Source organism: Rhipicephalus microplus, chromosome X (assembly GCF_043290135.1).
Source record: "Rhipicephalus microplus isolate Deutch F79 chromosome X, USDA_Rmic, whole genome shotgun sequence".
Classification (NCBI taxonomy): Eukaryota; Metazoa; Arthropoda; class Arachnida; order Ixodida; family Ixodidae; genus Rhipicephalus; species Rhipicephalus microplus.
The window spans coordinates 512,753,942-512,826,030 of NC_134710.1; positions in this window are offsets into that span (position 1 = coordinate 512,753,942).

The window sequence follows — 72,089 nt, forward strand, 5'->3', positions numbered from 1 at the left end:
CAACCCAACCTAACCTAACCTAACCTAACCTAACCTGACGTAACCTAACCTAACCTAACCTAACCCAACCTAACCAACCCAACCCAACCCAACCTAACCTAACCCAACCCAACCTAACCTAACCCAACCTAACCCAACCCAACCCAACCCAACCCAACCTAACCTAATCCAACCCAAACCAACCTAACCTAACCTAACGACGGTTTCAAGCGCTTTCCCATTAGATATCGCAGTTCCCGACTTGTAATGGTGAAAAACACTGCATCTCACTAAGTGACATTGTTTAATGCGGTTTTACGATATTTCATATCTTAACCTAACCTAACATTCGCACTTGTATCTAAAAACGCTCTATTACACTGTTTCGTTCACAATTGCGATATCTGCATAACCTCACAGTTTTTAAGCAACTTATTGCAGTACAGAACGCTGTATCTCGCTAAATGACATTGTTCTTTAAGGTTTCACGATGCTTGGATGCGCTTTAACGAGAATATCACAGTATAGCAGTTTCGCACTTGTAACGGTACAACACGCAGTATCTGGCCTGTTCATGTCGTTTTGTGTGCTTTCACAACGTTTCACATATTGCAGTTTTGTACATGCAATAAAACAACACTATCTCATTAGATGACGTCGTTTTTGGTGGTTCCACGACGCTACCTAGCTTAAACTAACTCAACCTAACATAACCTTCGAACTTCTATCGTTAGAAAACGTTTTACTCGCTACTTTACAATGCTTTCTACAACATTACGACGGTTTCATGCAATTTAACATAAGATATCGCAGTTCCCGACTTGTAATGGTGAAAAACACTGCATCTCACTAAGTGACATTGTTTAATGCGGTTTTACGACGGTTCATATCTTAACCTAACCTAACATTCGCACTTGTATCTCAAAACGCTCTATTACACTGTTCCGTTCACAATTACGATATTTGCATGACCTCACAGTTTTTCACCAACTTATTACTGTACAGAACGCTGTATCTCGCTAAATGACATCATTCTTTAGGGTTTCACAATGCTTGCATGCGCTTTAACGAGAATATCACAACATAGCAGTTTCGCTCTTGTAACGGTACAACACGCAGTATTTGGCTTGTTCATGCCGTTCTGTGTGCTTTCACAACATTTCACCTATCGCAGTTTCGTACTCGCAACAAAACAACACTATCTCGTTAGATGACGTCGTTTTTGGTGGTTTCACGACGATACCTAGCTTAAACTAACATAACTCAACCTAACATAACCTTCGCACTTCTCTCGTTAGAAAACGTTTTACTCGCTACTTCACATTGCTTTTTACAACTTTACGGCGGTTTCAAGCGCTTTCACATTACATATCGCAGTTCCCGACTTGTAATGGTGAAAAACACTGCATCTCACTAAGTGACATTGTTTAATGCGGTTTTATGACGGTTCATATCTTAACCTAACCTAACCTAACCTAACCTAACCTAACCTGACCTAACCTAACTTAACCTAACCCAACCCAACCCAACCCAACCCAACCTAACCTAACCTAACCTAGCCTTACCCAACCCAACCCAACCAAACCCAACCTCACCTAACCTAACCTAACCCAACCCAACCCAACCCAACCTAACCTAACCTAACCTAACCTAACCTGACGTACCCTAACCTAACCTAACCTAACCCAACCTAACCAACCCAACCCAACCTAACCTAACCCAACCCAACCCAACCTAACACAACCTAACCTAACCTAACCTTACCTAACCTAACCTAACCTAACGTAACCTAACCTAACCTAACGTAACCTAACCTAACCTAACCTAACCCAACCTAACCAACCCAACCCAACCCAACCTAACCTAACCCAACCCAACCTAACCCAACCTATCCTAAGCTAACCTAACCCAACCCAACCCAACCTAACCCAACCTAACATAACCTAACCTAACCTAACCTAACGACGGTTGCAAGCGCTTTCACATTAGATGTCGCAGTTCCCGACTTGTAATGGTGAAAAGCACCGCATTTAAGTGACATTGTTTAATGCCGTTTTACGACGGCTCATATCTTAACATAACCTAACATCGTACTTGTATCTAAAATTGCTCTATTACACTGTTTCGTTCACAATTACGATATTTGCATGACCTCACAGTTTTTCACCAACCTATTGCAGTACAGAATGCTGTATCTCGCTAAATGACATTGTTCTTTAAGGTTTCACGATGCTTGGATGCGCTTTAACGAGAATATCACAGTATAGCAGTTTCGCACTTGTAACGGTACAACATGCAGTATCTGGCCTGTTCATGTCGTTTTGTATGCTTTCACAACGTTTCACCTATTCCAGTTTCGTACTCGCAACAAAACAACACTATCTCGTTAGATGACATCGTTTTTGGTGGTTTCACGACGATACGTAGCTTAAACTAACATAACTCAACCTAACATAACCTTCGCACTTCTCTCGTTAGAAAACGTTTTACTCGCTACTTTACATTGCTTTTTACAACTTTACGGCGGTTTCAAGCGCTTTCACATTACATATCGCAGTTCCCGACTTGTAATGGTGAAAAACACTGCATCTCACTAAGTGACATTGTTTAATGCGGTTTTACGAGGGTTCATATCTTAACCTAACCTAACCTAACCTAACCTAACCTTACCTAACCTAACTTAACCTAACCTAACCTAACCTAACCTAACTTTACCTAACCCAACCCAACCCAACCTAACCTAACCTAACCTAGCCTTACCCAACCCAACCCAACCAAACCCAACCTAACCTAACCTAACCTAACCTAACCCAACCCAACCCAACCTAACCTAACCTAACCTAACCTAACCTGACGTAACCTAACCTAACCTAACCTAACCCAACCTAACCAACCCAACCCAACCCAACCCAACCTAACCTAACCCAACCCAACCTAACCTAACCCAACCTAACCCAACCTAACCTAACCCAACCCAACCCAACCTAACCCAACCTAACATAACCTAACCTAACCTAACCTAACGACGGTTGCAAGCGCTTTCACATTAGATGTCGCAGTTCCCGACTTGTAATGGTGAAAAACACCGTATCAAAGTGACATTGTTTAATGCCGTTTTACGACGGTTCATATCTTAACATAACCTAACATCGCACTTGTATCTAAAATTGCTCTATTACACTGTTTCGTTCACAATTACGATATTTGCATGACCTCACAGTTTTTCACCAACCTATTACAGTACAGAACGCTGTATCTCGCTAAATGACATCATTCTTTGAGGTTTCACAATGTTTGCATGTGCTTTAACGAGAATATCACAACATAGCAGTTTCGCACTTGTAACGGTACAACACGCAGTATTTGGCTTGTTCATGCCGTTTTGTGTGCTTTCACAACATTTCACCTATCGCAGTTTCGTACTCGCAATAAAACAACACTATCTCGTTAGAAGACGTCGTTTTTGGTGGTTTCACGACGCTACCTAGCTTAAACTAACTCAACCTAACATAACCTTCGAACTTCTATCGTTAGAAAACGTTTTACTCGCTACTTTACAATGCTTTCTACAACATTACGACGGTTTCATGCGATTTAACATAAGATATCGCAGTTCTCGACTTGTAATGGTGAAAAACACTGCATCTCACTAAGTGACATTGTTTACTGCGGTTTTACGCCGGTTCATATCTTAACCTAACCTAACCTAACCTAACTTAACCTAACCTAACCTAACCTAACCCAACCCAACCCAACCCAACCCAACCCAACCTAACCTAACCTAACCTACCCTAACCCAACCCAACCTAACCTAAACTAACCTACCCTAACCCAACCCAACCTAACCTAAACTAACCTAACCTAACCTATCCTAACCCAACCCAACCTAACCTAACCTAACCTAACCTAATCCAAACTAACCTAACCTAACATAACCTAACCTAACCAAACCCAACCCAACCTAACCTAACCTAACCTAACCTAACCTAACGTAACCTAACCTAACCGAACCTAACGTAACCTTACCTAACCTAACCTAACGTAACCTAACCTAACCTAACCCAACCTAATCCAACCTAACCCAACCTAACCTAATCCAACCCAAACCAACCTAACCTAACCTAACCTAACCTAACCTAAACTAACCTAACGACGGTTGCAAGCGCTTTCCCATTAGATATCGCAGTTCCCGACTTTTAATGGTGAAAAACACTGCCTCTCACTAAGTGACATTGTTTAATGCGGTTTTACGATGGTTCATATCTTAACCTAACCTAACATTCGCACTTGTATCTAAAAACGCTCTATTACACTGTTTCGTTCACAATTACGATATCTGCATAACCTCACAGTTTTTAAGCAACTTATTGCAGTACAGAACGCTGTATCTCGCTAAATGACATTGTTCTTTAAGGTTTCACGATGCTTGGATGCGCTTTAACGAGAATATCACAGTATAGCAGTTTCGCACTTGTAACGGTACAACACGCAGTATCTGGCTTGTTCATGTTGTTTTGTATGCTTTCACAACGTTTCACCTATTGCAGTTTCGTACATGCAATAAAACTACACTATCTCATTAGAAGACGTCGTTTTTGGTGGTTTCACGACGCTACCTAGCTTAAACTAACTCAACCTAACATAACCTTCGAACTTCTATCGTTAGAAAACGTTTTACTCGCTACTTTACAATGCTTTCTACAACATTACGACGGTTTCATGCGATTTAACATAAGATATCGCAGTTCTCGACTTGTAATGGTGAAAATCACTGCATCTCACTAAGTGACATTGTTTAATGCGGTTTTACGACGGTTCATATCTTAACCTAACCTAACATTGGCACTTGTATCTCAAAACGCTCTATTACAGTGTTTCGTTCACAATTACGATATTTGCATGACCTCACAGTTTTTCACCAACTTATTACAGTACAGAACGCTGTATCTCGCTTAATGACATCATTCTTTAAGGTTTCACAATGCTTGCATGCGCTTTAACGAGAATATCACAACATAGCAGTTTCGCACTTGTAACGGTACAACACGCAGTATTTGGCTTGTTCATGCCGTTTTGTGTGCTTTCACAACATTTCACCTATCGCAGTTTCGTACTCGCAATAAAACAACACTATCTCGTTAGATGACGTCGTTTTTGGTGGTTTCACGACGCTACCTAGCTTAAACTAACATAACTCAACCTAACATAACCTTCGCACTTCTCTCGTTAGAAAACGTTTCACTCGCTACTTTACATTGCTTCCTACAACATTACGATGGTTTTCAAGCGCTTTCACATTAGATATCGCAGTTCCCGACCCTTAATGGTGAAAAACACTGCATCTCACTAAGTGACATTGTTTACTGCGGTTTTACGACGGTTCATATCTTAACCTGACCTAACCTAACCTAACTTAACCTAACCTAACCTAACCCAACCCAACCCAACCCAACCCAACCTAACCTAACCTAACCTAACCTAACCCAACCCAACCCAACCAAACCTAACCTAAACTAACCTAACCTAACCTAACCTGACGTAACCTAACCTAACCTGACGTAACCTAGCCTAACCTAACCTAACCCAACCTAACCAACCCAACCCAACCCAACCTAACCTAACCCAACCCAACCCAACCTAACCCAACCTAACCTAACCTAACCTAACCTAACCTAACCCAACCAAACCTAACCTAACCTAACGACGGTTGCCAGCGCTTTCACTATAGATATCGCAGTTCCCGACTTGTAATGGTGAAAAACACCGCATCTCACTAAGTGACATTGTTGAATGCCGTTTTACGACGGTTCATATCTTAACATAACCTAACATCGCACTTCTATCTAAAAACGCTCTATTACACTGTTTCGTTCACAAATAGGATATTTGCATAACCTCACAGTTTTTCACCAACTTATTGCAGTACAGAATGCTGTATCTCGCTAAATGACATCGTTCTATAAGGTTTCACGATGCTTGCATGCGCTTTAACGAGAATATCGCAATATAGCAGTTTCGCACTTGTAACGGTACAACACGCAGTACCTGGCTAGTGCATGCCGTTTTATGTCCTTTCACAATATTTGACCTATCGCAGTTTCGTAGTCGCAATAAAACAACACTATCTCATTAGAAGACGTCGTTTTTGGTGGTTTCACGACGCTACCTAGCCTAAACTAACTCAACCTAACATAACCTTCGCACTTCTATCGTTAGAAAACGTTTTACTCGCTACTTTACAAAGCTTTCTACAACATTACGACGGTTTCATGCGATTTAACATAAGATATCGCAGTTCCCGACTTGTAATGGTGAAAAACACTGCATCTCACTATGTGACATTGTTTACTGCGGTTTTACGACGGTTCATATCTTAACCTAACCTAACCCAACTTAACCTAACCTAACCTAACCTAACCTAACTTAACCTAACCTAACCTAACCTAACTTAACCTAACCTAACCTAACCTAACCCAACCCAACCCAACCTAACCTAACCTAACCCAACCCAACCCAACCCAACCAAACCCAACCTAACCTAACCCAAAATAACCCAACCCAACCCAACCCAACCTAACCTAACCTAACCTAACCCAACCCAACCCAACCTAACCTAAACTAACCTAACCTAACCTAACTTAACCTAACCCAACCCAACCTAACCTAAGCTAATCTAACCCAACCCAACCTAACCTAACCTAACCTAACCTAACATAACCTAACCTAACCCAACCCAACCCAACCTAACCTAACCTAACCTAACCTAACCTTACCTAACCTAAGCTAACCTAACCTAACCTAACGTTACCTAACCTAACCTAACCTAACGTAACCTTACCTAACCTAACCTAACGTAACCTAACCTAACCTAACGACGGTTGCAAGAACTTTCCCATTAGATATCGCAGTTCCCGACTTGTAATGGTGAAAAACACTGCATCTCACTAAGTGACATTGTTTAATGCGGTTTTACGACGGTTCATATCTTAACCTAACCTAACATTCGCACTTGTATCTCAAAACGCTCTATTACACTGTTTCGTTCACAATTACGATATTTGCATAACCTCACAGTTTTTCCCTAACCTATTACAGTACAGAACGCTGTATCTCGCTAAATGACATCATTCTTTAGGGTTTCACAATGCTTGCATGTGCTTTAACGAAAATATCACAACATAGCAGTTTCGCACTTGTGACGGTACAACACGCAGTATTTGGCTTGTTCATGCCGTTTTGTGTGCTTTCACAACATTTCACCTATCGCAGTTTCGTACTCGCAATAAAACAACACTGTCTCGTTAGATGACGTCGTTTTTGGTGGTTTCACGACGCTACCTAGCTTAAACTAACATAACTCAACCTAACATAACCTTCGCACTTCTATCGTTAGAAAACGTTTTACTCGCTACTTTACATTGCTTTTTACAACTTTACGGCAGTTTCAAGCGCTTTCACGTTACATATCGCAGTTCCCGACTTGTAATGGTGAAAAACACTGCATCTCACTAAGTGACATTGTTTAATGCAGTTTTACGACGGTTCATATCTTAACTTAAGCTATCCTAACCTAATCTAACCTTACCTAACCTAACTTAACCTAACCTAACATAACCTAACTTAACCTAACCCAACCCAACCCAACCCAACCCAACCTAACCTAACCTAACCTAGCCTTACCCAACCCAACCCAACCGAACCTAACCTAACCTAACCCAACCTAACCAACCCAACCCAACCCAACCTAACCTAACCCAACCCAACCCAACCTAACCCAACCTAACCTAACCTAACCTAACCTAACCTTACCTAACCTAACCTAACCTAACGTAACCTAACCTAACCTAACGTAACCTAAGCTAACCTAACCTAACCCAACCTAACCAACCCAACCTAACCTAACCCAACCCAACCTAACCCAACCTAACCTAACCTAACCCAACCTAACCCAACCTAACCTAACCCAACCCAACCCAACCTAACCCAACCTAACATAACCTAACCTAACCTAACCTAACGACAATTGCAAGCGCTTTCACTATAGATATCGCAGTTCCCGACTTGTAATGGTGAAAAACACCGCATCTCACTAAGTGACATTGTTTAATGCCGTTTTACGACGGTTCATATCTTAACATAACCTAACATTGCACTTGTATATAAAAACGCTCTATTACACTGTTTCGTTCACAAATACGATATTTGCATAACCTCACAGTTTTTCACCAACTTATTGCAGTACAGAACGCTGTATCTCGCTAAATGACATCGTTCTATAAGGTTTCACGATGCTTGCATGCGCTTTAACGAGAATATCGCAATATAGCAGTTTCGCACTTGTAACGATACAACACGCAGTACCTGGCTAGTGCATGCCGTTTTATGTCCTTTCACAATATTTGACCTATCGCAGTTTCGTAGTCGCAATAAAACAACACTATCTCATTAGATGACGTCGTTTTTGGTGGTTTCACGACGCTACCTAGCTTAAACTAACTCAACCTAACATAACCTTCGCCCTTCTATCGTCAGAAAACGTTTTACTCGCTACTTTACAATGCTTTCTACAACATTACTACGGTTTCATGCGATTTAACATAAGATATCTCAGTTCCCGACCCTTAATGGTGAAAAACATTGCATCTCACTAAGTGACAATGTTTACTGCGGTTTTACGACGGTTCATATCTTAACCTAACCTAACCCAACTTAACCTAACCTAACCTAACCTAACCTAACTTAACCTAACCTAACCTAACCTAACTTAACCTAACCTAACCTAACCTGACGCAACCCAACCCAACCCAACCTAACCTAACCTAACCTAACCCAACCCAACCCAACCCAACCCTACCCAACCTAACCCAACCCAACCCAACCGAACCTAAACTAACCTAACCTAACCTAACTTAACCTAACCCAACCCAACCTAACCTAACCTAATCTAACCCAACCCAACCTAACCTAACCTAACCTAACCTAACATAACCTAACCTAACCCAACCCAACCCAACCTAACCTAACCTAACCTAACCTAACCTTACCTAACCTAACCTAACCTAACGTAACCTAACCTAACCTAACCTAACGTAACCTTACCTAACCTAACCTAACGTAACCTAACCTAACCTAACGACGGTTGCAAGCACTTTCCCATTAGATATCGCAGTTCCCAACTTGTAATGGTGAAAAACACTGCATCTCACTAAGTGACATTGTTTAATGCGGTTTTACGATGGTTCATATCTTAACCTAACCTAATATTCGCACTTGTATCTAAAAACGCTATATTACACTGTTTCGTTTACAATTGCGATATCTGCATAACCTCACAGTTTTTAAGCAACTTATTGCAGTACAGAACGCTGTATCTCGCTAAATGACATTGTTCTTTAAGGTTTCACGATGCTTGGATGCGCTGTAACGAGAATATCACAGTATAGCAGTTTCGCACTTGTAACGGTACAACACGCAGTATCTGGCCTGTTCATGTCGCTTTGTATGCTTTCACAACATTTCACTTATTGCAGTTTTCTACATGCAATAAAACAAGACTATCTCATTAGATGACGTCGTTTTTGGTGGTTTCACGACGCTACCTAGCTTGAAGTAACTCAACCTAACCTAACCTTCGAACTTCTATCGTTAGAAAACGTTTTACTCGCCACTTTACAATGCTTTCTACAACATTACGACGGTTTCATGCAATTTAACATAAGATATCGCAGTTCCCAACTTGTAATGGTGAAAAACACTGCATCTCACTAAGTGACATTGTTTAATGCGGTTTTACGACGGTTCATATCTTAACCTAACCTAACATTCGCACTTGTATCTCAAAATGCTCTATTACACTGTTTCGTTCACAATTACGATATTTGCATGACCTCACAGCTTTTCACCAACTTATTACAGTAAGAACGCTGTATCTCGCTAAATGACATCATTCTTTAAGGTTTCACAATGCTTGCATGCGCTTTAACGAGAATATCACAACATAGCAGTTTCGCACTTGTAACGGTACAACACGCAGTATTTGGCTTGTTCATGCCGTTCTGTGTGCTTTCACTTCATTTCACCTATCGCAGTTTGGTACTCGCAATAAAACAACACTATCCCGTTAGATGACGTCGTTTTTGGTGGTTTCACGACGCTACTTAGCTTAAACTAACATAACCCAACCTAACATAACCTTCGCACTTCTCTCGTTATAAAACGTTTTACTCACTACTTTACATTGCTTTTTACAACTTCACGGCGGTTTCAAGCGCTTTCACATTACATATCGCAGTTCCCGACTTGTAATGGTGAAAAACACTGCATCTCACTAAGTGACATTGTTTACTGCGGTTTTACGACGGTTCATATCTTAACCTAACCTAACTTAACCTAACCTAACCTAACCTAACTTACCCTCACCTAACCTAACCTAACCTAACCCAACCCAACCCAACCCAACCTAACCTAACCTTACCTAACCCACCCAACCCAACCTAACCTAACCTAACCTACCCTAACCCAACCCAACCCAACCTAAACTAACCTAACCTAACCTAACCCAACCCAACCCAACCTAACCTAACCTAACCTAACCTAATCTAAACTAACCTAACCTAACATAACCTAACCTAACCAAACCCAACCCAACCTAACCTAACCTAACCTAACCTTACCTAACCTAACCTAACCTAACCTAACGTAACCTTACCTAACCTAACCTAACGTAACGTAACCTAACCTAACCTAACCCAACCTAATCCAACCCAACCCAACCCAACCCAACCTAACCTAATCCAACCCAAACCAACCTAACCTAACCTAACGATGGTTGCAAGCGCTTTCCCATTAGATATCGCAGTTCCCGACTTGTAATGGTGAAAAACACTGCATCTCACTAAGTGACATGGTTTATTGCGGTTTTACGATGGTTCATATCTTAACCCAACCTAATATTCGCACTTGTATCTAAAAACGCTCTATTACACTGTTTCGTTCACAATTGCATATCTGCATAACCTCACAGTTTTTAAGCAACTTATTGCAGTACAGAACGCTGTATCTCGCTAAATGACATTGTTCTTTAAGGTTTCACGGTGCTTGGATGCGCTTTAACGAGAATATCACAATATAGCAGTTTCGCACTTGTAACGGTACAACACGCAGTATCTGGCCTGTTCATGTCGTTTTGTATGCTTTCACAACGTTTCACCTATTGCAGTTTTGTACATGCAATAAAACAACACTACCTCATTAGATGACGTCGTTTTTGGTGGTTTCACGACACTACCTAGCTTAAACTAACTCAACCTAACATAACCTTCTAACTTCTATCGTTAGAAAACGTTTTACTCGCTACTTTACATTGCTTTTTACAACTTTACGGTGGTTTCAAGCGCTTTCACTATAGATATCGCAGTTCCCGACTTGTAATGGTGAAAAACACCGCATCTCACTAAGTGACATTGTTTAATGCCGTTTTACGACGGTTCATATCTTAACATAACCTAACATCGCACTTGTATCTAAAAACGCTCTATTACACTGTTTCGTTCACAAATACAATATTTTCATAACCTCACAGTTTTTCACCAACTTATTGCAGTACAGAACGCTGTATCTCGCTAAATGACATCGTTCTATAAGGTTTCACGATGCTTGCATGCGCTTTAACGAGAATATCGCAATATAGCAGTTTCGCACTTGTAACGGTACAATACGCAGTACCTGCCTAGTGCATGCCGTTTTATGTCCTTTCACAATATTTGACCTATCGCAGTTTCGTAGTCGCAATAAAACAACACTATCTCATTAGATGACGTCGTTTTTGGTGGTTTCACGACGCTACCTAGCTTAAACTAACTCAACCTAACATAACCTTCGCACTTCTTTCGTCAGAAAACGTTTTACTCGCTACTTTACAATGCTTTCCACAACATTACGACGGTTTCATGCTTTTTCACATCAGATATCGCAGTTCCCGACTTGTAATGGTGAAAAACACTGCTTCTCACTAAGTGACATTCTTTAATGCGGTTTGATGACGGTTCATATCTTAACATAACCTAACATTCGCACTTGTATCTCAAAACGCTCTATTACACTGTTTCGTTCACAATTACGATATTTGCATGACCTCACAGTTTTTCACCAATTTATTACAGTACTGAACGCTGTATCTCGCTAAATGACATCACTTTTTAAGGTTTCACGATGCTTGCATGCGCTTTAACGAGAATATCACAACATAGCAGTTTCGCACTTGTAACAGTACAACACGCAGTATTTAGCTTGTTCATGCCGTTTTGTGTGCTTTCACAACTTTTCACCTATCGCAGTTTCGTACTCGCAATAAAACAACACTATCTCGTTAGATGACGTCGTTTTTGGTGGTTTCACGACGCTACCTAGCTTAAACTAACATAAGTGCACCTAACATATCCTTCGCACTTCTATCGTTAGAAAACGTTTTACTCGCTACTTTACATTGCTTTCTACAACATTACGACGGTTTCAAGCGCTTTCACATTAGATATCGCAGTTCCCGACTTGTAATGATGAAAAACACTGCATCTCACTAAGTGACATTCTTTAATGCGGTTTTACGCCGGTTCATATCTTAACCTAACCTAACCTCACCTAACCTAACCTAACGCAACCTTACCTAACCTAATCTAACCTAACCTAACCAAACTCAACCTAACCTAACCTAACCTAACCCAACCCAACAAAAACCAACCCAACCCAACCTAACCTAACCTAACCTAACCTAACCTTACCCAACCCAACCCAACCCAACCCAACCTAACCTAACCTAACCTAACCCAACCCAACCCAACCCAACCCAGCCCAACCTAACCTAACCTAACCTAACCTAAACCAACTCAACCCAACCCAACCCAACTTAACCTAACCTAACCTAACCAAACCTAACCTAACCTAACCTGACCTTACCTAACCTAACCTTACCTAACCTAACGTAACCTAACCTAACGTAACCTAACCTAACCCAACCTAACCCAACCCAACCCAACCTAACCTAACCCAACCCAACCCAACCCAACCTAACCCAACCCAACCTAACCTAACCCAACCCAACCCAACCTAACCCAACCTAACCTAACCTAACCTAACCTAACCTAACGATGGTTGCAAGCGCTTTCACATTAGATATCGCAGTTCCCAACAGGTAATGGTGAAAAACACTGCATCTCAGTAATGACATTGTTTAATGCGGTTTTACGACGGTTCATATCTTAACCTAACCTAACCTAACCTAACGTAACCTAACCTAACCTAACGTAACCTAACCTAACCTAACGTAACCTAACCTACCCTAATCTAACCTAACCTAACCCAACCTAACCCAACCCAACCTAACACAACCCAACCCAACATAACCTAACCTAATCCAACCCAAACCAACCTAACCTAACCTAACCTAACCTAACCTAACGACGGTTGCAAGCGCTTTCACATTAGATATCGCAGTTCCCGACTTGTAATGGTGAAAAACACTGCATCTCACTAAGTGACATTGTTTAATGCGGTTTTACGACGGTTCATATCATAACCTAACCTAACAATCGCACTTGTATCTAAAAACGCTCTATTACACTGTTTCGTTCACAATTACGATATTTGCATAACCTCACAAATTTTCAGCAATTTATTGCAGTACAGAACGCTGTATCTCACTAAATGACATTTTTCTTTAAGGTTTCATGATGCTTGCATGCGCTTTAACGAGAATATCACAGTATAGCAGTTTCGCACTTGTAACGGTACAACACGCAGTATCTGGCTTGTTCATGCCGTTTTGTATGCTTTCACAACGTTTCACCTATTGCAGTTTCGTACATGCAATAAAACAACACTATCTCGTTAGATGACGTCCTTTTTGGTGGTTTCACGACGCTACCAAGCTTAAGCTAACATAACTCAACCTAACATAACCTTCGCACTTCTATCGTTATAAAACGCTTTACTTGCTACTTTACAATGCTCTCTACAACATTACGACAGTTTCAGGCGCTTTCACATTCGATATCGCATTTCCCGACTTGTAATGGTGAAAACCACTGCATCTCACTAAGTGACATTGATTAATGCGGCTTTACGACGGTTCATATCTTTACCTAACCTAACGTTCGCACTTGTATCTAAAAACGCTCTATTACACTGTTTCGTTCACATTTAAGATATTTGCATGACTTCACAGTTTTTCACCAACTTATTACAGTACAGAACGCTGTATATCGCTAAATGACATCGTTCTTTAAGGTTTCACGATGCTTGCATGCGCTTTAACCAGAATATCAGAATATAGCAGTTTCGCACTTGTAACGGTACAACACGCAGTACCTGGCTAGTGCATGCCGTTTTGTGTCCTTTCACAATATTTCACCTATCGCAGTTTCGTAGTCGCAATAAAACAACACTATCTCATTAGATGACGTCTTTTTTGGTGGTTTCATGGCGCTACCTAGCTTAAACTAACATAACTCAACCTAACATAACCTTCGCACTTCTATCGTTAGAAAACGTTTTACTCGCTACTTTACAATGCTTTCCACAACATTACGACGGTTTCATGCACTTTCACATTAGATATCGCAGTTCCCGACTTGTAATGGTGAAAAACACTGCATCTCACTAAGTGACATTGTTTAATGCGGCTTTATGACGGTTCATATCTTGACCTAACCTAACATTCGCACTTGTATCTAAAAACGCTCTAATACACTGTTTCGTTCACAGTTAAGATATTTGCATGACCTCACAGTTTTTCACCAATTTATTACAGTACAGAACGCTGTATCTCGCTAAATGACATCACTCTTTAAGGTTTCACGATGCTTGCATGCGCTTTAACGAGAATATCACAACATAGCAGTTTCGCACTTGTAACAGTACAACACGCAGTATTCAGCTTGTTCATGCCGTTTTGTGTGCTTTCACAACTTTTCACCTATCGCAGTTTCGTACTCGCAATAAAACAACACTGTCTCGTTAGATGACGTCGTTTTTGGTGGTTTCACGACGCTACCTAGCTTAAACTAACATAACTCAACCTAACATAACCTTCGCACTTCTATCGTTAGAAAACGTTTTACTCGCTACTTTACATTGCTTTTTACAACTTTACGGCAGTTTCAAGCGCTTTCACGTTACATATCGCAGTTCCCGACTTGTAATGGTGAAAAACACTGCATCTCACTAAGTGACATTGTTTAATGCAGTTTTACGACGGTTCATATCTTAACTTAAGCTATCCTAACCTAATCTAACCTTACCTAACCTAACTTAACCTAACCTAACATAACCTAACTTAACCTAACCCAACCCAACCCAACCCAACCCAACCTAACCTAACCTAACCTAGCCTTACCCAACCCAACCCAACCGAACCTAACCTAACCTAACCCAACCTAACCAACCCAACCCAACCCAACCTAACCTAACCCAACCCAACCCAACCTAACCCAACCTAACCTAACCTAACCTAACCTAACCTTACCTAACCTAACCTAACCTAACCTAACCTAACGTAACCTAACCTAACCTAACGTAACCTAAGCTAACCTAACCTAACCCAACCTAACCAACCCAACCTAACCTAACCCAACCCAACCTAACCCAACCTAACCTAACCTAACCTAACCCAACCTAACCCAACCTAACCTAACCCAACCCAACCCAACCTAACCCAACCTAACATAACCTAACCTAACCTAACCTAACGACAATTGCAAGCGCTTTCACTATAGATATCGCAGTTCCCGACTTGTAATGGTGAAAAACACCGCATCTCACTAAGTGACATTGTTTAATGCCGTTTTACGACGGTTCATATCTTAACATAACCTAACATTGCACTTGTATATAAAAACGCTCTATTACACTGTTTCGTTCACAAATACGATATTTGCATAACCTCACAGTTTTTCACCAACTTATTGCAGTACAGAACGCTGTATCTCGCTAAATGACATCGTTCTATAAATTCACGATGCTTGCATGCGCTTTAACGAGAATATCGCAATATAGCAGTTTCGCACTTGTAACGATACAACACGCAGTACCTGGCTAGTGCATGCCGTTTTATGTCCTTTCACAATATTTGACCTATCGCAGTTTCGTAGTCGCAATAAAACAACACTATCTCATTAGATGACGTCGTTTTTGGTGGTTTCACGACGCTACCTAGCTTAAACTAACTCAACCTAACATAACCTTCGCCCTTCTATCGTCAGAAAACGTTTTACTCGCTACTTTACAATGCTTTCTACAACATTACTACGGTTTCATGCGATTTAACATAAGATATCTCAGTTCCCGACCCTTAATGGTGAAAAACATTGCATCTCACTAAGTGACAATGTTTACTGCGGTTTTACGACGGTTCATATCTTAACCTAACCTAACCCAACTTAACCTAACCTAACCTAACCTAACCTAACTTAACCTAACCTAACCTAACCTAACTTAACCTAACCTAACCTAACCTGACGCAACCCAACCCAACCCAACCTAACCTAACCTAACCTAACCCAACCCAACCCAACCCAACCCTACCCAACCTAACCCAACCCAACCCAACCGAACCTAAACTAACCTAACCTAACCTAACTTAACCTAACCCAACCCAACCTAACCTAACCTAATCTAACCCAACCCAACCTAACCTAACCTAACCTAACCTAACATAACCTAACCTAACCCAACCCAACCCAACCTAACCTAACCTAACCTAACCTAACCTTACCTAACCTAACCTAACCTAACCTAACGTAACCTAACCTAACCTAACCTAACGTAACCTTACCTAACCTAACCTAACGTAACCTAACCTAACCTAACGACGGTTGCAAGCACTTTCCCATTAGATATCGCAGTTCCCAACTTGTAATGGTGAAAAACACTGCATCTCACTAAGTGACATTGTTTAATGCGGTTTTACGATGGTTCATATCTTAACCTAACCTAATATTCGCACTTGTATCTAAAAACGCTATATTACACTGTTTCGTTTACAATTGCGATATCTGCATAACCTCACAGTTTTTAAGCAACTTATTGCAGTACAGAACGCTGTATCTCGCTAAATGACATTGTTCTTTAAGGTTTCACGATGCTTGGATGCGCTGTAACGAGAATATCACAGTATAGCAGTTTCGCACTTGTAACGGTACAACACGCAGTATCTGGCCTGTTCATGTCGCTTTGTATGCTTTCACAACATTTCACTTATTGCAGTTTTCTACATGCAATAAAACAAGACTATCTCATTAGATGACGTCGTTTTTGGTGGTTTCACGACGCTACTTAGCTTAAACTAACATAACCCAACCTAACATAACCTTCGCACTTCTCTCGTTATAAAACGTTTTACTCACTACTTTACATTGCTTTTTACAACTTCACGGCGGTTTCAAGCGCTTTCACATTACATATCGCAGTTCCCGACTTGTAATGGTGAAAAACACTGCATCTCACTAAGTGACATTGTTTACTGCGGTTTTACGACGGTTCATATCTTAACCTAACCTAACTTAACCTAACCTAACCTAACCTAACTTACCCTCACCTAACCTAACCTAACCTAACCCAACCCAACCCAACCCAACCTAACCTAACCTTACCTAACCCACCCAACCCAACCTAACCTAACCTAACCTACCCTAACCCAACCCAACCCAACCTAAACTAACCTAACCTAACCTAACCCAACCCAACCCAACCCAACCAAACCTAACCTAAACTAACCTAACCTAACCTAACCTGACGTAACCTAACCTAACCTGACGTAACCTAGCCTAACCTAACCTAACCCAACCTAACCAACCCAACCCAACCCAACCTAACCTAACCCAACCCAACCCAACCTAACCCAACCTAACCTAACCTAACCTAACCTAACCTAACCCAACCAAACCTAACCTAACCTAACGACGGTTGCCAGCGCTTTCACTATAGATATCGCAGTTCCCGACTTGTAATGGTGAAAAACACCGCATCTCACTAAGTGACATTGTTGAATGCCGTTTTACGACGGTTCATATCTTAACATAACCTAACATCGCACTTCTATCTAAAAACGCTCTATTACACTGTTTCGTTCACAAATAGGATATTTGCATAACCTCACAGTTTTTCACCAACTTATTGCAGTACAGAATGCTGTATCTCGCTAAATGACATCGTTCTATAAGGTTTCACGATGCTTGCATGCGCTTTAACGAGAATATCGCAATATAGCAGTTTCGCACTTGTAACGGTACAACACGCAGTACCTGGCTAGTGCATGCCGTTTTATGTCCTTTCACAATATTTGACCTATCGCAGTTTCGTAGTCGCAATAAAACAACACTATCTCATTAGAAGACGTCGTTTTTGGTGGTTTCACGACGATACCTAGCTTAAACTAACATAACTCAACCTAACATAACCTTCGCACTTCTCTCGTTAGAAAACGTTTTACTCGCTACTTTACATTGCTTTTTACAACTTTACGGCGGTTTCAAGCGCTTTCACATTACATATCGCAGTTCCCGACTTGTAATGGTGAAAAACACTGCATCTCACTAAGTGACATTGTTTAATGCGGTTTTACGAGGGTTCATATCTTAACCTAACCTAACCTAACCTAACCTAACCTAAACTTACCTAACCTAACCTAACTTAACCTAACCTAACCTAACCTAACCTAACTTTACCTAACCCAACCCAACCCAACATAACCCAACCTAACCTAACCTAACCTAGCCTTACCCAACCCAACCCAACCAAACCCAACCTAACCTAACCTAACCTAACCTAACCCAACCCAACCCAACCTAACCTAACCTAACCTAACCTAACCTGACGTAACCTAACCTAACCTAACCTAACCCAACCTAACCAACCCAACCCAACCCAACCTAACCTAACCCAACCCAACCTAACCTAACCCAACCTAACCCAACCCAACCCAACCCAACCCAACCTAACCTAATCCAACCCAAACCAACCTAACCTAACCTAACGACGGTTTCAAGCGCTTTCCCATTAGATATCGCAGTTCCCGACTTGTAATGGTGAAAAACACTGCATCTCACTAAGTGACATTGTTTAATGCGGTTTTACGATATTTCATATCTTAACCTAACCTAACATTCGCACTTGTATCTAAAAACGCTCTATTACACTGTTTCGTTCACAATTGCGATATCTGCATAACCTCACAGTTTTTAAGCAACTTATTGCAGTACAGAACGCTGTATCTCGCTAAATGACATTGTTCTTTAAGGTTTCACGATGCTTGGATGCGCTTTAACGAGAATATCACAGTATAGCAGTTTCGCACTTGTAACGGTACAACACGCAGTATCTGGCCTGTTCATGTCGTTTTGTGTGCTTTCACAACGTTTCACATATTGCAGTTTTGTACATGCAATAAAACAACACTATCTCATTAGATGACGTCGTTTTTGGTGGTTCCACGACGCTACCTAGCTTAAACTAACTCAACCTAACATAACCTTCGAACTTCTATCGTTAGAAAACGTTTTACTCGCTACTTTACAATGCTTTCTACAACATTACGACGGTTTCATGCAATTTAACATAAGATATCGCAGTTCCCGACTTGTAATGGTGAAAAACACTGCATCTCACTAAGTGACATTGTTTAATGCGGTTTTACGACGGTTCATATCTTAACCTAACCTAACATTCGCACTTGTATCTCAAAACGCTCTATTACACTGTTCCGTTCACAATTACGATATTTGCATGACCTCACAGTTTTTCACCAACTTATTACTGTACAGAACGCTGTATCTCGCTAAATGACATCATTCTTTAGGGTTTCACAATGCTTGCATGCGCTTTAACGAGAATATCACAACATAGCAGTTTCGCTCTTGTAACGGTACAACACGCAGTATTTGGCTTGTTCATGCCGTTCTGTGTGCTTTCACAACATTTCACCTATCGCAGTTTCGTACTCGCAACAAAACAACACTATCTCGTTAGATGACGTCGTTTTTGGTGGTTTCACGACGATACCTAGCTTAAACTAACATAACTCAACCTAACATAACCTTCGCACTTCTCTCGTTAGAAAACGTTTTACTCGCTACTTCACATTGCTTTTTACAACTTTACGGCGGTTTCAAGCGCTTTCACATTACATATCGCAGTTCCCGACTTGTAATGGTGAAAAACACTGCATCTCACTAAGTGACATTGTTTAATGCGGTTTTATGACGGTTCATATCTTAACCTAACCTAACCTAACCTTACCTAACCTAACCTAACTTAACCTAACCTGACCTAACCTAACTTAACCTAACCCAACCCAACCCAACCCAACCCAACCTAACCTAACCTAACCTAGCCTTACCCAACCCAACCCAACCAAACCCAACCTCACCTAACCTAACCTAACCCAACCCAACCCAACCCAACCTAACCTAACCTAACCTAACCTAACCTGACGTACCCTAACCTAACCTAACCTAACCCAACCTAACCAACCCAACCCAACCTAACCTAACCCAACCCAACCCAACCTAACACAACCTAACCTAACCTAACCTTACCTAACCTAACCTAACCTAACGTAACCTAACCTAACCTAACGTAACCTAACCTAACCTAACCTAACCCAACCTAACCAACCCAACCCAACCCAACCTAACCTAACCCAACCCAACCTAACCCAACCTATCCTAAGCTAACCTAACCCAACCCAACCCAACCTAACCCAACCTAACATAACCTAACCTAACCTAACCTAACGACGGTTGCAAGCGCTTTCACATTAGATGTCGCAGTTCCCGACTTGTAATGGTGAAAAGCACCGCATTTAAGTGACATTGTTTAATGCCGTTTTACGACGGCTCATATCTTAACATAACCTAACATCGTACTTGTATCTAAAATTGCTCTATTACACTGTTTCGTTCACAATTACGATATTTGCATGACCTCACAGTTTTTCACCAACCTATTGCAGTACAGAATGCTGTATCTCGCTAAATGACATTGTTCTTTAAGGTTTCACGATGCTTGGATGCGCTTTAACGAGAATATCACAGTATAGCAGTTTCGCACTTGTAACGGTACAACATGCAGTATCTGGCCTGTTCATGTCGTTTTGTATGCTTTCACAACGTTTCACCTATTCCAGTTTCGTACTCGCAACAAAACAACACTATCTCGTTAGATGACATCGTTTTTGGTGGTTTCACGACGATACGTAGCTTAAACTAACATAACTCAACCTAACATAACCTTCGCACTTCTCTCGTTAGAAAACGTTTTACTCGCTACTTTACATTGCTTTTTACAACTTTACGGCGGTTTCAAGCGCTTTCACATTACATATCGCAGTTCCCGACTTGTAATGGTGAAAAACACTGCATCTCACTAAGTGACATTGTTTAATGCGGTTTTACGAGGGTTCATATCTTAACCTAACCTAACCTAACCTAACCTAACCTTACCTAACCTAACTTAACCTAACCTAACCTAACCTAACCTAACTTTACCTAACCCAACCCAACCCAACCTAACCTAACCTAACCTAGCCTTACCCAACCCAACCCAACCAAACCCAACCTAACCTAACCTAACCTAACCTAACCCAACCCAACCCAACCTAACCTAACCTAACCTAACCTAACCTGACGTAACCTAACCTAACCTAACCTAACCCAACCTAACCAACCCAACCCAACCCAACCCAACCTAACCTAACCCAACCCAACCTAACCTAACCCAACCTAACCCAACCTAACCTAACCCAACCCAACCCAACCTAACCCAACCTAACATAACCTAACCTAACCTAACCTAACGACGGTTGCAAGCGCTTTCACATTAGATGTCGCAGTTCCCGACTTGTAATGGTGAAAAACACCGTATCAAAGTGACATTGTTTAATGCCGTTTTACGACGGTTCATATCTTAACATAACCTAACATCGCACTTGTATCTAAAATTGCTCTATTACACTGTTTCGTTCACAATTACGATATTTGCATGACCTCACAGTTTTTCACCAACCTATTACAGTACAGAACGCTGTATCTCGCTAAATGACATCATTCTTTGAGGTTTCACAATGTTTGCATGTGCTTTAACGAGAATATCACAACATAGCAGTTTCGCACTTGTAACGGTACAACACGCAGTATTTGGCTTGTTCATGCCGTTTTGTGTGCTTTCACAACATTTCACCTATCGCAGTTTCGTACTCGCAATAAAACAACACTATCTCGTTAGAAGACGTCGTTTTTGGTGGTTTCACGACGCTACCTAGCTTAAACTAACTCAACCTAACATAACCTTCGAACTTCTATCGTTAGAAAACGTTTTACTCGCTACTTTACAATGCTTTCTACAACATTACGACGGTTTCATGCGATTTAACATAAGATATCGCAGTTCTCGACTTGTAATGGTGAAAAACACTGCATCTCACTAAGTGACATTGTTTACTGCGGTTTTACGCCGGTTCATATCTTAACCTAACCTAACCTAACCTAACTTAACCTAACCTAACCTAACCTAACCCAACCCAACCCAACCCAACCCAACCCAACCTAACCTAACCTAACCTACCCTAACCCAACCCAACCTAACCTAAACTAACCTACCCTAACCCAACCCAACCTAACCTAAACTAACCTAACCTAACCTATCCTAACCCAACCCAACCTAACCTAACCTAACCTAACCTAATCCAAACTAACCTAACCTAACATAACCTAACCTAACCAAACCCAACCCAACCTAACCTAACCTAACCTAACCTAACCTAACGTAACCTAACCTAACCGAACCTAACGTAACCTTACCTAACCTAACCTAACGTAACCTAACCTAACCTAACCCAACCTAATCCAACCTAACCCAACCTAACCTAATCCAACCCAAACCAACCTAACCTAACCTAACCTAACCTAAACTAACCTAACGACGGTTGCAAGCGCTTTCCCATTAGATATCGCAGTTCCCGACTTTTAATGGTGAAAAACACTGCCTCTCACTAAGTGACATTGTTTAATGCGGTTTTACGATGGTTCATATCTTAACCTAACCTAACATTCGCACTTGTATCTAAAAACGCTCTATTACACTGTTTCGTTCACAATTACGATATCTGCATAACCTCACAGTTTTTAAGCAACTTATTGCAGTACAGAACGCTGTATCTCGCTAAATGACATTGTTCTTTAAGGTTTCACGATGCTTGGATGCGCTTTAACGAGAATATCACAGTATAGCAGTTTCGCACTTGTAACGGTACAACACGCAGTATCTGGCTTGTTCATGTTGTTTTGTATGCTTTCACAACGTTTCACCTATTGCAGTTTCGTACATGCAATAAAACTACACTATCTCATTAGAAGACGTCGTTTTTGGTGGTTTCACGACGCTACCTAGCTTAAACTAACTCAACCTAACATAACCTTCGAACTTCTATCGTTAGAAAACGTTTTACTCGCTACTTTACAATGCTTTCTACAACATTACGACGGTTTCATGCGATTTAACATAAGATATCGCAGTTCTCGACTTGTAATGGTGAAAATCACTGCATCTCACTAAGTGACATTGTTTAATGCGGTTTTACGACGGTTCATATCTTAACCTAACCTAACATTGGCACTTGTATCTCAAAACGCTCTATTACAGTGTTTCGTTCACAATTACGATATTTGCATGACCTCACAGTTTTTCACCAACTTATTACAGTACAGAACGCTGTATCTCGCTTAATGACATCATTCTTTAAGGTTTCACAATGCTTGCATGCGCTTTAACGAGAATATCACAACATAGCAGTTTCGCACTTGTAACGGTACAACACGCAGTATTTGGCTTGTTCATGCCGTTTTGTGTGCTTTCACAACATTTCACCTATCGCAGTTTCGTACTCGCAATAAAACAACACTATCTCGTTAGATGACGTCGTTTTTGGTGGTTTCACGACGCTACCTAGCTTAAACTAACATAACTCAACCTAACATAACCTTCGCACTTCTCTCGTTAGAAAACGTTTCACTCGCTACTTTACATTGCTTCCTACAACATTACGATGGTTTTCAAGCGCTTTCACATTAGATATCGCAGTTCCCGACCCTTAATGGTGAAAAACACTGCATCTCACTAAGTGACATTGTTTACTGCGGTTTTACGACGGTTCATATCTTAACCTGACCTAACCTAACCTAACTTAACCTAACCTAACCTAACCCAACCCAACCCAACCCAACCCAACCTAACCTAACCTAACCTAACCTAACCCAACCCAACCCAACCAAACCTAACCTAAACTAACCTAACCTAACCTAACCTGACGTAACCTAACCTAACCTGACGTAACCTAGCCTAACCTAACCTAACCCAACCTAACCAACCCAACCCAACCCAACCTAACCTAACCCAACCCAACCCAACCTAACCCAACCTAACCTAACCTAACCTAACCTAACCTAACCCAACCAAACCTAACCTAACCTAACGACGGTTGCCAGCGCTTTCACTATAGATATCGCAGTTCCCGACTTGTAATGGTGAAAAACACCGCATCTCACTAAGTGACATTGTTGAATGCCGTTTTACGACGGTTCATATCTTAACATAACCTAACATCGCACTTCTATCTAAAAACGCTCTATTACACTGTTTCGTTCACAAATAGGATATTTGCATAACCTCACAGTTTTTCACCAACTTATTGCAGTACAGAATGCTGTATCTCGCTAAATGACATCGTTCTATAAGGTTTCACGATGCTTGCATGCGCTTTAACGAGAATATCGCAATATAGCAGTTTCGCACTTGTAACGGTACAACACGCAGTACCTGGCTAGTGCATGCCGTTTTATGTCCTTTCACAATATTTGACCTATCGCAGTTTCGTAGTCGCAATAAAACAACACTATCTCATTAGAAGACGTCGTTTTTGGTGGTTTCACGACGCTACCTAGCCTAAACTAACTCAACCTAACATAACCTTCGCACTTCTATCGTTAGAAAACGTTTTACTCGCTACTTTACAAAGCTTTCTACAACATTACGACGGTTTCATGCGATTTAACATAAGATATCGCAGTTCCCGACTTGTAATGGTGAAAAACACTGCATCTCACTATGTGACATTGTTTACTGCGGTTTTACGACGGTTCATATCTTAACCTAACCTAACCCAACTTAACCTAACCTAACCTAACCTAACCTAACTTAACCTAACCTAACCTAACCTAACTTAACCTAACCTAACCTAACCTAACCCAACCCAACCCAACCTAACCTAACCTAACCCAACCCAACCCAACCCAACCAAACCCAACCTAACCTAACCCAAAATAACCCAACCCAACCCAACCCAACCTAACCTAACCTAACCTAACCCAACCCAACCCAACCTAACCTAAACTAACCTAACCTAACCTAACTTAACCTAACCCAACCCAACCTAACCTAAGCTAATCTAACCCAACCCAACCTAACCTAACCTAACCTAACCTAACATAACCTAACCTAACCCAACCCAACCCAACCTAACCTAACCTAACCTAACCTAACCTTACCTAACCTAAGCTAACCTAACCTAACCTAACGTTACCTAACCTAACCTAACCTAACGTAACCTTACCTAACCTAACCTAACGTAACCTAACCTAACCTAACGACGGTTGCAAGAACTTTCCCATTAGATATCGCAGTTCCCGACTTGTAATGGTGAAAAACACTGCATCTCACTAAGTGACATTGTTTAATGCGGTTTTACGACGGTTCATATCTTAACCTAACCTAACATTCGCACTTGTATCTCAAAACGCTCTATTACACTGTTTCGTTCACAATTACGATATTTGCATAACCTCACAGTTTTTCCCTAACCTATTACAGTACAGAACGCTGTATCTCGCTAAATGACATCATTCTTTAGGGTTTCACAATGCTTGCATGTGCTTTAACGAAAATATCACAACATAGCAGTTTCGCACTTGTGACGGTACAACACGCAGTATTTGGCTTGTTCATGCCGTTTTGTGTGCTTTCACAACATTTCACCTATCGCAGTTTCGTACTCGCAATAAAACAACACTGTCTCGTTAGATGACGTCGTTTTTGGTGGTTTCACGACGCTACCTAGCTTAAACTAACATAACTCAACCTAACATAACCTTCGCACTTCTATCGTTAGAAAACGTTTTACTCGCTACTTTACATTGCTTTTTACAACTTTACGGCAGTTTCAAGCGCTTTCACGTTACATATCGCAGTTCCCGACTTGTAATGGTGAAAAACACTGCATCTCACTAAGTGACATTGTTTAATGCAGTTTTACGACGGTTCATATCTTAACTTAAGCTATCCTAACCTAATCTAACCTTACCTAACCTAACTTAACCTAACCTAACATAACCTAACTTAACCTAACCCAACCCAACCCAACCCAACCCAACCTAACCTAACCTAACCTAGCCTTACCCAACCCAACCCAACCGAACCTAACCTAACCTAACCCAACCTAACCAACCCAACCCAACCCAACCTAACCTAACCCAACCCAACCCAACCTAACCCAACCTAACCTAACCTAACCTAACCTAACCTTACCTAACCTAACCTAACCTAACGTAACCTAACCTAACCTAACGTAACCTAAGCTAACCTAACCTAACCCAACCTAACCAACCCAACCTAACCTAACCCAACCCAACCTAACCCAACCTAACCTAACCTAACCCAACCTAACCCAACCTAACCTAACCCAACCCAACCCAACCTAACCCAACCTAACATAACCTAACCTAACCTAACCTAACGACAATTGCAAGCGCTTTCACTATAGATATCGCAGTTCCCGACTTGTAATGGTGAAAAACACCGCATCTCACTAAGTGACATTGTTTAATGCCGTTTTACGACGGTTCATATCTTAACATAACCTAACATTGCACTTGTATATAAAAACGCTCTATTACACTGTTTCGTTCACAAATACGATATTTGCATAACCTCACAGTTTTTCACCAACTTATTGCAGTACAGAACGCTGTATCTCGCTAAATGACATCGTTCTATAAGGTTTCACGATGCTTGCATGCGCTTTAACGAGAATATCGCAATATAGCAGTTTCGCACTTGTAACGATACAACACGCAGTACCTGGCTAGTGCATGCCGTTTTATGTCCTTTCACAATATTTGACCTATCGCAGTTTCGTAGTCGCAATAAAACAACACTATCTCATTAGATGACGTCGTTTTTGGTGGTTTCACGACGCTACCTAGCTTAAACTAACTCAACCTAACATAACCTTCGCCCTTCTATCGTCAGAAAACGTTTTACTCGCTACTTTACAATGCTTTCTACAACATTACTACGGTTTCATGCGATTTAACATAAGATATCTCAGTTCCCGACCCTTAATGGTGAAAAACATTGCATCTCACTAAGTGACAATGTTTACTGCGGTTTTACGACGGTTCATATCTTAACCTAACCTAACCCAACTTAACCTAACCTAACCTAACCTAACCTAACTTAACCTAACCTAACCTAACCTAACTTAACCTAACCTAACCTAACCTGACGCAACCCAACCCAACCCAACCTAACCTAACCTAACCTAACCCAACCCAACCCAACCCAACCCTACCCAACCTAACCCAACCCAACCCAACCGAACCTAAACTAACCTAACCTAACCTAACTTAACCTAACCCAACCCAACCTAACCTAACCTAATCTAACCCAACCCAACCTAACCTAACCTAACCTAACCTAACATAACCTAACCTAACCCAACCCAACCCAACCTAACCTAACCTAACCTAACCTAACCTTACCTAACCTAACCTAACCTAACGTAACCTAACCTAACCTAACCTAACGTAACCTTACCTAACCTAACCTAACGTAACCTAACCTAACCTAACGACGGTTGCAAGCACTTTCCCATTAGATATCGCAGTTCCCAACTTGTAATGGTGAAAAACACTGCATCTCACTAAGTGACATTGTTTAATGCGGTTTTACGATGGTTCATATCTTAACCTAACCTAATATTCGCACTTGTATCTAAAAACGCTATATTACACTGTTTCGTTTACAATTGCGATATCTGCATAACCTCACAGTTTTTAAGCAACTTATTGCAGTACAGAACGCTGTATCTCGCTAAATGACATTGTTCTTTAAGGTTTCACGATGCTTGGATGCGCTGTAACGAGAATATCACAGTATAGCAGTTTCGCACTTGTAACGGTACAACACGCAGTATCTGGCCTGTTCATGTCGCTTTGTATGCTTTCACAACATTTCACTTATTGCAGTTTTCTACATGCAATAAAACAAGACTATCTCATTAGATGACGTCGTTTTTGGTGGTTTCACGACGCTACCTAGCTTGAAGTAACTCAACCTAACCTAACCTTCGAACTTCTATCGTTAGAAAACGTTTTACTCGCCACTTTACAATGCTTTCTACAACATTACGACGGTTTCATGCAATTTAACATAAGATATCGCAGTTCCCAACTTGTAATGGTGAAAAACACTGCATCTCACTAAGTGACATTGTTTAATGCGGTTTTACGACGGTTCATATCTTAACCTAACCTAACATTCGCACTTGTATCTCAAAATGCTCTATTACACTGTTTCGTTCACAATTACGATATTTGCATGACCTCACAGCTTTTCACCAACTTATTACAGTAAGAACGCTGTATCTCGCTAAATGACATCATTCTTTAAGGTTTCACAATGCTTGCATGCGCTTTAACGAGAATATCACAACATAGCAGTTTCGCACTTGTAACGGTACAACACGCAGTATTTGGCTTGTTCATGCCGTTCTGTGTGCTTTCACTTCATTTCACCTATCGCAGTTTGGTACTCGCAATAAAACAACACTATCCCGTTAGATGACGTCGTTTTTGGTGGTTTCACGACGCTACTTAGCTTAAACTAACATAACCCAACCTAACATAACCTTCGCACTTCTCTCGTTATAAAACGTTTTACTCACTACTTTACATTGCTTTTTACAACTTCACGGCGGTTTCAAGCGCTTTCACATTACATATCGCAGTTCCCGACTTGTAATGGTGAAAAACACTGCATCTCACTAAGTGACATTGTTTACTGCGGTTTTACGACGGTTCATATCTTAACCTAACCTAACTTAACCTAACCTAACCTAACCTAACTTACCCTCACCTAACCTAACCTAACCTAACCCAACCCAACCCAACCCAACCTAACCTAACCTTACCTAACCCACCCAACCCAACCTAACCTAACCTAACCTACCCTAACCCAACCCAACCCAACCTAAACTAACCTAACCTAACCTAACCCAACCCAACCCAACCTAACCTAACCTAACCTAACCTAATCTAAACTAACCTAACCTAACATAACCTAACCTAACCAAACCCAACCCAACCTAACCTAACCTAACCTAACCTTACCTAACCTAACCTAACCTAACCTAACGTAACCTTACCTAACCTAACCTAACGTAACGTAACCTAACCTAACCTAACCCAACCTAATCCAACCCAACCCAACCCAACCCAACCTAACCTAATCCAACCCAAACCAACCTAACCTAACCTAACGATGGTTGCAAGCGCTTTCCCATTAGATATCGCAGTTCCCGACTTGTAATGGTGAAAAACACTGCATCTCACTAAGTGACATGGTTTATTGCGGTTTTACGATGGTTCATATCTTAACCCAACCTAATATTCGCACTTGTATCTAAAAACGCTCTATTACACTGTTTCGTTCACAATTGCATATCTGCATAACCTCACAGTTTTTAAGCAACTTATTGCAGTACAGAACGCTGTATCTCGCTAAATGACATTGTTCTTTAAGGTTTCACGGTGCTTGGATGCGCTTTAACGAGAATATCACAATATAGCAGTTTCGCACTTGTAACGGTACAACACGCAGTATCTGGCCTGTTCATGTCGTTTTGTATGCTTTCACAACGTTTCACCTATTGCAGTTTTGTACATGCAATAAAACAACACTACCTCATTAGATGACGTCGTTTTTGGTGGTTTCACGACACTACCTAGCTTAAACTAACTCAACCTAACATAACCTTCTAACTTCTATCGTTAGAAAACGTTTTACTCGCTACTTTACATTGCTTTTTACAACTTTACGGCGGTTTCAAGCGCTTTCACTATAGATATCGCAGTTCCCGACTTGTAATGGTGAAAAACACCGCATCTCACTAAGTGACATTGTTTAATGCCGTTTTACGACGGTTCATATCTTAACATAACCTAACATCGCACTTGTATCTAAAAACGCTCTATTACACTGTTTCGTTCACAAATACAATATTTTCATAACCTCACAGTTTTTCACCAACTTATTGCAGTACAGAACGCTGTATCTCGCTAAATGACATCGTTCTATAAGGTTTCACGATGCTTGCATGCGCTTTAACGAGAATATCGCAATATAGCAGTTTCGCACTTGTAACGGTACAATACGCAGTACCTGCCTAGTGCATGCCGTTTTATGTCCTTTCACAATATTTGACCTATCGCAGTTTCGTAGTCGCAATAAAACAACACTATCTCATTAGATGACGTCGTTTTTGGTGGTTTCACGACGCTACCTAGCTTAAACTAACTCAACCTAACATAACCTTCGCACTTCTTTCGTCAGAAAACGTTTTACTCGCTACTTTACAATGCTTTCCACAACATTACGACGGTTTCATGCTTTTTCACATCAGATATCGCAGTTCCCGACTTGTAATGGTGAAAAACACTGCTTCTCACTAAGTGACATTCTTTAATGCGGTTTGATGACGGTTCATATCTTAACATAACCTAACATTCGCACTTGTATCTCAAAACGCTCTATTACACTGTTTCGTTCACAATTACGATATTTGCATGACCTCACAGTTTTTCACCAATTTATTACAGTACTGAACGCTGTATCTCGCTAAATGACATCACTTTTTAAGGTTTCACGATGCTTGCATGCGCTTTAACGAGAATATCACAACATAGCAGTTTCGCACTTGTAACAGTACAACACGCAGTATTTAGCTTGTTCATGCCGTTTTGTGTGCTTTCACAACTTTTCACCTATCGCAGTTTCGTACTCGCAATAAAACAACACTATCTCGTTAGATGACGTCGTTTTTGGTGGTTTCACGACGCTACCTAGCTTAAACTAACATAAGTGCACCTAACATATCCTTCGCACTTCTATCGTTAGAAAACGTTTTACTCGCTACTTTACATTGCTTTCTACAACATTACGACGGTTTCAAGCGCTTTCACATTAGATATCGCAGTTCCCGACTTGTAATGATGAAAAACACTGCATCTCACTAAGTGACATTCTTTAATGCGGTTTTACGCCGGTTCATATCTTAACCTAACCTAACCTCACCTAACCTAACCTAACGCAACCTTACCTAACCTAATCTAACCTAACCTAACCAAACTCAACCTAACCTAACCTAACCTAACCCAACCCAACAAAAACCAACCCAACCCAACCTAACCTAACCTAACCTAACCTAACCTTACCCAACCCAACCCAACCCAACCCAACCTAACCTAACCTAACCTAACCCAACCCAACCCAACCCAACCCAGCCCAACCTAACCTAACCTAACCTAACCTAAACCAACTCAACCCAACCCAACCCAACTTAACCTAACCTAACCTAACCAAACCTAACCTAACCTAACCTGACCTTACCTAACCTAACCTTACCTAACCTAACGTAACCTAACCTAACGTAACCTAACCTAACCCAACCTAACCCAACCCAACCCAACCTAACCTAACCCAACCCAACCCAACCCAACCTAACCCAACCCAACCTAACCTAACCCAACCCAACCCAACCTAACCCAACCTAACCTAACCTAACCTAACCTAACCTAACGATGGTTGCAAGCGCTTTCACATTAGATATCGCAGTTCCCAACAGGTAATGGTGAAAAACACTGCATCTCAGTAATGACATTGTTTAATGCGGTTTTACGACGGTTCATATCTTAACCTAACCTAACCTAACCTAACGTAACCTAACCTAACCTAACGTAACCTAACCTAACCTAACGTAACCTAACCTACCCTAATCTAACCTAACCTAACCCAACCTAACCCAACCCAACCTAACACAACCCAACCCAACATAACCTAACCTAATCCAACCCAAACCAACCTAACCTAACCTAACCTAACCTAACCTAACGACGGTTGCAAGCGCTTTCACATTAGATATCGCAGTTCCCGACTTGTAATGGTGAAAAACACTGCATCTCACTAAGTGACATTGTTTAATGCGGTTTTACGACGGTTCATATCATAACCTAACCTAACAATCGCACTTGTATCTAAAAACGCTCTATTACACTGTTTCGTTCACAATTACGATATTTGCATAACCTCACAAATTTTCAGCAATTTATTGCAGTACAGAACGCTGTATCTCACTAAATGACATTTTTCTTTAAGGTTTCATGATGCTTGCATGCGCTTTAACGAGAATATCACAGTATAGCAGTTTCGCACTTGTAACGGTACAACACGCAGTATCTGGCTTGTTCATGCCGTTTTGTATGCTTTCACAACGTTTCACCTATTGCAGTTTCGTACATGCAATAAAACAACACTATCTCGTTAGATGACGTCCTTTTTGGTGGTTTCACGACGCTACCAAGCTTAAGCTAACATAACTCAACCTAACATAACCTTCGCACTTCTATCGTTATAAAACGCTTTACTTGCTACTTTACAATGCTCTCTACAACATTACGACAGTTTCAGGCGCTTTCACATTCGATATCGCATTTCCCGACTTGTAATGGTGAAAACCACTGCATCTCACTAAGTGACATTGATTAATGCGGCTTTACGACGGTTCATATCTTTACCTAACCTAACGTTCGCACTTGTATCTAAAAACGCTCTATTACACTGTTTCGTTCACATTTAAGATATTTGCATGACTTCACAGTTTTTCACCAACTTATTACAGTACAGAACGCTGTATATCGCTAAATGACATCGTTCTTTAAGGTTTCACGATGCTTGCATGCGCTTTAACCAGAATATCAGAATATAGCAGTTTCGCACTTGTAACGGTACAACACGCAGTACCTGGCTAGTGCATGCCGTTTTGTGTCCTTTCACAATATTTCACCTATCGCAGTTTCGTAGTCGCAATAAAACAACACTATCTCATTAGATGACGTCTTTTTTGGTGGTTTCATGGCGCTACCTAGCTTAAACTAACATAACTCAACCTAACATAACCTTCGCACTTCTATCGTTAGAAAACGTTTTACTCGCTACTTTACAATGCTTTCCACAACATTACGACGGTTTCATGCACTTTCACATTAGATATCGCAGTTCCCGACTTGTAATGGTGAAAAACACTGCATCTCACTAAGTGACATTGTTTAATGCGGCTTTATGACGGTTCATATCTTGACCTAACCTAACATTCGCACTTGTATCTAAAAACGCTCTAATACACTGTTTCGTTCACAGTTAAGATATTTGCATGACCTCACAGTTTTTCACCAATTTATTACAGTACAGAACGCTGTATCTCGCTAAATGACATCACTCTTTAAGGTTTCACGATGCTTGCATGCGCTTTAACGAGAATATCACAACATAGCAGTTTCGCACTTGTAACAGTACAACACGCAGTATTCAGCTTGTTCATGCCGTTTTGTGTGCTTTCACAACTTTTCACCTATCGCAGTTTCGTACTCGCAATAAAACAACACTGTCTCGTTAGATGACGTCGTTTTTGGTGGTTTCACGACGCTACCTAGCTTAAACTAACATAACTCAACCTAACATAACCTTCGCACTTCTATCGTTAGAAAACGTTTTACTCGCTACTTTACATTGCTTTTTACAACTTTACGGCAGTTTCAAGCGCTTTCACGTTACATATCGCAGTTCCCGACTTGTAATGGTGAAAAACACTGCATCTCACTAAGTGACATTGTTTAATGCAGTTTTACGACGGTTCATATCTTAACTTAAGCTATCCTAACCTAATCTAACCTTACCTAACCTAACTTAACCTAACCTAACATAACCTAACTTAACCTAACCCAACCCAACCCAACCCAACCCAACCTAACCTAACCTAACCTAGCCTTACCCAACCCAACCCAACCGAACCTAACCTAACCTAACCCAACCTAACCAACCCAACCCAACCCAACCTAACCTAACCCAACCCAACCCAACCTAACCCAACCTAACCTAACCTAACCTAACCTAACCTTACCTAACCTAACCTAACCTAACCTAACCTAACGTAACCTAACCTAACCTAACGTAACCTAAGCTAACCTAACCTAACCCAACCTAACCAACCCAACCTAACCTAACCCAACCCAACCTAACCCAACCTAACCTAACCTAACCTAACCCAACCTAACCCAACCTAACCTAACCCAACCCAACCCAACCTAACCCAACCTAACATAACCTAACCTAACCTAACCTAACGACAATTGCAAGCGCTTTCACTATAGATATCGCAGTTCCCGACTTGTAATGGTGAAAAACACCGCATCTCACTAAGTGACATTGTTTAATGCCGTTTTACGACGGTTCATATCTTAACATAACCTAACATTGCACTTGTATATAAAAACGCTCTATTACACTGTTTCGTTCACAAATACGATATTTGCATAACCTCACAGTTTTTCACCAACTTATTGCAGTACAGAACGCTGTATCTCGCTAAATGACATCGTTCTATAAATTCACGATGCTTGCATGCGCTTTAACGAGAATATCGCAATATAGCAGTTTCGCACTTGTAACGATACAACACGCAGTACCTGGCTAGTGCATGCCGTTTTATGTCCTTTCACAATATTTGACCTATCGCAGTTTCGTAGTCGCAATAAAACAACACTATCTCATTAGATGACGTCGTTTTTGGTGGTTTCACGACGCTACCTAGCTTAAACTAACTCAACCTAACATAACCTTCGCCCTTCTATCGTCAGAAAACGTTTTACTCGCTACTTTACAATGCTTTCTACAACATTACTACGGTTTCATGCGATTTAACATAAGATATCTCAGTTCCCGACCCTTAATGGTGAAAAACATTGCATCTCACTAAGTGACAATGTTTACTGCGGTTTTACGACGGTTCATATCTTAACCTAACCTAACCCAACTTAACCTAACCTAACCTAACCTAACCTAACTTAACCTAACCTAACCTAACCTAACTTAACCTAACCTAACCTAACCTGACGCAACCCAACCCAACCCAACCTAACCTAACCTAACCTAACCCAACCCAACCCAACCCAACCCTACCCAACCTAACCCAACCCAACCCAACCGAACCTAAACTAACCTAACCTAACCTAACTTAACCTAACCCAACCCAACCTAACCTAACCTAATCTAACCCAACCCAACCTAACCTAACCTAACCTAACCTAACATAACCTAACCTAACCCAACCCAACCCAACCTAACCTAACCTAACCTAACCTAACCTTACCTAACCTAACCTAACCTAACCTAACGTAACCTAACCTAACCTAACCTAACGTAACCTTACCTAACCTAACCTAACGTAACCTAACCTAACCTAACGACGGTTGCAAGCACTTTCCCATTAGATATCGCAGTTCCCAACTTGTAATGGTGAAAAACACTGCATCTCACTAAGTGACATTGTTTAATGCGGTTTTACGATGGTTCATATCTTAACCTAACCTAATATTCGCACTTGTATCTAAAAACGCTATATTACACTGTTTCGTTTACAATTGCGATATCTGCATAACCTCACAGTTTTTAAGCAACTTATTGCAGTACAGAACGCTGTATCTCGCTAAATGACATTGTTCTTTAAGGTTTCACGATGCTTGGATGCGCTGTAACGAGAATATCACAGTATAGCAGTTTCGCACTTGTAACGGTACAACACGCAGTATCTGGCCTGTTCATGTCGCTTTGTATGCTTTCACAACATTTCACTTATTGCAGTTTTCTACATGCAATAAAACAAGACTATCTCATTAGATGACGTCGTTTTTGGTGGTTTCACGACGCTACCTAGCTTGAAGTAACTCAACCTAACCTAACCTTCGAACTTCTATCGTTAGAAAACGTTTTACTCGCCACTTTACAATGCTTTCTACAACATTACGACGGTTTCATGCAATTTAACATAAGATATCGCAGTTCCCAACTTGTAATGGTGAAAAACACTGCATCTCACTAAGTGACATTGTTTAATGCGGTTTTACGACGGTTCATATCTTAACCTAACCTAACATTCGCACTTGTATCTCAAAATGCTCTATTACACTGTTTCGTTCACAATTACGATATTTGCATGACCTCACAGCTTTTCACCAACTTATTACAGTACAGAACGCTGTATCTCGCTAAATGACATCATTCTTTAAGGTTTCACAATGCTTGCATGCGCTTTAACGAGAATATCACAACATAGCAGTTTCGCACTTGTAACGGTACAACACGCAGTATTTGGCTTGTTCATGCCGTTCTGTGTGCTTTCACTTCATTTCACCTATCGCAGTTTGGTACTCGCAATAAAACAACACTATCCCGTTAGATGACGTCGTTTTTGGTGGTTTCACGACGCTACTTAGCTTAAACTAACATAACCCAACCTAACATAACCTTCGCACTTCTCTCGTTATAAAACGTTTTACTCACTACTTTACATTGCTTTTTACAACTTCACGGCGGTTTCAAGCGCTTTCACATTACATATCGCAGTTCCCGACTTGTAATGGTGAAAAACACTGCATCTCACTAAGTGACATTGTTTACTGCGGTTTTACGACGGTTCATATCTTAACCTAACCTAACTTAACCTAACCTAACCTAACCTAACTTACCCTCACCTAACCTAACCTAACCTAACCCAACCCAACCCAACCCAACCTAACCTAACCTTACCTAACCCACCCAACCCAACCTAACCTAACCTAACCTACCCTAACCCAACCCAACCCAACCTAAACTAACCTAACCTAACCTAACCCAACCCAACCCAACCTAACCTAACCTAACCTAACCTAATCTAAACTAACCTAACCTAACATAACCTAACCTAACCAAACCCAACCCAACCTAACCTAACCTAACCTAACCTTACCTAACCTAACCTAACCTAACCTAACGTAACCTTACCTAACCTAACCTAACGTAACGTAACCTAACCTAACCTAACCCAACCTAATCCAACCCAACCCAACCCAACCCAACCTAACCTAATCCAACCCAAACCAACCTAACCTAACCTAACGATGGTTGCAAGCGCTTTCCCATTAGATATCGCAGTTCCCGACTTGTAATGGTGAAAAACACTGCATCTCACTAAGTGACATTGTTTATTGCGGTTTTACGATGGTTCATATCTTAACCCAACCTAATATTCGCACTTGTATCTAAAAACGCTCTATTACACTGTTTCGTTCACAATTGCATATCTGCATAACCTCACAGTTTTTAAGCAACTTATTGCAGTACAGAACGCTGTATCTCGCTAAATGACATTGTTCTTTAAGGTTTCACGGTGCTTGGATGCGCTTTAACGAGAATATCACAATATAGCAGTTTCGCACTTGTAACGGTACAACACGCAGTATCTGGCCTGTTCATGTCGTTTTGTATGCTTTCACAACGTTTCACCTATTGCAGTTTTGTACATGCAATAAAACAACACTACCTCATTAGATGACGTCGTTTTTGGTGGTTTCACGACGCTACCTAGCTTAAACTAACTCAACCTAACATAACCTTCTAACTTCTATCGTTAGAAAACGTTTTACTCGCTACTTTACATTGCTTTTTACAACTTTACGGCGGTTTCAAGCGCTTTCACTATAGATATCGCAGTTCCCGACTTGTAATGGTGAAAAACACCGCATCTCACTAAGTGACATTGTTTAATGCCGTTTTACGACGGTTCATATCTTAACATAACCTAACATCGCACTTGTATCTAAAAACGCTCTATTACACTGTTTCGTTCACAAATACAATATTTTCATAACCTCACAGTTTTTCACCAACTTATTGCAGTACAGAACGCTGTATCTCGCTAAATGACATCGTTCTATAAGGTTTCACGATGCTTGCATGCGCTTTAACGAGAATATCGCAATATAGCAGTTTCGCACTTGTAACGGTACAATACGCAGTACCTGCCTAGTGCATGCCGTTTTATGTCCTTTCACAATATTTGACCTATCGCAGTTTCGTAGTCGCAATAAAACAACACTATCTCATTAGATGACGTCGTTTTTGGTGGTTTCACGACGCTACCTAGCTTAAACTAACTCAACCTAACATAACCTTCGCACTTCTTTCGTCAGAAAACGTTTTACTCGCTACTTTACAATGCTTTCCACAACATTACGACGGTTTCACGCTTTTTCACATCAGATATCGCAGTTCCCGACTTGTAATGGTGAAAAACACTGCTTCTCACTAAGTGACATTCTTTAATGCGGTTTGATGACGGTTCATATCTTAACCTAACCTAACATTCGCACTTGTATCTCAAAACGCTCTATTACACTGTTTCGTTCACAATTACGATATTTGCATGACCTCACAGTTTTTCACCAATTTATTACAGTACTGAACGCTGTATCTCGCTAAATGACATCACTTTTTAAGGTTTCACGATGCTTGCATGCGCTTTAACGAGAATATCACAACATAGCAGTTTCGCACTTGTAACAGTACAACACGCAGTATTTAGCTTGTTCATGCCGTTTTGTGTGCTTTCACAACTTTTCACCTATCGCAGTTTCGTACTCGCAATAAAACAACACTATCTCGTTAGATGACGTCGTTTTTGGTGGTTTCACGACGCTACCTAGCTTAAACTAACATAAGTGCACCTAACATATCCTTCGCACTTCTATCGTTAGAAAACGTTTTACTCGCTACTTTACATTGCTTTCTACAACATTACGACGGTTTCAAGCGCTTTCACATTAGATATCGCAGTTCCCGACTTGTAATGATGAAAAACACTGCATCTCACTAAGTGACATTCTTTAATGCGGTTTTACGACGGTTCATATCTTAACCTAACCTAACCTCACCTAACCTAACCTAACGCAACCTTACCTAACCTAATCTAACCTAACCTAACCAAACTCAACCTAACCTAACCTAACCTAACCCAACCCAACAAAAACCAACCCAACCCAACCTAACCTAACCTAACCTAACCTAACCTTACCCAACCCAACCCAACCCAACCCAACCTAACCTAACCTAACCCAACCCAACCCAACCCAACCCAGCCCAACCTAACCTAACCTAACCTAACCTAAACCAACTCAACCCAACCCAACCCAACTTAACCTAACCTAACCTAACCAAACCTAACCTAACCTAACCTGACCTTACCTAACCTAACCTTACCTAACCTAACGTAACCTAACCTAACGTAACCTAACCTAACCCAACCTAACCCAACCCAACCCAACCTAACCTAACCCAACCCAACCCAACCCAACCTAACCCAACCCAACCTAACCTAACCCAACCCAACCCAACCTAACCCAACCTAACCTAACCTAACCTAACCTAACCTAACGATGGTTGCAAGCGCTTTCACATTAGATATCGCAGTTCCCAACAGGTAATGGTGAAAAACACTGCATCTCAGTAATGACATTGTTTAATGCGGTTTTACGACGGTTCATATCTTAACCTAACCTAACCTAACCTAACGTAACCTAACCTAACCTAACGTAACCTAACCTAACCTAACGTAACCTAACCTACCCTAATCTAACCTAACCTAACCCAACCTAACCCAACCCAAACCAACACAACCCAACCCAACATAACCTAACCTAATCCAACCCAAACCAACCTAACCTAACCTAACCTAACCTAACCTAACGACGGTTGCAAGCGCTTTCACATTAGATATCGCAGTTCCCGACTTGTAATGGTGAAAAACACTGCATCTCACTAAGTGACATTGTTTAATGCGGTTTTACGACGGTTCATATCATAACCTAACCTAACAATCGCACTTGTATCTAAAAACGCTCTATTACACTGTTTTGTTCACAATTACGATATTTGCATAACCTCACAAATTTTCAGCAATTTATTGCAGTACAGAACGCTGTATCTCACTAAATGACATTTTTCTTTAAGGTTTCATGATGCTTGCATGCGCTTTAACGAGAATATCACAGTATAGCAGTTTCGCACTTGTAACGGTACAACACGCAGTATCTGGCTTGTTCATGCCGTTTTGTATGCTTTCACAACGTTTCACCTATTGCAGTTTCGTACATGCAATAAAACAACACTATCTCGTTAGATGACGTCCTTTTTGGTAGTTTCACGACGCTACCAAGCTTAAGCTAACATAACTCAACCTAACATAACCTTCGCACTTCTATCGTTATAAAACGCTTTACTTGCTACTTTACAATGCTCTCTACAACATTACGACAGTTTCAGGCGCTTTCACATTCGATATCGCATTTCCCGACTTGTAATGGTGAAAACCACTGCATCTCACTAAGTGACATTGATTAATGCGGCTTTACGACGGTTCATATCTTTACCTAACCTAACGTTCGCACTTGTATCTAAAAACGCTCTATTACACTGTTTCGTTCACATTTAAGATATTTGCATGACTTCACAGTTTTTCACCAACTTATTACAGTACAGAACGCTGTATATCGCTAAATGACATCGTTCTTTAAGGTTTCACGATGCTTGCATGCGCTTTAACCAGAATATCAGAATATAGCAGTTTCGCACTTGTAACGGTACAACACGCAGTACCTGGCTAGTGCATGCCGTTTTGTGTCCTTTCACAATATTTCACCTATCGCAGTTTCGTAGTCGCAATAAAACAACACTATCTCATTAGATGACGTCTTTTTTGGTGGTTTCATGGCGCTACCTAGCTCAAACTAACATAACTCAACCTAACATAACCTTCGCACTTCTATCGTTAGAAAACGTTTTACTCGCTACTTTACAATGCTTTCCACAACATTACGACGGTTTCATGCACTTTCACATTAGATATCGCAGTTCCCGACTTGTAATGGTGAAAAACACTGCATCTCACTAAGTGACATTGTTTAATGCGGCTTTATGACGGTTCATATCTTGACCTAACCTAACATTCGCACTTGTATCTAAAAACGCTCTAATACACTGTTTCGTTCACAGTTAAGATATTTGCATGACCTCACAGTTTTTCACCAATTTATTACAGTACAGAACGCTGTATCTCGCTAAATGACATCACTCTTTAAGGTTTCACGATGCTTGCATGCGCTTTAACGAGAATATCACAACATAGCAGTTTCGCACTTGTAACAGTACAACACGCAGTATTCAGCTTGTTCATGCCGTTTTGTGTGCTTTCACAACTTTTCACCTATCGCAGTTTCGTACTCGCAATAAAACAACACTATCTCGTTAGATGACGTCGTTTTTGGTGGTTTCACGACGCTACCTAGCTTAAACTAACATAAGTGCACCTAACATATCCTTCGCACTTCTATCGTTAGAAAACGTTTTACTCGTTACTTTACATTGCTTTCTACAACATTACGAGGTTTCAAGCGCTTTTACATTAAATATCGCAGTTCCCGACTTGTAATGGTGAAAAACACTGCATCTCACTAAGTGACATTCTTTAATGCGGTTTTACGACGGTTCATATCTTAACCTAACCTAACCTAACCTAACCTAACCTAACCCAACCCAAACCAACCCGACCCAACCCAACCTAACCTAACCTAACGTAACCTAACCCAACCTAACCTAACCTAACCTAACATAACCCAACCCAACCCAACCCAACCCAACCTAACCTAACCTAACCTCACCAAACCTAACCTAACCTAACCTTACCTAACGTAACCTAACCTAACCTAACCTAACCTAACGTAACCTAACCTAACCTAACATAACCTAACCTAACGTAACCTAACCTACCCTAACCTAACCTAACCTAACCTAAGCTTACCTAACCTAACCTAACCTAACGTAACCTAACCTAACCTAACATAACCTAACGAAACCTAACCTACCCTAACCTAACCTAACCTGACCCAACCTAACCCAACCCAACCCAACCAAACCTAATCCAACCCAAACCAACCTAACCTAACCTAACCTAACCCAACCTAACCCAACCCAACCCAACCCAACCCAACCTAACCTAATCCAACCCAAACCAACCTAACCTAACCTAACCTAACCTAAACTGACCTAACGACGGTTGCAAGCGCTTTGACATTAGATATCGCAGGTCTCGACTTGTAATGGTGAAAAACACTGCATCTCACTAAGTGACATTGTTTAATGCGGCTTTATGACGGTTCATATGTTAACCTAACCTAACATTCGCACTTGTATCTAAAAACGCTCTAATACACTGTTTCGTTCACAGTTAAGATATTTGCATGACCTCACAGTTTTTCACCAAGCTATTACAGTACAGAACGCTGTATATCGCTAAATGACATCGTTCTTTAAGGTTTCACGATGCTTGCATGCGCTTTCACGAGAATATCACAATATAGCAGTTTCGCACTTGTAACGGTACAACACGCAGTACCTGGCTAGTGCATGCCGTTTTGTGTCCTTTCACAATATTTGACCTATCGCAGTTTCGTAGTCGCAATAAAACAACACTATCTCGTTAGATGACGTCTTTTTTTGTGGTTTCACGAGGCTACCTAGCTTAAACTAAGATAACTCAACCTAACATAACCTTCGCACTTCTATCGTTAGAAAACGTTTTACTCGCTACTTTACAATGCTTTCCACAACATTACGACGGTTTCATGCTTTTTCACATCAGATATCGCAGTTCCCGACTTGTAATGGTGAAAAACACTGCTTCTCACTAAGTGACATTCTTTAATGCGGTTTGATGACGGTTCATATCTTAACCTAACCTAACATTCGCACTTGTATCTCAAAACGCTCTATTACACTGTTTCGTTCACAATTACGATATTTGCATGACCTCACAGTTTTTCACCAATTTATTACAGTACTGAACGCTGTATCTCGTTAAATGACATCACTCTTTAAGGTTTCACGATGCTTGCATGCGCTTTAACGAGAATATCACAACATAGCAGTTTCGCACTTGTAACAGTACAACACGCAGTACTTAGCTTGTTCATGCCGTTTTGTGTGCTTTCACAACTTTTCACCTATCGCAGTTTCGTACTCGCAATAAAACAACACTATCTCGTTAGATGACGTCGTTTTTGGTGGTTTCACGACGCTACCTAGCTTAAACTAACATAAGTGCACCTAACATATCCTTCGCACTTCTATCGTTAGAAAACGTTTTACTCGCTACTTTACATTGCTTTCTACAACATTACGACGGTTTCAAGCGCTTTCACATTAGATATCGCAGTTCCCGACTTGTAATAATGAAAAACACTGCATCTCACTAAGTGACATTCTTTAATGCGGTTTTACGACGGTTCATATCTTAACCTAACCTAACCTCACCTAACCTAACCTAACGCAACCTTACCTAATCTAACCTAACCTAACCTAACCAAACTTAACCTAACCTAACCTAACCTAACCCAACCCAACAAAAACCAACCCAACCCAACATAACCTAACCTAACCTAACCTAACCTTACCCAACCCAACCCAACCCAACCTAACCTAACCTAACCTAACCCAACCCAACCCAACCCAACCCAGCCCAACCTAACCTAACCTAACCTAACCTAAACCAACTCAACCCAACCCAACCCAACTTAACCTAACCTAACCTAACCAAACCTAACCTAACCTAACCTAACCTGACCTTACCTAACCTAACCTTACCTAACCTAACGTAACCTAACCTAACGTGACCTAACCTAACCCAACCTAACCCAACCCAACCCAACGCAACCTAACCTAACCCAACCCAACCCAACCTAATCCAACCCAACCTAACCTAACCCAACCCAACCCAACCTAACCCAACCTAACCTAACCTAACCTAACCTAACGATGGTTGCAAGCGCTTTCACATTAGATATCGCAGTTCCCAACTTGTAATGGTGAAAAACACTGCATCTCAGTAATGACATTGTTTAATGCGGTTTTACGACGGTTCATATCTTAACCTAACCTAACCTAACCTAACGTAACCTAACCTAACCTAACGTAACCTAACCTAACCTAACCTAACGTAACCTAACCTACCCTAATCTAACCTAACCTAACCCAACCTAACCCAACCCAACCCAACACAACCCAACCCAACACAACCTAACCTAATCCAACCCAAACCAACCTAACCTAACCTAACCTAACCTAACCTAACGACGGTTTCAGGCGCTTTCACATTCGATATCGCAGTTCCCGACTTGTAATGGTGAAAACCACTGCATCTCACTAAGTGACATTGATTAATGCGGCTTTACGACGGTTCATATCTTAACCTAACCTAACATTCGCACTTGTATCTAAAAACGCTCTATTACACTGTTTCGTTCACATTTAAGATATTTGCATGACTTCACAGTTTTTCACCAACTTATTACAGTACAGAACGCTGTATATCGCTAAATGACATCGTTCTTTAAGGTTTCACGATGCTTGCATGCGCTTTAACCAGAATATCAGAATATAGCAGTTTCGCACTTGTAACGGTACAACACGCAGTACCTGGCTAGTGCATGCCGTTTTGTGTCCTTTCACAATATTTCACCTATCGCAGTTTCGTAGTCGCAATAAAACAACACTATCTCATTAGATGACGTCTTTTTTGGTGGTTTCATGGCGCTACCTAGCTTAAACTAACATAACTCAACCTAACATAACCTTCGCACTTCTATCGTTAGAAAACGTTTTACTCGCTACTTTACAATGCTTTCTAGACAACATTACGACGGTTTCATGCACTTTCACATCAGATATCGCAGTTCCCGACTTGTAATGGTGAAAAACACTGTATCTCACTAAGTGACATTGTTTATGGCGGTTTTATGACGGTTCATATCTTAACCTAACCTAACATTCGCACTTGTATCTCAAAACGCTCTATTACACTGTTTCGTTCACAATTACGATATTTGCATGACCTCACAGTTTTTCACAATTTATTACAGTACAGAACGCTGTATCTCGCTAAATGACATCTTTCTTTAGGTTTCACGATGTTTGCATTCGCTTTAACGAGAATATCACAACATAGCAGTTTCGCACTTGTAACGGTACAACACCCAGTATTTGGCTTGTTCATGCCGTTTTGTGTGCTTTCACATTTCACCTATTGCAGTTTCGTACATGCAATAAAACAACACTATCTCGTTAGATGACGTCTTTTTGGTGGTTTCACGATGCTACCTAGCTTAAACTAACATAAGTGCACCTAACATATCCTTCGCACTTCTATCGTTAGAAAACGTTTTACTCGCTACTTTACATTGCTTTCTACAACATTACGAGGTTTCAAGCGCTTTTACATTAAATATCGCAGTTCCCGACTTGTAATGGTGAAAAACACTGCATCTCACTAAGTGACATTTTTAATGCGGTTTTACGACGGTTCATATCTTAACCTAACCTAACCTAACCTAACCTAACCTAACCCAACCCAAACCAACCCAACCTAACCTAACCTAACGTAACCTAACCCAACCTAACCTAACCTAACCTAACCTAACCCAACCCAACCCAACCCAACCCAACCCAACCTAACCTAACCTAACCTAACCAAACATAACCTAACCTGACGTTACCTAACGTAACCTAACCTAACCTAACCTAACCTAACATAACCTAACCTAACCTAACATAACCTAACCTAACGTAACCTAACCTACCCTAACCTAACCTAACCTAACCTAACCTTACCTAACCTTACCTAACCTAACGTAACCTAACCTAACGTAACCTAACCTAACCTAACATAACCTAACCTAACGAAACCTAACCTACCCTAACCTAACCTAACCTGACCCAACCTAACCCAACCCAACCCAACCTAACCTAATCCAACCCAAACCAACCTAACCTAACCTAACCCAACCTAACCCAACCTAACCCAACCCAACCCAACCCCACCCAACCCAACCTAACCTAATCCAACCCAAACCAACCTAACCTAACCTAACCTAAACTGACCTAACGACGGTTGCAAGCGCTTTGACATTAGATATCGCAGTTCCCGACTTGTAATGGTGAAAAACACTGCATCTCACTAAGTGACATTGTTTAATGCGGTTTTACGACGGTTCATATCTTAACCTAACCAAACATTCGCATTTGTATCTAAAAACGCTCTATTACACTCTTTCGTTCACAATTACAATATCTGCATAACCTCACAGTTTTTCAGCAACTTATTGCAGTACAGAACGCTGTATCTCGCTAAATGACATCGTTCTTTAAGGTTTCACGATGCTTGCATGCGCTTTAACGAGAATATCACAATATAGCAGTTTCGCACTTGTAACGGTACAACACGCAGTATCTGGCTTGTTCATGCCGTTTTGTATGCTTTAGCATTTCACCTATTGCAATTTTGTACATGCAATAAAACAACACTATCTCGTTAGATGACGTCCTTTTTGGTGGTTTCACGACGCTACCTAGCTTAAACTAACATAACTCAACCTAACATAACCTTCGCACTTCTATCGTTAGAAAACGCTTTGCTTGCTAGTTTACAATGATCTCTACGACATTACGACAGTTTCATGAGCTTTCACATTAGATATCGCAGTTCCCGACTTGTAATGGTGAAAAACACCGCATCTCACTAAGTGACATTGTTTAATGCCGTTTTACGACGGTTCATATCTTAACATAACCTAACATCGCACTTGTATCTAAAAACGCTCTATTACACTGTTTCGTTCACAATTACGATATTTGCATGACCTCACAGTTTTTCACCAACCTATTACAGTACAGAACGCTGTATCTCGCTAAATGACATCATTCTTTAAGGTTTCACGATGCTTGCATGCGCTTTAACGAGAATATCGCAATATAGCAGTTTCGCACTTGTAACGGTACAATACGCAGTACCTGGCTAGTGCATGCCGTTTTATGTCCTTTCACAATATTTGACCTATCGCAGTTTCGTAGTCGCAATAAAACAACACTATCTCATTAGATGACGTCGTTTTTGGTGGTTTCACGACGCTACCTAGCTTAAACTAACTCAACCTAACATAACCTTCGCACTTGTTTCGTCAGAAAACGTTTTACTCGCTACTTTACAATGCTTTCTACAACATTACGACGGTTTCATGCGATTTAACATAAGATATCGCAGTTCCCGACCCTTAATGGTGAAAAACATTGCATCTCACTAAGTGACATTGTTTACTGTGGTTTTACGACGGTTCATATCTTAACCTAACCTAACCCAACTTAACCTCACCTAACCTAACCTAACCTAACTTAACCTAACCTAACCTAACCTAACTTAACCTAACCTAACCTAACCTAACCTAACCTAACCCAACCCAACCCAACCCAACCCAACCTAACCTAACCTAACCCAACCCAACCCAACCCAACCTAACCTAACCTAACCTAACCCAACACAACCCAACCTAACCTAAACTAACCTAACCTAACCTAACTTAACCTAACCCAACCCAACCTAACCTAACCTAATCTAACCCAACCCAACCTAACCTAACCTAACCTAACCTAACATAACCTAACCTAACCCAACCCAACCCAACCTAACCTAATCCAACCCAAACCAACCTAACCTAACCTAACCTAACCTTACGACGGTTGCAAGCGCTTTCCCATTAGATATCGCAGTTCCCGACTTGTAATGGTGAAAAACACTGCATCTCACTAAGTGACATTGTTTAATGCGGTTTTACGATGGTTCATATCTCAACCTAACCTAACATTCGCACTTGTATCTAAAAACGCTCTATTACACTGTTTCGTTCACAATTGCGATATCTGCATAACCTCACAGTTTTTAAGCAACTTATTGCAGTACAGAACGCTGTATCTCGCTAAATGACATTGTTCTTTAAGGTTTCACGATGCTTGGATGCGCTTTAACGAGAATATCACAACATAGCAGTTTCGCACTTGTAACCGTACAACACGCAGTATTTGGCTTGTTCATGCCGTTCTGTGTGCTTTCACAACATTTCACCTATCGCAGTTTCGTACTCGCAATAAAACAACACTATCTCGTTAGATGACGTCCTTTTTGGTGGTTTCACGACGCTACCTAGCTTAAACTAACATAACTCAACCTAACATAACCTTCGCACTTCTCTCGTTAGAAAACGTTTTACTCGCTACTTTACATTGCTTTTTACAACTTTACGGCGGTTTCAAGCGCTTTCACATTACATATCGCAGTTCCCGACTTGTAATGGTGAAAAACACTGCATCTCACTAAGTGACATTGTTTAATGCGGTTTTACGACGGTTCATATCTTAACCTAACCTAACCTAAACTAACCTTACCTAACCTAACCTAACTTAACCTAACCTAACCTAACCTAACTTTACCTAACCCAAACCAACCCAACCCAACCCAACCTAACCTAACCTAACCTAGCCTTACCCAACCCAACCCAACCAAACCCAACCTAACCTAACCTAACCTAACCTAACCCAACCCAACCTAACCTAACCTAACCTAACCTAACCTAACCTAACCTGACGTAACCTAACCTAACCTAACCTAACCCAACCTAACCAACCCAACCCAACCCATCGTAACCTAACCCAACCCAACCAAACCTAACCCAACCTAACCTAACCTAACCTAACCTAATCTAACCTAACCTTACCTAACTTAACCTAACCTAACCTAACGTAACCTAACCTAACCTAACGTAACCTAACCTAACCTAACCCAACCTAACCTAACCCAACCCAACCCAACCTAACCCAACCTAACATAACCTAACCTAACCTAACCTAACGACGATTGCAAGCGCTTTCACTATGGATATCGCAGTTCCCGACTTGTAATGGTGAAAAACACTGCATCTCACTAAGTGACTTTGTTTAATGCAGTTTTACGACGGTTCATATCTTAACTTAAGCTAACCTAACCTAATCTAACCTTACCTAACCTAACTTAACCTAACCTAACATAACCTAACAACCTAACCCAACCCAACCCAACCCAACCTAACCTAACCTAACCTAGCCTTACCCAACCCAACCCAACCGAACCTAACCTAACCCAACCCAACCTAACCCAACCTAACCTAACCTAACCTAACCCAACCTAACCCAACCTAACCTAACCCAACCCAACCCAACCTAACCCAACCTAACATAACCTAACCTAACCTAACCTAACCTAACGACGGTTGCAAGCGCTTTTACATTAGATGTCGCAGTTCCCGACTTGTAATGGTGAAAAACACCGCATCTAAGTGACATTGTTTAATGCCGTTTTACGACGGTTCATATCTTGACATAACCTAACATCGCAAACTTGCTAAGGTGAATCAGGCCTACAACCACTAATGTTAGAAGTGCTAAATGAATTTCGAAAGCATTTCCAGCCACTTGTTTTGACGCATGAATTACCAGTGGGGCAGGTCATTAGGTTTCTTGATCTAAAGCTTAAATTTGAAACAGATCACATTTGCTGGGAGTATGAGCCACGAGCCAGTAAACCATTGCTACCTTTTGATTCCTGCCATTCTAAATTGGTAAAGAGGTCTATTGCCACTACGTGCTTTACTAATGCCCTAAAGAAGTCTTGTCGCCACTTAATTTCAGAGAGCTTCAGTAAACAACTTGAACGCCTTAAGGCAGCAGCTTATCCATCACATCTGTTAATTTCTGTCGCAGAATCTATTTTAAAAAAGCTAAAGCATACCCAGGGCCGGCTATCGTTATCGGAGTGCAACAGAAATAAAAAGTGTACCGTTGTGCCGTATATGCATGGGATCGCACACAATTTGAAAAAGATAGGGAAGCATGCCAACGTCAGAGTGCTGTTCTCTGCGCCGATAAAGCTGTTGTCCATATGTGCGCAAGTGAATAAACCCGCAAGAGTGCCGCAGCTCTGCGATGTAAATCATAAATTTAGCTACATACTTTGCGCGGAAAATGTAGTTTATGCGATCCCGCTGTCCTGTGGAAGGATATACGTGGGGCAAACAGGAAGGTGCGTAAACACAAGATTGAAGGAGCACGAGTACAACGTGAAAAATACTATTAGCGGCCACCTTGGCATCCATTGTAGGGATTGTGGGTGCACACCGCAGTTTCGCGACACTAAAATCCTAGCCAGGCACAAAGAAAGAAAAACTAGGGAGATAATGGAAGCGGCTGAAATTGCACGTCTGAAAGATCAATGTGTAAGTAGGGCATCTGTAACCCTCTCTCAAAAAGAGATGGACTTCTTATCTGTAGGATGAACACGTGTGCGGTGAGACAGTAGCGATATGGTGATGGTGACGCTTGTGCGAATTTTTTGATATTGTGGTGGACACGTGTTATTTGCCTGCCATGATATATATTTGTTCGCATTTCCTAATAAAGATCAGTTGTAAGTCAGCGCTCTGTCCTGTCTCTTCCTTTCTTCCTGCCGTTGTTTGCGCTGTGTTTTTAATCATCTAACATCGCACTTGTATCTAAAAACGCTCTATTACACTGTTTCGTTCACAATTACGATATTTGCATGACCTCACAGTTTTTCACCAACCTATTACAGTACAGAACGCTGTATCTCGCTAAATGACATCATTCTTTAAGGTTTCACAATGTTTGCATGTCCTTTAACGAGAATATCACAACATAGCAGTTTCGCACTTGTAACGGTACAACACGCAGTATTTGGCTTGTTCATGCCATTTTGTGTGCTTTCACAACATTTCACCTATCGCAGTTTCGTACTCTCAATAAAACAACACTATCTCGTTAGATGACGTCGTTTTTGGTGGTTTCAAGACGCTACCTAGCTTAAACTAACATAACTCAACCTAACATAACCTTCGCACTTCTATCGTTAGAAAACGTTTTACTCGCTACTTTACATTGCTTTCTACAACATTACGATGGTTTCAAGCGCTTTCACATTAGATATCGCAGTTCCCAACCATTAATGGTGAAAAACACTGCATCTCACTAAGTGACATTGTTTATTGCGGTTTTACGACGGTTCATATCTTAACCTAACCTAACCTAACTTAACCTAACCTAACCTAACCTAACTTACCCTCACCTAACCTAACCTAACCAAACCCAACCCAACCCAACCCAACCTAACCTAACCTTACCTAACCCACCCAACCCAACCTAACCTAACCTAACCTACCCTAACCCAACCCAACCCAACCTAAACTAACCTAACCTAACCCAACCCAACCCAACCTAACCTAACCTAACCTAACCTAATCTAAACTAACCTAACCTAACATAACCTAACCTAACCAAACCCAACCCAACCTAACCTAACCTAACCTAACCTTACCTAACCTAACCTAACCTAACCTAACGTAACCTTACCTAACCTAACCTAACGTAACGTAACCTAACCTAACCTAACCCAACCTAATCCAACCCAACCCAACCCAACCCAACCTAACCTAATCCAACCCAAACCAACCTAACCTAACCTAACGACGGTTGCAAGCGCTTTCCCATTAGATATCGCAGTTCCCGACTTGTAATGGTGAAAAACACTGCATCTCACTAAGTGACATTGTTTATTGCGGTTTTACGATGGTTCATATCTTAACCCAACCTAACATTCGCACTTGTATCTAAAAACGCTCTATTACACTGTTTCGTTCACAATTGCATATCTGCATAACCTCACAGTTTTTAAGCAACTTATTGCAGTACAGAACGCTGTATCTCGCTAAATGACATTGTTCTTTAAGGTTTCACGGTGCTTGGATGCGCTTTAACGAGAATATCACATTATAGCAGTTTCGCACTTGTAACGGTACAACACGCAGTATCTGGCCTGTTCATGTCGTTTTGTATGCTTTCACAACGTTTCACCTATTGCAGTTTTGTACATGCAATAAAACAACACTATCTCATTAGATGACGTCGTTTTTGGTGGTTTCACGACGCTACCTAGCTTAAACTAACTCAACCTAACATAACCTTCTAACTTCTATCGTTAGAAAACGTTTTACTCGCTACTTTACATTGCTTTTTACAACTTTACGGCGGTTTCAAGCGCTTTCACTATAGATATCGCAGTTCCCGACTTGTAATGGTGAAAAACACCGCATCTCACTAAGTGACATTGTTTAATGCCGTTTTACGACGGTTCATATCTTAACATGACCTAACATCGCACTTGTATCTAAAAACGCTCTATTACACTGTTTCGTTCACAAATACGATATTTCCATAACCTCACAGTTTTTCACTAACTTATTGCAGTACAGAACGCTGTATCTCGCTAAATGACATCGTTTTATAAAGTTTCACGATGCTTGCATGCGCTTTAACGAGAATATCGCAATATAGCAGTTTCGCACTTGTAACGGTACAATACGCAGTACCTGGCTTGTGCATGCCGTTTTATGTCCTTTCACAATATTTGACCTATCGCAGTTTCGTAGTCGCAATAAAACAACACTATCTCATTAGATGACGTCGTTTTTGGTGGTTTCACGACGCTACCTAGCTTAAACTAACTCAACCTAACATAACCTTTGCACTTCTTTCGTCAGAAAACGTTTTACTCGCTACTTTACAATGCTTTCTACAACATTACGACGGTTTCATGCGATTTAACATAAGATATCGCAGTTCCCGACCCTTAATGGTGAAAAACATTGCATCTCACTAAGTGACATTGTTTACTGTGGTTTTACGACGGTTCATATCTTAACCTAACCTAACCCAACTTAACCTCACCTAACCTAACCTAACCTAACTTAACCTAACCTAACCTAACCTAACTTAACCTAACCTAACCTAACCTAACCTAACCTAACCCAACCCAACCCAACCCAACCCAACCTAACCTAACCTAACCTAACCCAACCCAACCCAACCCAACCCAACCTAACCTAACCTAACCTAACCTAACCCAACCCAACCCAACCCAACCTAACCTAAACTAACCTAACCTAACCTAACTTAACCTAACCCAACCCAACCTAACCTAACCTAATCTAACCCAACCCAACCTAACCTAACCTAACCTAACCTAACATAACCTAACCTAACCCAACCCAACCCAACCTAACCTAATCCAACCGAAACCAACCTAACCTAACCTAACCTAACCTTACGACGGTTGCAAGCGCTTTCCCATTAGATATCGCAGTTCCCGACTTGTAATGGTGAAAAACACTGCATCTCACTAAGTGACATTGTTTAATGCGGTTTTACGATGTTTCATATCTCAACCTAACCTAACATTCGCACTTGTATCTAAAAACGCTCTATTACACTGTTTCGTTCACAATTGCGATATCTGCATAACCTCACAGTTTTTAAGCAACTTATTGCAGTACAGAACGCTGTATCTCGCTAAATGACATTGTTCTTTAAGGTTTCACGATGCTTGGATGCGCTTTAACGAGAATATCACAACATAGCAGTTTCGCACTTGTAACCGTACAACACGCAGTATTTGGCTTATTCATGCCGTTCTGTGTGCTTTCACAACATTTCACCTATGGCAGTTTCGTACTCGCAATAAAACAACACTATCTCGTTAGATGATGTCGTTTTTGGTGGTTTAACGACGCTACCTAGCTTAAACTAACATAACTCAACCTAACATAACCTTCGCACTTCTCTCGTTAGAAAACGTTTTACTCGCTACTTTACAATGCTTTCTACAACATTACGACGGTTTCATGCAATTTAACATAAGATATCACAGTTCCCGACTTGTAATGGTGAAAAACACTGCATCTCACTAAGTGACATTGTTTAATGCGGTTTTACGACGGTTCATATCTTAACCTAACCTAACATTCGCACTTGTATCTCAAAACGCTCTATTACACTGTTTCGTTCACAATTACGATATTTGCATGACCTCACAGTTTTTCACCAACTTATTACAGTACAGAACGCTGTATCTCGCTAAATGACATCATTCTTTAAGGTTTCACAATGCTTGCATGCGCTTTAACGAGAATATCACAACATAGCAGTTTCGCACTTGTAACGGTACAACACGCAGTATTTGGCTTGTTCATACCGTTCTGTGTGCTTTCACAACATTTCACCTATAGCAGTTTCGTACTCGCAATAAAACAACACTATCTCGTTAGATGATGTCCTTTTTGGTGGTTTCACGACGCTACCTAGCTTAAACTAACATAACTCAACCTAACATAACCTTCGCACTTCTCTCGTTAGAAAACGTTTTACTCGCTACTTTACATTGCTTTTTACAACTTTACGGCGGTTTCAAGCGCTTTCACATTACATATCGCAGTTCCCGACTTTTAATGGTGAAAAACACTGCATCTCACTAAGTGACATTGTTTAATGCGGTTTTACGACGGTTCATATCTTAACCTAACCTAACCTAAACTAACCTTACCTAACCTAACCTAACTTAACCTAACCTAACCTAACCTAACTTAACCTAACCCAAACCAACCCAACCCAACCCAACCTAACCTAACCTAACCTAGCCTTACCCAACCCAACCCAACCAAACCCAACCCAACCCATCGTAACCTAACCCAACCCAACCCAACCTAACCCAACCTAACCTAACCTAACCTAACCTAACCTAATCTAACCTAACCTTACCTAACTTAACCTAACCTAACCTAACGTAACCTAACCTAACCTAACGTAACCTAACCTAACCTAACCTAACCCAACCTAACCAACCCAACCCAACCCAACCTAACCTAACCCAACCCAACCTAACCCAACCTAACCTAACCTAACCTAACCCAACCTAACCCAACCTAACCTAACCAAACCCAACCCAACCTAACCCAACCTAACATAACCTAACCTAACCTAACCTAACGACGGTTGCAAGCGCTTTTACATTAGATGTCGCAGTTCCCGACTTGTAATGGTGAAAAACACCGCATCTAAGTGACATTGTTTAATGCCGTTTTACGACGGTTCATATCTTAACATAACCTAACATCGCACTTGTATCTAAAAACGCTCTATTACACTGTTTCGTTCACAATTACGATATTTGCATGACCTCACAGTTTTTCACCAACCTATTACAGTACAGAACGCTGTATCTCGCTAAATGACATCATTCTTTAAGGTTTCACAATGTTTGCATGTGCTTTAACGAGAATATCACAACATAGCAGTTTCGCACTTGTAACAGTACAACACGCAGTATTTGGCTTGTTCATGCCGTTTTGTGTGCTTTCACAACATTTCACCTATCGCAGTTTCGTACTCGCAATAAAGCAACACTATCTCGTTAGATGACGTTGTTTTTGGTGGTTTCACGACACTACCTAGCTTAAACTAACATAACTCAACCTAACATAACCTTCGCACTTCTATCGTTAGAAAACGTTTTACTCGCTACTTTACATTGCTTTCTACAACATTACGATCGTTTCAAGCGCTTTCACATTAGATATCGCAGTTCCCGACCCTTAATGGTGAAAAACACTGCATCTCACTAAGTGACATTGTTTACTGCGGTTTTACGACGGTTCGTATCTTAACCTAACCTAACCTAACTTAACCTAACCTAACCTAACCTAACCTAACTTACCCTCACCTATCCTAACCTAACCTAACCTAACCCAACCCAACCCAACCCAACCCAACCTGACCTAACCTAACCTAACCCACCCAACCCAACCTAACCTAACCTAACGTACCCTAACCCAAGCCAACCTAAACTAACCTAACCTAATCTAACCTAACCCAACCTAACCTAACGTAACCTTACCTAACCTAACCTAACGTAACCTCACCTAACCTAACCTAACCCAACCTAATCCAACCCAACCCAACCCAACCTAACCTAATCCATCCCAATCCAACCTAACCTAACCTAACCTAACCTAACCTAACGACGGTTGCAAGCGCTTTCCCATTAGATATCGCAGTTCCCGACTTGTAATGGTGAAAAACACTGCATCTCACTAAGTGACATTGTTTAATGCGGTTTTACGACGGTTCATATCTTAACCTAACCTAACATTCGCACTTGTATCTCAAAACGCTCTATTACACTGTTTCGTTCACAATTACGATATTTGCATGACCTCACAGTTTTCACCAACTTATTACAGTACAGAACGCTGTATCTCGCTAAATGACATCATTCTTTAGGGTTTCACAATGCTTGCATGCGCTTTAACGAGAATATAACAACATAGCAGTTTCGCACTTGTAACGGTACAACACGCAGTATTTGGCTTGTTCATACCGTTCTGTGTGCTTTCACAACATTTCACCTATCGCAGTTTCGTACTCGCAATAAAACAACACTATCTCGTTAGATGACGTCCTTTTTGGTGGTTTCACGACGCTACCTAGCTTAAACTAACATAACTCAACCTAACATAACCTTCGCACTTCTCTCGTTAGAAAACGTTTTACTCGCTACTTTACATTGCTTTTTACAACTTTACGGCGGTTTCAAGCGCTTTCACATTACATATCGCAGTTCCCGACTTGTAATGGTGAAAAACACTGCATCTCACTAAGTGACATTGTTTAATGCGGTTTTACGACGGTTCATATCTTAACCTAACCTAACCTAAACTAACCTTACCTAACCTAACCTAACTTAACCTAACCTAACCTAACCTAACTTAACCTAACCCAAACCAACCCAACCCAACCCAACCTAACCTAACCTAACCTAGCCTTACCCAACCCAACCCAACCAAACCCAACCTAACCTAACCTAACCTAACCTAACCCAACCCAACCTAACCTAACCTAACCTAACCTAACCTGACGTAACCTAACCTAACCTAACCTAACCCAACCTAACCAGCCCAACCCAACCCATCGTAACCTAACCCAACCCAACCCAACCTAACCCAACCTAACCTAACCTAACCTAACCTAACCTAATCTAACCTAACCTTACCTAACTTAACCTAACCTAACCTAACGTAACCTAACCTAACCTAACGTAACTTAACCTAACCTAACCTAACCCAACCTAACCAACCCAACCCAACCCAACCTAACCTAACCTAACCCAACCCAACCTAACCCAACTTAACCTAACCTAACCTAACCCAACCTAACCCAACCTAACCTAACCAAACCCAACCCAACCTAACCCAACCTAACATAACCTAACCTAACCTAACCTAACGACGGTTGCAAGAGCTTTTACATTAGATGTCGCAGTTCCCGACTTGTAATGGTGAAAAACACCGCATCTAAGTGACATTGTTTAATGCCGTTTTACGACGGTTCATATCTTAACATAACCTAACATCGCACTTGTATCTAAAAATGCTCTATTACACTGTTTCGTTCACAATTACGATATTTGCATGACCTCACAGTTTTTCACCAACCTATTACACTACAGAACGCTGTATCTCGCTAAATGACATCATTCTTTAAGGTTTCACAATGTTTGCATGTGCTTTAACGAGAATATCACAACATAGCAGTTTCGCACTTGTAACAGTACAACACGCAGTATTTGGCTTGTTCATGCCGTTTTGTGTGCTTTCACAACATTTCACCTATCGCAGTTTCGTACTCGCAATAAAACAACACTATCTCGTTAGATGACGTTGTTTTTGGTGGTTTCACGACGCTACCTAGCTTAAACTAACATAACTCAACCTAACATAACCTTCGCACTTCTATCGTTAGAAAACGTTTTACTCGCTACTTTACATTGCTTTCTACAACATTACGATCGTTTCAAGCGCTTTCACATTAGATATCGCAGTTCCCGACCCTTAATGGTGAAAAACACTGCATCTCACAAAGTGACATTGTTTACTGCGGTTTTACGACGGTTCGTATCTTAACCTAACCTAACCTAACTTAACCTAACCTAACCTAACCTAACCTAACTTACCCTCACCTATCCTAACCTAACCTAACCTAACCCAACCCAACCCAACCCAACCCAACCTAACCTAACCTAACCCACCCAACCCAACCTAACCTAACCTAACCTACCCTAACCCAACCCAACCTAAACTAACCTAACCTAACCTAACCTAACCCAACCTAACCTAACGTAACCTTACCTAACCTAACCTAACGTAACCTAACCTAACCTAACCTAACCCAACCTAATCCAACCCAACCCAACCCAACCCAACCTAACCTAATCCATCCCAAACCAACCTAACCTAACCTAACCTAACCTAACGACGGTTGCAAGCGCTTTCACATTACATATCGCAGTTCCCGACTTGTAATGGTGAAAAACACTGCATCTCACTAAGTGACATTGTTTAATGCGGTTTTACGACGGTTCATATCTTAACCTAACCTAACCTAAACTAACCTTACCTAACCTAACCTAACTTAACCTAACCTAACCTAACCTAACTTAACCTAACCCAAACCAACCCAACCCAACCCAACCTAACCTAACCTAACCTAGCCTTACCCAACCCAACCCAACCAAACCCAACCTAACCTAACGTAACCTAACCTAACCCAACCCAACCTAACCTAACCTAACCTAACCTAACCTAACCTGACGTAACCTAACCTAACCTAACCTAACCCAACCTAACCAACCCAACCCAACCCATCGTAACCTAACCCAACCCAACCCAACCTAACCCAACCTAACCTAACCTAACCTAACCTAATCTAACCTAACCTTACCTAACTTAACCTAACCTAACCTAACGTAACCTAACCTAACCTAACGTAACCTAACCTAACCTAACCCAACCTAACCAACCCAACCCAACCCAACCTAACCTAACCCAACCCAACCTAACCCAACCTAACCTAACCTAACCTAACCCAACCTAACCCAACCTAACCTAACCAAACCCAACCCAACCTAACCCAACCTAACATAACCTAACCTAACCTAACGACGGTTGCAAGCGCTTTTACATTAGATGTCGCAGTTCCCGACTTGTAATGGTGAAAAACACCGCATCTAAGTGACATTGTTTAATGCCGTTTTACGACGGTTCATATCTTAACATAACCTAACATCGCACTTGTATCTAAAAACGCTCTATTACACTGTTTCGTTCACAATTACGATATTTGCATGACCTCACAGTTTTTCACCAACCTATTACAGCACAGAACGCTGTATCTCGCTAAATGACATCATTCTTTAAGGTTTCACAATGTTTGCATGTGCTTTAACGAGAATATCACAACATAGCAGTTTCGCACTTGTAACAGTACAACACGCAGTATTTGGCTTGTTCATGCCGTTTTGTGTGCTTTCACAACATTTCACCTATCGCAGTTTCGTACTCGCAATAAAACAACACTATCTCGTTAGATGACGTTGTTTTTGGTGGTTTCACGACACTACCTAGCTTAAACTAACATAACTCAACCTAACATAACCTTCGCACTTCTATCGTTAGAAAACGTTTTACTCGCTACTTTACATTGCTTTCTACAACATTACGATCGTTTCAAGCGCTTTCACATTAGATATCGCAGTTCCCGACCCTTAATGGTGAAAAACACTGCATCTCACTAAGTGACATTGTTTACTGCGGTTTTACGACGGTTCGTATCTTAACCTAACCTAACCTAACTTAACCTAACCTAACCTAACCTAACTTACCCTCACCTATCCTAACCTAACCTAACCTAACCCGACCCAACCCAACCCAACCCAACCTAACCTAACCTAACCTAACCCACCCAACCCAACCTAACCTAACCTACCCTAACCCAACCCAACCTAAACTAACCTAACCTAATCTAACCTAACCCAACCTAACCTACCGTAACCTTACCTAACCTAACCTAACGTAACCTAACCTAACCTAACCTAACCCAACCTAATCCAACCCAACCAACCCAACCTAACCTAATCCATCCCAATCCAACCTAACCTAACCTAACCTAACCTAACCTAACGACGGTTGCAAGCGCTTTCCCATTAGATATCGCAGTTCCCGACTTGTAATGGTGAAAAACACTGCATCTCACTAAGTGACATTGTTTAATGCGGTTTTACGACGGTTCATATCTTAACCTAACCTAACATTCGCACTTGTATCTCAAAACGCTCTATTACACTGTTTCGTTCACAATTACGATATTTGCATGACCTCACAGTTTTCACCAACTTATTACAGTACAGAACGCTGTATCTCGCTAAATGACATCATTCTTTAAGGTTTCACAATGCTTGCATGCGCTTTAACGAGAATATAACAACATAGCAGTTTCGCACTTGTAACGGTACAACACGCAGTATTTGGCTTGTTCATACCGTTCTGTGTGCTTTCACAACATTTCACCTATCGCAGTTTCGTACTCGCAATAAAACAACACTATCTCGTTAGATGACGTCCTTTTTGGTGGTTTCACGACGCTACCTAGCTTAAACTAACATAACTCAACCTAACATAACCTTCGCACTTCTCTCGTTAGAAAACGTTTTACTCGCTACTTTACATTGCTTTTTACAACTTTACGGCGGTTTCAAGCGCTTTCACATTACATATCGCAGTTCCCGACTTGTAATGGTGAAAAACACTGCATCTCACTAAGTGACATTGTTTAATGCGGTTTTACGACGGTTCATATCTTAACCTAACCTAACCTAAACTAACCTTACCTAACCTAACCTAGCTTAACCTAACCTAACCTAACCTAACTTAACCTAACCCAAACCAACCCAACCCAACCCAACCTAACCTAACCTAACCTAGCCTTACCCAACCCAACCCAACCAAACCCAACCTAACCTAACCTAACCCAACCCAACCTAACCTAACCTAACCTAACCTAACCTAACCTGACGTAACCTAACCTAACCTAACCTAACCCAACCTAACCAACCCAACCCAACCCATCGTAACCTAACCCAACCCAACCCAACCTAACCTAACCTAACCTAACCTAACCTAATCTAACCTAACCTTACCTAACTTAACCTAACCTAACCTAACGTAACCTAACCTAACGTAACTTAACCTAACCTAACCTAACCCAACCTAACCAACCCAACCCAACCCAACCTAACCTAACCCAACCCAACCTAACCCAACTTAACCTAACCTAACCTAACCCAACCTAACCCAACCTAACCTAACCAAACCCAACCCAACCTAACCCAACCTAACATAACCTAACCTAACCTAACCTAACGACGGTTGCAAGAGCTTTTACATTAGATGTCGCAGTTCCCGACTTGTAATGGTGAAAAACACCGCTTCTAAGTGACATTGTTTAATGCCGTTTTACGACGGTTCATATCTTAACCTAACCTAACATTCGCACTTGTATCTCAAAACGCTCTATTACACTGTTTCGTTCACAATTACGATATTTGCATGACCTCACAGTTTTTCACCAACTTATTGCAGTACAGAACGCTGTATCTCGCTAAATGACATCGTTCTATAAGGTTTCACGATGCTTGCATGCGCTTTAACGAGAATATCGCAATATAGCAGTTTCGCACTTGTAACGGTACAACACGCAGTACCTGGCTAGTGCATGCCGTTTTATGTCCTTTCACAATACTTGACCTATCGCAGTTTCGTAGTCGCAATAAAACAACACTATCTCATTAGATGACGTCGTTTTTAGTGGTTTCACGACGCTACCTAGCTTAAACTAACTCAACCTAACATAACCTTCGCACTTCTATCGTCAGAAAACGTTTTACTCGCTACTTTACAATGCTTTCTACAACATTACGACGGTTTCATGCGATTTAACATAAGATATCGCAGTTCCCGACCCTTAATGGTGAAAAACATTGCATCTCAATAAGTGACATTGTTTACTGCGGTTTTGCGACGGTTCATATCTTAACCTAACCTAACCCAACTTAACCTAACCTAACCTAACCTAACTTAACCTAACCTAACCCAACCTAACCTAACCTAACCCAACCCAACCCAACCCAACCCAACCCAACCTAACCTAACCTAACCTAACCCAACCTAACCTAAACTAACCTAACCTAACCTAACCCAACCCAACCCAACCTAACCTAACCTAACTCAACCCAACCCAACCCAACCTAACCTAACCTAACCTAACCCAACCTAACCTAACCTAACCTAACCTAACCCAACCCAACCCAACCCAACCTAACCTAACCTAAGCTAACCTAACCTAACCTAACCTAACCTAACCTAACGCAACCTTACCCAACCTAACCTAACCTAACCTAACGACGGTTGTAAGCGCTTTCCCATTAAATATCGCAGTTCCCGACTTGTAATGGTGAAAAACACTGCATCTCACTAAGTGACATTGTTTAATGCGGTTTTACGATGGTTCATATCTTAACCTTACCTAACATTCGCACTTGTATCTAAAAACGCTCTATTACACTGTTTCGTTCACAATTGCGATATCTGCATAACCTCACAGCTTTTAAGCAACTTATTGCAGTACAGAACGCTGTATCTCGCTAAATGACATTGTTCTTTAAGGTTTCACGATGCTTGGATGCGCTTTAACGAGAATATCACACTATAGCAGTTTCGCACTTGTAATGGTACAACACGCAGTATCTGGCTTGTTCATGTCGTTTTGTATGCTTTCACAACGTTTCACCTATTGAAGTTTTGTACATGCAATAAAACAACACTATCTCATTAGATGACGTCGTTTTTGGTGGTTTCACGACGCTACCTAGCTTAAACTAACTCAACATAACATAACCTTTGAACTTCTAACGTTAGAAAACGTTTTACTCGCTACTTTACAACGCTTTCTACAACAGTACGACGGTTTCATGCGATTTAACATAAGATATCGCAGTTCCCGACTTGTAATGGTGAAAAACACTGCATCTCACTAAGTGACATTGTTGAATGCAGTTTTACGACAGTTCATATCTTAACCTAACCTAACATTCGCACTTGTATCTAAAATTGCTCTATTACACTGTTTCGTTCACAATTACGATATTTGCATGACCTCACAGTTTTTCACCAACCTATTACAGTACAGAACGCTGTATCTCGCTAAATGACATCATTCTTTAAGGTGTCACAATGTTTGCATGTGCTTTAACGAGAATATCACAACATAGCAGTTTCGCACTTGTAACGGTACAACACGCAGTATTTGGCTTGTTCATGCCGTTTTGTGTGCTTTCACAACATTTCACTTATCGCAGTTTCGTACTCGCAATAAAACACAACTATCTCGTTAGATGACGTCGTTTTTGGTGGTTTCACGACGCTACCTAGCTTAAAATAAAATAACTCAACCTAACATAACCTTCGCACTTCTATCGTTAGAAAACGTTTTACTCGCTACTTTACATTGCTTTCTACAACATTAAGATGGTTTCAAGCGCTTTCACATTAGATATCGCAGTTCCCTACCCTTAATGGTGAAAAACACTGCATCTCACTAAGTGACATTGTTTACTGCGGTCTTACGACGGTTATTATCTTAACCTAACCTAACCTAACCTAACTTAACCTAACCTAACCTAACCTAACTTAACCTAACCTAACCTAACCCAACCCAACCCAACCCAACCTAACCTAACCTAACCTAACCCAACCAAACCCAACCCAACCCAACCTAACCTAACCTAACCTACCCTAACCCAACCCAACCCAACCTAACCTAAACTAACCTAACCTAGCCTAACGACGGTTGCAAGCGCTTTCCCATTAGATATCGCAGTTCCCGACTTGTAATGGTGAAAAACACTGCATCTCACTAAGTGACATTGTTTAATGCGGTTTTACGACGGTTCATATCTTAACCTAACCTAACATTCGCACTTGTATCTCAAAACGCTCTATTACACTGTTTCGTTCACAATTACGATATTTGCATGACCTCACAGTTTTCACCAACTTATTACAGTACAGAACGCTGTATCTCGCTAAATGACATCATTCTTTAAGGTTTCACAATGCTTGCATGCGCTTTAACGAGAATATAACAACATAGCAGTTTCGCACTTGTAACGGTACAACACGCAGTATTTGGCTTGTTCATACCGTTCTGTGTGCTTTCACAACATTTCACCTATCGCAGTTTCGTACTCGCAATAAAACAACACTATCTCGTTAGATGACGTCCTTTTTGGTGGTTTCACGACGCTACCTAGCTTAAACTAACATAACTCAACCTAACATAACCTTCGCACTTCTCTCGTTAGAAAACGTTTTACTCGCTACTTTACATTGCTTTTTACAACTTTACGGCGGTTTCAAGCGCTTTCACATTACATATCGCAGTTCCCGACTTGTAATGGTGAAAAACACTGCATCTCACTAAGTGACATTGTTTAATGCGGTTTTACGACGGTTCATATCTTAACCTAACCTAACCTAAACTAACCTTACCTAACCTAACCTAGCTTAACCTAACCTAACCTAACCTAACTTAACCTAACCCAAACCAACCCAACCCAACCCAACCTAACCTAACCTAACCTAGCCTTACCCAACCCAACCCAACCAAACCCAACCTAACCTAACCTAACCTAACCTAACCCAACCCAACCTAACCTAACCTAACCTAACCTAACCTGACGTAACCTAACCTAACCTAACCTAACCCAACCTAACCAACCCAACCCAACCAATCGTAACCTAACCTAACCTAATCTAACCTAACCTTACCTAACTTAACCTAACCTAACCTAACGTAACCTAACCTAACGTAACTTAACCTAACCTAACCTAACCCAACCTAACCAACCCAACCCAACCCAACCTAACCTAACCCAACCCAACCTAACCCAACTTAACCTAACCTAACCTAACCCAACCTAACCCAACCTAACCTAACCAAACCCAACCCAACCTAACCCAACCTAACATAACCTAACCTAACCTAACGACGGTTGCAAGAGCTTTTACATTAGATGTCGCAGTTCCCGACTTGTAATGGTGAAAAACACCGCTTCTAAGTGACATTGTTTAATGCCGTTTTACGACGGTTCATATCTTAACCTAACCTAACATTCGCACTTGTATCTCAAAACGCTCTATTACACTGTTTCGTTCACAATTACGATATTTGCATGACCTCACAGTTTTTCACCAACTTATTGCAGTACAGGACGCTGTATCTCGCTAAATGACATCGTTCTATAAGGTTACACGATGCTTGCATGCGCTTTAACGAGAATATCGCAATATAGCAGTTTCGCACTTGTAACGGTACAACACGCAGTACCTGGCTAGTGCATGCCGTTTTATGTCCTTTCACAATACTTGACCTATCGCAGTTTCGTAGTCGCAATAAAACAACACTATCTCATTAGATGACGTCGTTTTTAGTGGTTTCACGACGCTACCTAGCTTAAACTAACTCAACCTAACATAACCTTCGCACTTCTATCGTCAGAAAACGTTTTACTCGCTACTTTACAATGCTTTCTACAACATTACGACGGTTTCATGCGATTTAACATAAGATATCGCAGTTCCCGACCCTTAATGGTGAAAAACATTGCATCTCAATAAGTGACATTGTTTACTGCGGTTTTGCGACGGTTCATATCTTAACCTAACCTAACCCAACTTAACCTAACCTAACCTAACCTAACTTAACCTAACCTAACCCAACCTAACCTAACCCAACCCAACCCAACCCAACCCAACCCAACCTAACCTAACCTAACCTAACCCAACCTAACCTAAACTAACCTAACCTAACCTAACCCAACCCAACCCAACCTAACCTAACCTAACCCAACCCAACCCAACCCAACCTAACCTAACCTAACCTAACCCAACCTAACCTAACCTAACCTAACCTAACCCAACCCAACCCAACCCAACCTAACCTAACCTAAGCTAACCTAACCTAACCTAACCTAACCTAACGCAACCTTACCCAACCTAACCTAACCTAACCTAACGACGGTTGTAAGCGCTTTCCCATTAAATATCGCAGTTCCCGACTTGTAATGGTGAAAAACACTGCATCTCACTAAGTGACATTGTTTAATGCGGTTTTACGATGGTTCATATCTTAACCTTACCTAACATTCGCACTTGTATCTAAAAACGCTCTATTACACTGTTTCGTTCACAATTGCGATATCTGCATAACCTCACAGCTTTTAAGCAACTTATTGCAGTACAGAACGCTGTATCTCGCTAAATGACATTGTTCTTTAAGGTTTCACGATGCTTGGATGCGCTTTAACGAGAATATCACACTATAGCAGTTTCGCACTTGTAATGGTACAGCACGCAGTATCTGGCTTGTTCATGTCGTTTTGTATGCTTTCACAACGTTTCACCTATTGAAGTTTTGTACATGCAATAAAACAACACTATCTCATTAGATGACGTCGTTTTTGGTGGTTTCACGACGCTACCTAGCTTAAACTAACTCAACATAACATAACCTTTGAACTTCTAACGTTAGAAAACGTTTTACTCGCTACTTTACAACGCTTTCTACAACAGTACGACGGTTTCATGCGATTTAACATAAGATATCGCAGTTCCCGACTTGTAATGGTGAAAAACACTGCATCTCACTAAGTGACATTGTTGAATGCAGTTTTACGACAGTTCATATCTTAACCTAACCTAACATTCGCACTTGTATCTAAAATTGCTCTATTACACTGTTTCGTTCACAATTACGATATTTGCATGACCTCACAGTTTTTCACCAACCTATTACAGTACAGAACGCTGTATCTCGCTAAATGACATCATTCTTTAAGGTGTCACAATGTTTGCATGTGCTTTAACGAGAATATCACAACATAGCAGTTTCGCACTTGTAACGGTACAACACGCAGTATTTGGCTTGTTCATGCCGTTTTGTGTGCTTTCACAACATTTCACTTATCGCAGTTTCGTACTCGCAATAAAACACAACTATCTCGTTAGATGACGTCGTTTTTGGTGGTTTCACGACGCTACCTAGCTTAAAATAAAATAACTCAACCTAACATAACCTTCGCACTTCTATCGTTAGAAAACGTTTTACTCGCTACTTTACATTGCTTTCTACAACATTAAGATGGTTTCAAGCGCTTTCACATTAGATATCGCAGTTCCCTACCCTTAATGGTGAAAAACACTGCATCTCACTAAGTGACATTGTTTACTGCGGTCTTACGACGGTTATTATCTTAACCTAACCTAACCTAACCTAACTTAACCTAACCTAACCTAACCTAACTTAACCTAACCTAACCTAACCCAACCCAACCCAACCCAACCTAACCTAACCTAACCTAACCCAACCAAACCCAACCCAACCCAACCTAACCTAACCTAACCTACCCTAACCCAACCCAACCCAACCCAACCTAACCTAAACTAACCTAACCTAGCCTAACGACGGTTGCAAGCGCTTTCCCATTAGATATCGCAGTTCCCGACTTGTAATGGTGAAAAACACTGCATCTCACTAAGTGACATTGTTTAATGCGGTTTTACGACGGTTCATATCTTAACCTAACCTAACATTCGCACTTGTATCTCAAAACGCTCTATTACACTGTTTCGTTCACAATTACGATATTTGCATGACCTCACAGTTTTCACCAACTTATTACAGTACAGAACGCTGTATCTCGCTAAATGACATCATTCTTTAAGGTTTCACAATGCTTGCATGCGCTTTAACGAGAATATAACAACATAGCAGTTTCGCACTTGTAACGGTACAACACGCAGTATTTGGCTTGTTCATACCGTTCTGTGTGCTTTCACAACATTTCACCTATCGCAGTTTCGTACTCGCAATAAAACAACACTATCTCGTTAGATGACGTCCTTTTTGGTGGTTTCACGACGCTACCTAGCTTAAACTAACATAACTCAACCTAACATAACCTTCGCACTTCTCTCGTTAGAAAACGTTTTACTCGCTACTTTACATTGCTTTTTACAACTTTACGGCGGTTTCAAGCGCTTTCACATTACATATCGCAGTTCCCGACTTGTAATGGTGAAAAACACTGCATCTCACTAAGTGACATTGTTTAATGCGGTTTTACGACGGTTCATATCTTAACCTAACCTAACCTAAACTAACCTTACCTAACCTAACCTAGCTTAACCTAACCTAACCTAACCTAACTTAACCTAACCCAAACCAACCCAACCCAACCCAACCTAACCTAACCTAACCTAGCCTTACCCAACCCAACCCAACCAAACCCAACCTAACCTAACCTAACCTAACCTAACCCAACCCAACCTAACCTAACCTAACCTAACCTAACCTGACGTAACCTAACCTAACCTAACCTAACCCAACCTAACCAACCCAACCCAACCCATCGTAACCTAACCTAACCTAATCTAACCTAACCTTACCTAACTTAACCTAACCTAACCTAACGTAACCTAACCTAACGTAACTTAACCTAACCTAACCTAACCCAACCTAACCAACCCAACCCAACCCAACCTAACCTAACCCAACCCAACCTAACCCAACTTAACCTAACCTAACCTAACCCAACCTAACCCAACCTAACCTAACCAAACCCAACCCAACCTAACCCAACCTAACATAACCTAACCTAACCTAACGACGGTTGCAAGAGCTTTTACATTAGATGTCGCAGTTCCCGACTTGTAATGGTGAAAAACACCGCTTCTAAGTCACATTGTTTAATGCCGTTTTACGACGGTTCATATCTTAACCTAACCTAACATTCGCACTTGTATCTCAAAACGCTCTATTACACTGTTTCGTTCACAATTACGATATTTGCATGACCTCACAGTTTTTCACCAACTTATTGCAGTACAGAACGCTGTATCTCGCTAAATGACATCGTTCTATAAGGTTTCACGATGCTTGCATGCGCTTTAACGAGAATATCGCAATATAGCAGTTTCGCACTTGTAACGGTACAACACGCAGTACCTGGCTAGTGCATGCCGTTTTATGTCCTTTCACAATACTTGACCTATCGCAGTTTCGTAGTCGCAATAAAACAACACTATCTCATTAGATGACGTCGTTTTTAGTGGTTTCACGACGCTACCTAGCTTAAACTAACTCAACCTAACATAACCTTCGCACTTCTATCGTCAGAAAACGTTTTACTCGCTACTTTACAATGCTTTCTACAACATTACGACGGTTTCATGCGATTTAACATAAGATATCGCAGTTCCCGACCCTTAATGGTGAAAAACATTGCATCTCAATAAGTGACATTGTTTACTGCGGTTTTGCGACGGTTCATATCTTAACCTAACCTAACCCAACTTAACCTAACCTAACCTAACCTAACTTAACCTAACCTAACCCAACCTAACCTAACCCAACCCAACCCAACCCAACCCAACCCAACCTAACCTAACCTAACCTAACCCAACCTAACCTAAACTAACCTAACCTAACCTAACCCAACCCAACCCAACCTAACCTAACCTAACCCAACCCAACCCAACCCAACCTAACCTAACCTAACCTAACCCAACCTAACCTAACCTAACCTAACCTAACCCAACCCAACCCAACCCAACCTAACCTAACCTAAGCTAACCTAACCTAACCTAACCTAACCTAACGCAACCTTACCCAACCTAACCTAACCTAACCTAACGACGGTTGTAAGCGCTTTCCCATTAAATATCGCAGTTCCCGACTTGTAATGGTGAAAAACACTGCATCTCACTAAGTGACATTGTTTAATGCGGTTTTACGATGGTTCATATCTTAACCTTACCTAACATTCGCACTTGTATCTAAAAACGCTCTATTACACTGTTTCGTTCACAATTGCGATATCTGCATAACCTCACAGCTTTTAAGCAACTTATTGCAGTACAGAACGCTGTATCTCGCTAAATGACATTGTTCTTTAAGGTTTCACGATGCTTGGATGCGCTTTAACGAGAATATCACACTATAGCAGTTTCGCACTTGTAATGGTACAGCACGCAGTATCTGGCTTGTTCATGTCGTTTTGTATGCTTTCACAACGTTTCACCTATTGAAGTTTTGTACATGCAATAAAACAACACTATCTCATTAGATGACGTCGTTTTTGGTGGTTTCACGACGCTACCTAGCTTAAACTAACTCAACATAACATAACCTTTGAACTTCTAACGTTAGAAAACGTTTTACTCGCTACTTTACAACGCTTTCTACAACAGTACGACGGTTTCATGCGATTTAACATAAGATATCGCAGTTCCCGACTTGTAATGGTGAAAAACACTGCATCTCACTAAGTGACATTGTTGAATGCAGTTTTACGACAGTTCATATCTTAACCTAACCTAACATTCGCACTTGTATCTAAAATTGCTCTATTACACTGTTTCGTTCACAATTACGATATTTGCATGACCTCACAGTTTTTCACCAACCTATTACAGTACAGAACGCTGTATCTCGCTAAATGACATCATTCTTTAAGGTGTCACAATGTTTGCATGTGCTTTAACGAGAATATCACAACATAGCAGTTTCGCACTTGTAACGGTACAACACGCAGTATTTGGCTTGTTCATGCCGTTTTGTGTGCTTTCACAACATTTCACTTATCGCAGTTTCGTACTCGCAATAAAACACAACTATCTCGTTAGATGACGTCCTTTTTGGTGGTTTCACGACGCTACCTAGCTTAAACTAACATAACTCAACCTAACATAACCTTCGCACTTCTCTCGTTAGAAAACGTTTTACTCGCTACTTTACATTGCTTTTTACAACTTTACGGCGGTTTCAAGCGCTTTCACATTACATATCGCAGTTCCCGACTTGTAATGGTGAAAAACACTGCATCTCACTAAGTGACATTGTTTAATGCGGTTTTACGACGGTTCATATCTTAACCTAACCTAACCTAAACTAACCTTACCTAACCTAACCTAGCTTAACCTAACCTAACCTAACCTAACTTAACCTAACCCAAACCAACCCAACCCAACCCAACCTAACCTAACCTAACCTAGCCTTACCCAACCCAACCCAACCAAACCCAACCTAACCTAACCTAACCTAACCTAACCCAACCCAACCTAACCTAACCTAACCTAACCTAACCTGACGTAACCTAACCTAACCTAACCTAACCCAACCTAACCAACCCAACCCAACCCATCGTAACCTAACCTAACCTAATCTAACCTAACCTTACCTAACTTAACCTAACCTAACCTAACGTAACCTAACCTAACGTAACTTAACCTAACCTAACCTAACCCAACCTAACCAACCCAACCCAACCCAACCTAACCTAACCCAACCCAACCTAACCCAACTTAACCTAACCTAACCTAACCCAACCTAACCCAACCTAACCTAACCAAACCCAACCCAACCTAACCCAACCTAACATAACCTAACCTAACCTAACGACGGTTGCAAGAGCTTTTACATTAGATGTCGCAGTTCCCGACTTGTAATGGTGAAAAACACCGCTTCTAAGTCACATTGTTTAATGCCGTTTTACGACGGTTCATATCTTAACCTAACCTAACATTCGCACTTGTATCTCAAAACGCTCTATTACACTGTTTCGTTCACAATTACGATATTTGCATGACCTCACAGTTTTTCACCAACTTATTGCAGTACAGAACGCTGTATCTCGCTAAATGACATCGTTCTATAAGGTTTCACGATGCTTGCATGCGCTTTAACGAGAATATCGCAATATAGCAGTTTCGCACTTGTAACGGTACAACACGCAGTACCTGGCTAGTGCATGCCGTTTTATGTCCTTTCACAATACTTGACCTATCGCAGTTTCGTAGTCGCAATAAAACAACACTATCTCATTAGATGACGTCGTTTTTAGTGGTTTCACGACGCTACCTAGCTTAAACTAACTCAACCTAACATAACCTTCGCACTTCTATCGTCAGAAAACGTTTTACTCGCTACTTTACAATGCTTTCTACAACATTACGACGGTTTCATGCGATTTAACATAAGATATCGCAGTTCCCGACCCTTAATGGTGAAAAACATTGCATCTCAATAAGTGACATTGTTTA